Genomic DNA, 72,089 nt, shown 5'->3' with positions numbered 1-72,089 from the left:
GTGATTAAATCCCTTATGCTTAAAGTACTTCCCCTTTGAATCTTGTGAAATTGATGAGAAGATGGAATCTTGGTGAGGAGGAGAAAAGATGAGAAGAAGAAATTTTGGTGAGGTAGATCTTGGTGAGGAGAGGAAATCTTGTTGAAGAGGTGTGAAGAAAAAAAATGGAGAAGGAAGGGAAAGAGAGCAGCCCAAAGGGTTGCCTCTGGTTTGGTACGGCTGCTGTTCGTGTGTGTTCTCCAGGTTGGAAGGAGAATGATGATATATAAATGTGGCTGTTGGTCTCCGTGGGTAGCTGGTTTCTAGGGTATAATTGACGAGACAGAGTGATGGGTGGTCTGGTGTTCTCCACGTGGCCTAGGATAATTGAAAGGCAATTCATGTGCAGCTCCACATTGCATCGTGCCAACCACCCTTTAGTGCATATATGAAAGATAATTCTTTGAGAGACTGGGGAGCAAAGACAAGCCTTCAGACAGTGGAAACCTAAGAAAGTTCAAAGCCTGGTGGTAGCGCCCTCTAAGCAGGTCCCAAAAGATAAACTAGAGTCAGATCCACCAAGACAAGTCACCACGATAACAAAACACGGACAAGAACAAAAGCTGCCCCTCGTGGACGAATCGTAGGTAGCTCTAGTGGCTAGGCAGTTCAACACTGACATACCGGTCGATGAACCCAAGCTTAACCTTGAAGACGACTTGGATGATACAGAAGTGGTTGACACCTCCTGCAACATGTTTATGTACTCCCCGCGAGATATGCTCTACCAATCGCTGCGCAGGAGTGTACAGAAACTGAGGAAGGGAATGACCACCCTCTGCAGATTACCTCAGTGGCACTGAAGATGTAGTGGTCCTTGAAGAGGTAGTGGTCCTTGACACTGAAGATGCCAGCAGCAAAGAGTTCTTCATGAGCTTCGCAAGACCAACACCCGCTATGGCCCAACACATGCGGCCTCTATATATCACGGCGGAAATCAGCGGCACCAAGGTTAGCAAGATAATGGTCGATACCGGAGTTGCGGTTAATGTCGTTACTACAAGAACCATGCAGCTGCTTGGGATCAAGAAAGAGAAAATCCAATCTACGTCTCTCACGCTTAAGAATTTCACGAGGATTGTAACGAAGACATTGGGCCTACTGTTCCTACGTATCCCTGTAGAGGGAGTTTATGCTTTCTTTGTGACGGATTGTTACACAGCCTATAGCGCATTCTAGGACAAGACTGGATTCACCGGAGCTATTGAGTTCCGTCTACTCTCCACCAGGAACTGATTATGTGGAACAGGGTTACTGGTACCCAACTAATTAAGCCATCTGCACGTGTATGCTTGCTTAGACTTAGGCTTAATTAAGCTTAATTAAAGTAATTAACAAATCCACAATTTCGTCCTCTTGTTGAAAACTCAAATCTTCACCATTTTCATGTCAATCTATCTCATTTCTGTAACTCCGCTTATTTCCTACAAAATAAATAAAATTGGATTAATTATATTATAATTGGCTTGAGTACTAGCTTATTTCTAGTGTTTTAGATACAATTACATGCATATAAATGCGTGTAATCAGGTGAAGAGTGTTATTCTTGATTTGGACGTTGTTGTGGACGCTGCTGACGAAATTGTATGCATTAATGACCCGTTCCGGACTCCACATGAATTTGCAGTCAAGGTCAATATGAGCTCATACTAGGAGAAGTTGGATAACAGATTGGCAGTGTCTGCTGTGGCGTGTAACTCGCTTCGTGGACTCGAGACAGTCGACTTTCAGCTGGGTGTTGCTTCCTCTGTACCAGAAGCAGAACTGCAGAAGCAATGGCCTGTTTATTTGGGATGAAGGCGGCGGAGCGGGAGCAACTGGGGGTGCAGCAAGTGGTTTTTGAAACTCACTTTTTCAAGAACAACCAGGCAAATTATGTGGAAGTCTGCTCTTTTATGTCTGGATTTGTTGCTAACGTCATATCTCAGTTCAGAGGATTGAACTTGGTTTATGAGAAAGTTGATCCGCCTCTGAATCTGTGTGCTTCCATCTTGGTTAGGCTTGGTTTTCAAGGAAGATTGGTGGGCAATTAGAGGGAAAGGCTTGTTATAATGTATGCAGGGCCGACCTTAAGGGCTGCCCAGTGAGTCAACCGCCTCAAGCCAGTGATTGTTGGAGGCCTCTGATTGATATAATAGAAAATTACACACAAGTGTCATTTTGAAACTTTAATTTGCCATAAGGCCACATAGTTTTTCTTGTACACATAAGGCTACTTACATTATCAAATTATTCATTATCTGACGATTTTGCCCTTCCACCTACCAAATCTAACTGCTTTGAAATTTAACCGCATCGGGCCAAAAGATCGATTCCATCTGATACTCTCTCTCTCTCTCTCTCTCTCTCTCTCTCTCTCTCTTCTCTCTCTCACATCATAGCTGAAGTCTTGCCGACGCCACCCTCCTCCGATTCTGTCAATGAGATTCCGGTAACGGTCCTTGATCTTCGGAATCACTGTCGGCCGACATGCACGTTGATCAACTTCAGATTGTACCCTGTCGGCGACCTCCTTATTTGGATTCTGCTCCAGCTCATGTTGTCCTCATCTTCCTCTAGAACTTCGTCCAGAATATGCTGGCTCGTGGTCGTGAGCAAGAAACCTGTTGCTGAGTAACTTCTTATGCCCTCATCTTTGATTGTTTGGTTTCGTATAACGCCATTTTTTAATGTTTTTTTAACCATAGGGCCACCAAATATTTTTTTTCCCTCATAAGGCCACTAGATCAAAAATAGTGTTAAATTTTGGATATAAAAAACCAACATATTTACGTAAATGCCACTAGAGTAAAAAGTCAACAATCATTATCTTTTTCTCTCCTCTCCTGTATGGTCTCCAACTGACCCCCGGCTAACTCCAGCAACCACAAAAGCTATTATCACTAACACCAAAACCTAATGTCACTAGCAACAAAAGCTACTCTGGTTAGATTTCCGGAGACCTCTGGCGAGGTCACAAAAGTTACTGTCACCGGCAACAAAAACTAATGTCACCAACAAAAGCTACGCTCCTCAAAACTGCTATCGCCACAAGTGTCATTTGTTACTGGCGACAGTAGCTTTTAGTTTTGAGGAGCGTAGATTTTGTTGGTGACAGTAGTTTTTGTTGTCGGTGACAGTAACTTTTGTGACCTCGTCGGAGGTCGCCGGAAATCTTACCAGAGTAGCTTTTGTTGCTAGTGACAGTAGCTTTTGGTGTTAGTGATAGTAGCTTTTGTGGTCGTTGAAGTTGGCTGGGGGTCGGTTGGAGACCTTACAGGAGAGGAGAGTGAAAGATAATGATTGTTGACTTTTTACACTAGTGGCATTTAAGTAAATATGTTGGTTTTTTATATCCAAAATTTAACACCATTTTTGATCTAGTGGCATTATGAGGGAAAAAAATATATATTTGGTGGCCCTATGGTTAAAAAAAATTTAAAAATGGCCTTATATGAAACCAAACAATCAAAGATGAAGGTGTAAGAAGTTACTCAGCAACAGGTTTCTTGCTCGCGACCACGAGCCATCATATTCTGGACGACGTTCTAGAGGAAGATGATGAAAACAAGAGCTAGAGGAGAATCCAAATAAGGAGCCGATGGGGAACAATCTGAAGTCGATCGATGTGCCTGTCAGCCGCTGGTGATTCCGAAGATCAAGGACCGTTACCGGAATCTCATTGACGAAATCGGAGGAGGGTGGCGTCGGCAAGACTTCAGCTATGATGAGAGAGAGAGAGAGAGAGAGAGAGAGAGAGAGAGAGAGAGAGAGAGAGAGAGAGAGAGAGAGAGAGAGAGAGAGTAAGATGGAATCTATCTTTTGGCCCGATGCGGTTAAATTTCAAACAGTTAGACTTGATAGGTGGAAGGGCAAAATCGTCAGATAATGAATAATTTGAGAATGCAAGTGGCCTTATGTGTACAAGAAAAACTATGTGGTCTTATGGCTAATTAAAGTTTCAAAATGACACTTGTGTGTAATTTTCTATTTTGTTCTTCTTGATAGTAGTCTTTGTTCTGCTTGGTTATTGCTTTTGGCGCTGATGAAAGTAACTTTTGGTGATGGTGAGAGTAGTTTTGCTGCTGGTGAGAGTAACTTTTGGTACAACAATTTTGGACATTTATAACTTCTTATAAATGCCGTAAATCCAAGGCTGCAATTGATGAAACTTCCAAGGAATTGGTAGTGGCTAGAAAAAGTGGTGCCTATATAGTTGCTCCTGTGAGTTCTGCACCCTACATATTTTTCTCTTCTCAAATTAATATGTTTTGCAACATCTTATATATTCTTTTTTTTATATATAATTTGTATTCTCTCATTTTTATTTTATAGTTCTCTTGATGCAGTGCTCTCACGATGGGGCATGTCCTTTGGAGAAAGCAGGTAAATATTGTCATTTTGTTTAACGTTTGGAGAGAACTTCTACATAGCTTGCATACAAGGTGATAGGAGCATTTTTATGCAACATTTTAATAAGGATTAAATACTGTTTAGTCCTTGAGCTTTTGACCATAAAACACTTCAGTCCCTGACCTTCTAATTTCACACGTTTAGTCCCTGTACTTCAAAATTTCAGACCAATAGGTCATTGCCGTCTAAAATTCCCAGCGAAATGTCTATTATGCCCTCAATTCTTTTTTTTATAGTTAATTAATTATTATTATTTTTTAAAAGGAATTTTTTTTCCCTTTCTTTCTTTCTGTTTATTTTTTTTTTCCCTTTCATTATTTCTGTTTGAAAAAAAGAAGAAGAATAAAATAAAGAAAAAAGAATAAATAAAAAAGAGAGAAAGGAATAAATTTATTAAAAAAAAAAAGAACTGAGGGTATAATAGACATTTAGCAGGGAATTTTAGACGGCAAGGACCTATTGGTCTGAAATTTTGAAGTACAAGGACTAAACGTGTGAAATTATAAGGTCATGGACTGAAGTGTTTTATGGTCAAAAGCTCAAGGACTAAACAATATTTTGTCCTTTTAATAATTATTTCCTCATATTTTACTTAGTTATTTCCTTAAATAAATAAATTTTAATATAATTTTTATTTTCTAGGTACCTTGGAATAAATGGAGCTGAAATGAGCTGAAATGAAGAAATGGAGTTTTCCTGGTCCGACTAGGAATCCCAGTCAACGCAGGAATCCTGATGAGGCTAGGAAACCTGAAGGCATTAGGAGACAACATGATGACATGGGAGATATTTTGGGAGATTAAATATGATTTTTGCATGGGAAATCAAGGAGATTATTAAAAGAATATCAAGGGAGAATTTTAAGGAAGAAAAGATTCAAAACAAGTCCAGATTCGTTCCTCAATTCCCTCAAGATATGTTGGCTGAAATTAGAGAATAAAATATGCAATTTTAATGTGAAAATCAAGAGAAAATCAAGGGGAGGACATTAAGGATAAAGCCATGGAGAGATTTAAGGGAGAAAATGTCCAAAACAAGTCCAGATTCATTCCTATTTTCACCCAAGGTTATTTTGGCCGAAAATGGTGAATAAAATCAGATTAAATCTTGGGAAAATCAGCAATAATATATTTGGAAAGATTATGGATTTATTTTGGAGCTTTTTGATTGGTTGAGTGACATGGCAGAGCTGACGTGGCATTAATTCATTGGTTGGAGCTATGTGGTGCAACTAGAAAATTCCTTAGAAATTAAATTCATGAAGCCTTGCCTTCCCCTATATAAACCCCCCTATGCTACACCACAAAACACACCTCTCTCCATCAGTAAATAAACATCAGAAAAATTCTCTCCATTCTCTAGTCTTTAGAAGCTCTGCGTCTCAACCAAGGAGGAGAAGAAGTCATGCAATACATCAAGATCCTAACCGCCATCCACCATTGTGTCGTCCCTAGAAGATTGCTTGCTTTCAAGGATCTTCGAGTTCTTCATCTCAAGGCTTGTCATCCATCTTTCATATATGGTGTATTTCAAACTTTCTTTTCTTTTCTTTTGTTTGATTCGTAGAGTTATGAATTCTAGTTAACATGACATTAAGCGCAAAGTTTAAAGCCCATTTATATGTTTTGAAATAAAGTTGTGATTTCTTTATCTTGATTTATATGTTGCTTATGTGAGATTGCTTGATTGATTTTGTTTTACAGAAAACTTTTGCATGTTTATGTTCTTTGGTGGCCAACTTAGGATATATGCATGTAATTGGAGCTAGATTTAAGTAGTGAAGGCTTTGGACAAAAGTCGAAATCAATTAAGGAGGATTGCAAATAGGTGAACTTATTCATAACTAGGTTGTGCACTTTGGTTGACATCCTTTCTTTGTTCTTAATGCATTGAATGTGTTCTTGAGTAGCTAGCTTTCTAGACTATGATTGCATGTTCAATAGGATTGATTTAGGTGCTTTCACTTAGATTAATTATTCAAGGAAAGTAAAAAATGGGAAATCATTTGCTTACTAACGTTTCACATGGTCAACTTCTTTCTCATGACATAGAAGATCAACTATAGGAATTGTGATTGGATTTCATTCATATGATTGTGGATTTGATCTTTGTTCCTTACGTTCCACCCATGTATATATGTTTTTACATTTTCTTTATTTTCTTAATTTTAGTTTTTAATTTAATAATCCTAAAATCCCCTTTTGTGTTCACTTGTATATTTACTATTCTTTGTTTTATTTTTGTAAATATTATACTTTGTTTTTATTTTAATTCTTTAATTGTTTTTGCAATTACAGGTGTACCCTCAATCCCCGGAATAGAACGATCCCTACTTGCTTATACTACTTATGATATTTATAGGGTTAAATTGCGCGCTTACTTTTAGCGATATCAATTTTTGGCGCTGTTGCCGGGGATTGAAAAACCACTTGTTTTTGTTTATAATTGTTGTATATAAATTGTGTGAAACTTAGTTTAAAATTAACTAGGATGTTTTTTATGTTATTGAATACGAATTTTAATTGTAAGTTGTACTTTGAGAGGAATAGGTGAAGTCGCGTTTGTTAATATTGGCATAAACCCCTTATTGGTGCCTAGTTCTGGTCCCTTAAGGTTGAAGGCGGCCTTTATTAACACTTGTTGAACTGTCTTCACACTTAGAACGTTTGTCATCTTAGTAAGTATAGCCTATGTGGGATGGTGTCTAGGAATGGGACAACGTTCATGACGGGTTTTTGAACCCAGAAGTGCTTGCAAATGGGCCTAAACCACTATGTGGGAGTAGCTCATGCCAAAATGGATTTTTCCTCTCGTGTTCGCCCTCCCCTACCTGGCCATTTCAGTAAGGTTGCCCAAAGGATGTAAGAGGGACTTTGTGTCTAGGCGACTATACTTGGGTCGCACGTCCACTTGATTTACCACTTGGAATTAAATTCGATATCAATGATGTTTATAACAAAAGAAAATGTTGTAAAAACAATTGTAAAAATACTACTCACTTGTGTTAACTTGTGTCTTTTGTACAATATACTTGCTAATTATACTTGTAGTTTGTAATTCATAGTTACTTGTTTTTATTTTGTATTTCTTTCTTGATTATAGTCACTAACTTTTTTTTAATGGAGGTACTGTCTGGCTGAAAGACGTTAAATACAAGCGCTGCTTGGGAGGCAACCCAATTCAGAAGCAGCTGTGAAGGAGTCTTCAAACACAGATTTGCTTTCTCTTTCCCTATTTCTTTTAATTTTTTAATTTTTCTTCTTTGTTTTTATTTTAGGATTTGTTTTCTTAAATGCCTTTTATCTATGCTTATTTGTTTCATTGCATGCTTATGATTGATTACATTGAGGACAATGCAATATTTAAGTGTGGGGGAAGAGATTTATATTTTTGTCTTTTATCTTGAGTCATATATATTGAAAATACAAAAAAAATCGAAAAAATGTCAAAAATCTTTAAAAAAAAAAATTTCGTTGCTTTTATTTATTGAGTCGTAGTCCTTTGATTTTGTTTTTGAGTCATAGGATGCCCTTTCAACTGTCTAGGATGATTCTATATCTCTGAAATTATGGCTAAGAGAGGATCACAATATTGAGATGATTTTAAATGATATTCTTTGGTTAATTGAGATATATGAAAAGTATATGCATGTGTAATGGATATGGATTTCGTGACCTTGGTATAGAATATGAGCATGTTAGGATGAGTTTTGATTCATTAAAGCCAATGTGAGATATTTGAGCCCATGTCCCTTTTTCTTGGAGTGATAAATGAAAAATATATTCTTATTTTCTTGGCGATGTTTTGACGATCTCATTATTCTTTCATCTTGATTGATTGCTTGCCATAGATTAAGTTTGATGGACTAGAGAATGCTAGAATTCGCTCTTGTGCTTGTATCAATACATGTCCCTGATTCTGGAAAGGATAGAGGCACCCAAGGAATTACCACCATTGCCAAATAAGCTTGTTTCCCCATTTGTGCCCGTCGTGGGACTCCCCTAGATAAATCCCTTTGAGCCTACATCAAGCATTTTCTTTCATCACCCTTAAAATCCTTACCTTGAACCTTAGTATAGTTATAATCCTATGTACCCTTTGTTCTAAAGACTTGGTAGAGCTATCTTTTGAAGACCTACTACATGGAATTTGGCGCAAGGATGAAGATTGAAAAGAGGTGAAAGATCAAGTGTGGGGGTAGACTTGTCCATAAAGAAAAAAAAATATATATATATATATATATATATATGTGTGTGTGTGAAAGCCGTGAAAAATGAAAAAGAAAAAAAATGTGTACGGCTAAGAAAAGAAAAAGAAAGGAAGAAGAAAAAAAATTATATGTTTATGGATTTTAGTCCCCCATACTTGGTGGATTTGGAGTTTACTTTGAATTGAAGGCCCACTATTGGAAAATTTGGTCTTTGTCCAGTTCACTAGTTTAAGGGAAGTTTAGAATGAAGTTTGGGACCAACATGAAGATATTAGGCCTTTTACTTGCCTCTATGGGTTGTGACGTTTTACTTGGTGGATTTCTAGAAGTCTCTACATATACATGAGCTCTACTAGGTTTTTAGGACACTTTGTTAAATTCCTTACCCTTTCATTTCTTCAAACCTTGAGCCTTGGCCCGATTACAACTTTTAATAAGACCTTTTTGATCCTTAAAATGAGACAGCTTTTGATCTGTGGAGATGAGTTACAAGAGTTGAACCTATGGCTTGGGTCCATCCGTGCAAGTAGTTGATATCTTTCATGAGATCTTTTGAAAAAAAATTATATTCACAAAGTGCTTTTCGTTTCTTATATATGTGAGCTATTTGATTGCCTCAAAATATTTTCTCTCACATATAATTGAGTGATTTTAAGCTTTTAAGCATTGCCTTGAATTCTGAGAGAAGAAAGAGTGGATATACCTTGTGAGGATATGAATCACATTTGTGTAAAACATGCTGAGCTCCACCCCATCACCATTGTTACAACCAAATCCTACTAGCGTATGTGTGGATTATGTGTTTTAATTAACTCTCGAATGCCTAAACATTGATTCTTGGTTGCGTGCTAATCTTGATGTTATGAAAGTAAGAGATTTCTGAGACTAAATGTTGAAAGGCAATAGAGGCGTTGTATGCGTAGAGTCTTTGTATTTTTCTTTAAGTTTTCGTTGAGTCTAAGTCTCTGTTTTTAGTGTCTTTGTTTTGAATTTGCTAAGGGACTAGCAAAAGCTAAGTGTGGGGGAATTTGATAGGAGCATTTTTATGCAACATTTTAATAATTATTTCCTCATATTTTACTTAGTTATTTCCTTAAATAAATAAATTTTAATATAATTTTTATTTTCTAAGTACCTTGGAATAAATGGAGCTGAAATGAAGAAATGGAGTTTTCCTGGTCCGACTAGGAATCCCAGTCAACGCAGGAATCTTGATGAGGCTAGGAAATCTGAAGGCATTAGGAGACAACATGATGACGTGGGAGATATTTTGGGAGATTAAATCTGATTTTTGCATGGGAAATCAAGGAGATTACGTGGAGAATATCAAGGGAAGATTTTAAGGAAGAAAAGATTCAAAACAAGTCCAAATTCGTTCCTCAATTCCCTCAAGATATGTTGGCTGAAATTAGAGAATAAAATATGCAATTTTAATGTGAAAATCAAGAGAAAATCAAGGGGAGGACATTAAGGATAAAGCCATGGAGAGATTTAAGGGAGAAAATGTCCAAAACAAGTCCAGATTCATTCCTATTTTCACTCAAATAAAATCAGATTAAATCTTGGGAAAATCAGCAATAATATATTTGGAAAGATTATGGATTTATTTTGGAGCTTTTTGATTGGTTGATTGACATGGCAGAGCTGACGTGGCATTAATTCATTGGTTGGAGCTATGTGGTGCAACTAGAAAATTCCTTAGAAATTAAATTCATGAAGCCTTGCCTTCCCCTATATAAACCCCCCTATGCTACACCACAAAACACACCTCTCTCCATCAGTAAATAAACATCAGAAAAATTCTCTCCATTCTCTAGTCTTTAGAAGCTCTGCGTCTCAACCAAGGAGGAGAAGAAGTCATGCAATACATCAAGATCCTAACCGCCATCCACCCTTGTGTCGTCCCTAGAAGATTGCTTGCTTTCAAGGATCTTCGAGTTCTTCATCTCAAGGCTTGTCATCCATCTTTCATATATGGTGTATTTCAAACTTTCTTTTCTTTTCTTTTGTTTGATTCGTAGAGTTATGAATTCTAGTTAACATGACATTAAGCGCAAAGTTTAAAGCCCATTTATATGTTTTGAAATAAAGTTGTGATTTCTTTATCTTGATTTATATGTTGCTTATGTGAGATTGCTTGATTGATTTTGTTTTACAGAAAACTTTTGCATGTTTATGTTCTTTGGTGGCCAACTTAGGATATATGCATGTAATTGGAGCTAGATTGAAGTAGTGAAGGCTTTGGACAAAAGTCGAAATCAATTAAGGAGGATTGCAAATAGGTGAACTTATTCATAACTAGGTTGTGCACTTTGGTTGACATCATTTCTTTGTTCTTAATGCATTGAATGTGTTCTTGAGTAGCTAGCTTTCTAGACTATGATTGCATGTTCAATAGGATTGATTTAGGTGCTTTCACTTAGATTAATTATTCAAGGAAAGTAAAAAATGGGAAATCGTTTGCTTACTAACGTTTCACATGGTCAACTTCTTTCTCATGACATAGAAGATCAACTATAGGAATTGTGAATGGATTTCATTCATATGATTGTGGATTTGATCTTTGTTTCTTACGTTCCACCCATGTATATATGTTTTTACATTTTCTTTATTTTCTTAATTTTAGTTTTTAATTTAATAATCCTAAAACCCCCTTTTGTGTTCACTTGTATATTTACTATTCTTTGATTTATTTTTGTAAATATTATACTTTTTATTTATTTTAATTCTTTAATTGTTTTTGCAATTACAGGTGTACCCTCAATCCCCGGAATAGAACGATCCCTACTTGCTTATACTACTTATGATATTTATAGGGTTAAATTGCGCGCTTACTTTTAGCGGCATCACAAGGTTCTTTCTTAATTCATATGTTGTATTATCTTTTGAAAGATTTATCTAGTTACCATATTTTTTGAACCTAAGCAGTTAGTATTGGCATTAGAGGCAGAAATCAAATTGTTGGACATATCCAATTGCTAGATATACTTGTACAAGGGGAACCTCTATATTTTCTTAGTCCACTTCTTGGCATTGCAAGTATTTTAGTTTTGTAGTAGGGTCTACCGTTTTACTCATCCTAATTCAAATTTTCCTATTTTTACCTATCCATCTAAAAGTACCAACTCTTTTGCTTAATTTTAATTTCTACTAAGGTATTAAGTTGCTCATTGGTGCTTATGTAACGTGACATTGGTTTGTGGAGGCCACTGTAAAGAAGAAGCTTAAGTAAGATTAATTTGTTTCCTTAGCCATGCTTTTACTTATGTATATAGTATCAATTTCCTTGGCAGTGTTATGAGTGTTCATCTGACGAGTTCAAAGTCTTTGTTATGGTATATATTACCTATTTCTTGAATAAATATTGTGATGGGCATCGCAAGTGCTACTTGAGTTGGTTCCCAACCTCTCTGGTATCTATTTAACATTAGTTAATGTTATGTAATTATAGGTATGGATGTCAAGATCACGTTGGATTTCTTTGTACATGTCTCTCTCAAGGAATCAAGGATCATGTGCAGTTGTATATGTAGGGACTAGAAGCTATAAAGTAAATTGATAAATGATAAAATTGTCAATGGAGTCTAAAGATATAGGTTCTTAGAGCAACTCCAACAGATTCCCTATATTTTGATTTTTCTCTACTTTAGGGAAAAATAAGTCTCTTTTGCTCCAACAGATTCCCTATAACTATCTATATTTTAGGGAAAGTGAGGAGAGAGAAAACCAAATTCCCTATATTTACAGCAAACTCCAAAATTTTAAAGAAGAATATGGAGATTTTATAGATTACTTTAAACTAGGGAATCTGTTGGAGTTGGAGAAGAAAAATAGGCTAAAGGTTTGACTTTTGCTTCTCTATAATACAAAAATTATAGGGAAGCTGTTGGAGTTGCTCTTAGAGATAATGTATGACGACTACCACATCTCATATTTTAATGCAATTTTCCTGGAGTTCCTGGACATATTTTAGACATCATCACCATTGACTTTCCATGTGCAGTTAATTTTGGAACTTGGTCCGTACATTGAGGAGCTCACAAAAACAGGAGGTGTCATAAAGGAGTTTGTTAACCCAAAGTAAATCTTCTCTTTATTACAACCTTAAATAGTTTTTGCCACTGGGGCATGTATTTTGGTTTTTTAAATTCAGTTTATTTGCATTCTATCAAGAAATTAGGGATTCCATATAACTTTCAATATTCCATATTTAAGTTCGTTCTCATTTGCTTCTCCAAATCATTTAATCAATTTAGTCTAAAATGTAGATTCAGAGTACTTGTGCTACCTACTCTTGATTCTCTTATTCTTAGTGCTTACTAGACTGGTGGTAGATGAGATAATGGGCTTGGGATTTCCTTTGATTTTTAGTAGACATCACCTGATCTAGTATTTTTCATCTTATTGCATACACAAAGACACTAGTAAGACTTCATTCAAGCCCTCAACTCGGTTAGTGTATGATGCAAGACTACCCAAAAACATGGGAAGATCAGAAATGCTCAAGCTTCAATCAAATTTTGTACTAATGCTTTCACCTTTTGTTAGACTAGTCTGTAGCACTTAAATGCATTTATGAAACTATCTAAACAATGGATGTATTAATTCCTCCGTTGGGATGAAATAGTTTTTGAAATTAATGGATGTGCTTCTGGAGTCAAGGACGTGTTGTGGATGTGTTGTTTTTATTGTGCAGAATGTATGATTTTCTCTTCTATAGCAGACAATTCAAGACTAACAACAAACCATTGTCTAACAAATGAACATAACAAGAATAGAAACAAAAAACTGTTGTGTGAACCATCAATCTACAATAGTTTTCAAACCTATTCAATTATCCAACTAGATATAACACAACAAAAATTAAATAATTTGTTGTCTGAAATTAAGGAAGACCACAGAGAATAGGAGAGCTACTATTGTATGACTTGATTTCAGACAACAGTTTATTACAAGATGCTATATTATGAAACAATGATACACATTGGCTACAGGCTTATTCTATCGTCTTGTTTGAATTCAATCAATGGTAACCAGCTAGTCAGATGATGTACAAGCTTCATTCAGACAACTGTTTATTTACAAGCCAATGTTTTCTGACTGTTCGTCACAAGTTTCTCTCTTCTAGCAGCTGTTGTCTGAAATTGACTTGCACAAGAGTTAAGATATTCGTCGTTGTTGTTCTTTCTGGTGTTCAGACAATAGTCATATAAGTCGCTGCTGTTGTGCGAAATTTCCTCAGACGACAGTTTTGTCCTATTGTCTGATTCACCCATCAGACGGTATTGAGATAGACAACAGCAACGTGCCTTATCAGACGACAGTGAAAACCTGTCGTCTGATCCATTTTGTGGCGTAGTGTGGAGGCATGATTGGTGTTGGAGTCATTGTCACAACAGATTATGTAGCCCACAAAACTGCTGGCCCTTTTGTCTTCATATCCTATATCATTGCAGGAATATCAAACCTTGTTCGTTCTTCCTTGTCTTACACTGACTTTTCTGTTAAAATTCAAGTTGCTAGTGGTTCTTTTAGTTATCTCAGAGTGACTTTTGGTAAATGATCCGCTACCCTAATACTGAATACTGGTTGATATTATTGGCTTCATTTTCTGGTTCATATCATACTTTCATTTCATGTGTGAATAGGAGAATTTGTGGATTATTTTTGCTAGGGCAAATATACTCATGGAGTATGTATTGTCAAATGCTGCTGTGGCAAGGAGTTTTACTGAGTATTTATCCTCTGCATTTGGAGAAGATGATCCAAATACAAGGAGAGTAGAATTGCATGGGTTAGTAAAAGGCTATAATATGTTGGACTTCCAAGCTCTTGCTTTTATTCTACTTGTCACTTTCTGCCTTTGCCATAGCTATGTACTTCTACTTCTTCCTTAATTAGCTTGTTTGTATTTTCATAATTTAACTACCCAACATTTGTATCTAGACCTTTTGAGGCACCGAGTTGGTGGGCATATGTGATTCTAAGAGCTAGTTTGGTATGGCTATGCTTTAAAAAAAAAAGTTAGTTTTCGTTTGAGCCCAAAAGTCTGATCACCAAACAACCTCTAAGGACTTAAAAAACATCAAATTCCAAGCACAAAATCAAACAAACAGCAGCAAACTCACAAATTTACAAGCCATTGTGAGCGAAATTTTAAGAGAAACAATTTAGTTCCTCCGATTCAAAAAATCTCACAAAACCTAGGTGTCAATCTTTGCCTGAAATCCACGGCCTTTTCCCCTTGCTTGTCGTAATCAATGACCCAGTGGAGGAATTCACCTTATAGGGCAGACCCTGGAAATAGATCGAGGTGGCCGAGATCTTCTTCCCACCGGAGGTGTAATAACCATGTTCAAGTGACCGCCGGAGGGGAGCCTATGATGCGGTCGTGGGGCTAGAACACGACGGTGTAGAAGCTGTTTCTGGGCATGCCTTCAGATCGACGGAGAGGATGATGACCTCTTAGATTATGGTCAGTGTTGGCCTTGAGGGGCTGGTACCGGAGATGGTGAGGAATGAGCTTTGGATTTTTTTTTTTTTTACTCAAGTGTGGGGATTTCAAGCCCGGTTTATATCAATTTGGACAAACCCTATCAACAAGCACTCGCACAGACATGGTGGGAAACTTGCCGCTCAATTTTTTTAGAGTGATACAACGGTTTTGTCTTAAAACGTCTTCTGAATTACTTCATAATTCCATATCAGACGACAGATTTTATAAAAACGACGTCCAAAAAAATAAAAATCAATCAGACAACGGAAAACTATGATGCGTCGTCTGATTCAATTTTTGTAGTAGTGGCGTGTTGAGAATATATAACATCCCACATGGAAAAAAAAATTCTACACATGTTGCTTCTTGGTTAACTACCTAAGCCCTAGGCCCTAGCTAGTAGCTATCGAGTACAATATTTAAAGAATTTCCTCAAATATATGCATGGGAATCTCATATAAAAGATATGAATTGTAGCTGGAGACGACTTATTGCTATAATTTCAAAGTCTAATATAAAGCACTTTCTCTTCCTTCTTTGGTAAATGAAGAATTTTTGTATTTCTTTCCCAACAAATTCTACCTAACAACTCCACCAATATTTCTCTTTCTTTCCCTTGTGTATAATCTATAGTGCAGTATAATCTACAGTTCAGTATACACTAACAAAATCAGTTACGTGTAGTACTCTGTACATATGATCGTATTCACGTTTTCTTTTGAACTTTTAACAAGAAGTATGTGCCCTACAAGCAATGGCCTAAGCAAACTAGGGCGAGAAGAGTCAAAGTTTTTGAAAACTGTCCTTGGTTGGTTGAAATATAAAAGATTTCCATGCACATGATTGATTGATGTAAGATCAGGGTTGAAGATTACCAACTGTACCACCCAAAAGCTACTCGAAAAAAGAAGAGGCCAAAGGCAAAGTGGGAGTTTCCCCCATGGGGTAGGCTAAAAATTAATGTTGATGGAGCATACAGAGCTGATTGTGGACATGGAGGCATTGGGGTGGTGGTCAGAGATGAGTGGGGCATGGGTATTGCTGCTATGGTAAGGCCTTTTCTACATGCACACTCGGCTATCAATATGGAGGCCGAGGCCTGTAGAGCTGGCCTTCTTCTTGGTATACACCAAGGTTGGATGGAAATTGACATTGAAAATGACTATGCCCTTTGGATTGTTGCACTCAATAGTATTAAGGAGAATTATTCGGTGGTAAGTCAAGTTTTGGATGATTGTAAAGATTATCTGTCTGCTTTCCAGTCATGTAGAATTAGACATATCTACCGTGAAGCAGATGGTGTTGTACACCTTGCTAGCATTGATGGTTTGGATGATTTGTGGTTAGATGAGACTCCTCCTATTATTCAGGATGTTCTCTACGAGGATTATGTCAATTGCTTATCTGTAGCATGGGGTTCAGGTTTTATGTCCCCCCCCCCCTGTTGCAAAATTTTACTATTAATATAATAAATGGAACTGGGCGTGGGGCTGATGAGCCTCCCTGCTAGGCTGGGTTCTAAAGCCCTTTAAAAAAAATTATAAAACGTTGAAAATTTTATGGAAAGAGTTCACGCATACAAGGCTGTAAACAACCTCTATAAAAATACAAATGACAATAAGAGAAAGATAGAATAGCAGCCAGGAGAGAGACAACTACCAACTAGATTTTTTTTTTTTTTTTTTGTTCAGCTTAATTGTATTAAGGTAAAATAGAATTGTGAAATCTTCAAAAATCGAAGGAGGCAACTACTGATTTTTAGAGGTATGAATAGAACCTACAAAAAGGTCTTTTATTTTGTTGTATTAGATTATGGATATTGTGGGAAAATTAGGGTGGTGTAGATAGCAAATTGGTTATTTGTAAAAGTAAGTTGAAGGTCTATTAAGTAAGGACTATGTTCATTTCTCCTTGCTATGGAAACAAGTAGGAGAGAATCATATTTTCTACTGTTGTTCGTTAAGAACAGTAGTCACTTTTGTGACTCTGTTTTGAGTAGTTAGGATCCTTAGCCCTCTGCGGAAAAGACCCTTATTTACCTATACCATAGACGATAATCTTAGATGTGAATAAGAAAAATTAATAGTTTTTAATTTGACTTTGACTAGCTAATGTTTTTTTGACTGTCTTTCATATTCTTCAAAACAATAAACTTTCACTAGCTTAGTTATTAGATCATCGTTATTTATGGTCCCATATATGTACGTGGTAGGCGGCTGTTCAACTAGTTCCCAATACATCAATTGGAATTTCTATTATTAATTTTCATATAATAATAACAACATGCAAAAAATTCCATTGCCGAGCCTATATATTGAAACCATTTCTTTCATTATAATTAACAAATCAACACAGCGCTCTCCTAGTTCCTCCATCTCTCTCGGTATATTTCTCCCACTCTCTTCTGTCATCACTCTCTCTCAGATAAGATGGCTGCAGTTGCTCGAGCCCTGGAGACCTCAAATGTCACAAGCATCAAATCACTAGTTGAGTCACCAACTCTCAGCTCTGTCCCTTCTGCTTATGCCTTCAACATAAACCCTAATGATGAAGCTGATCCAAATGACCCTGAGTTTGCTATTCCCATTGTCGATATGTCTCTTCTCACCTCTGGTTCTCCAGATCAGCGCACCCAAATCGTCCACGATCTTGTCAAAATTTGTGAAGAATGGGGCTTCTTCATAGTATGTTGTTAACTCGGTTACTTTAGTTTCTCTTATATATATAATATATGTTATATCAATCACGAATGTAAAGCTAATCATCGTACCCGGTTTGTAATCACATAACCAGGCGATTAACCACGGAGTACAGGAGAGCCTAATGAAGGGCATGATCGAGGCATACCATGGATTTTTCAGTCTTCCAGATGAAGAAAAGGAGGAGTTTAAGTTCGGAAATGATGTTCTCGAGATGTTCAATTATGGAACAAGCTATAATCTAGCACTGGACAAAGTACTTTTATGGAGGGACTTCTTCAAGGTCCGAACACATCCTGAGTTTCACTCCCACTACAAACCAGCTAGCTTCAGGTAAACTCTTGAGGATAATAATCTCTTACCCGATAAGCTCTCAATATTGATCATAGAATCTGGACCATAAATGGTCCGAATTTACAGTATGACTACACTTGTATACTAAAATAACTTGTATATGTGTTACTCTTAATTCTCAATTAATGTTGATGATTTCCTTTTTCTAATACTTTGTTTTAGTGAGATTTCGCTAGAGTTTAGCAAAAGAAGCCGAGAAGTAGCCTTAGAAATAACAAGAGCAATATCGGAAAGCTTGGGGTTGCAGCCGGACTATATATACAACACAATGAACATGGATCGTGGCTTACAAATGCTAGCCGGTAACTACTACCCACCTTGTCCTCAGCCTCAAAATGCAATTGGTATACCCCATCATACCGATCCTGGTCTAGTCACACTCGTCATCCAAAATGAGATGAATGGTCTCCAAGTAGAGCACAATGGAAAATGGCTCACTGTGAATGGCCCTCCCAACGGCTTTTTTGTTAACCTTGCTGATCAAATGCAGGTACTAGCTGGTCAATCTTTATCTTACTCTTATAACTTCTATTTATAGTAAATTTTGACAAGCATATGCAAACGTACTCAACAACTATGAATGTTAATTTCTAGCCTATATATTTGATCATTTTTGTCGTTGTTTTCATAGATTCTTACGAACGGTAAGTACAAGAGTGTGATGCACCGAGCCACAGTGAACAACAAAGCCACAAGAATATCGATAGCTATACCACATGGACCATCCATTGACACGATCATAGCACCAGCACCAGAGTTGTGTGAAAGAGAAGGCCAAGCTCCAAAATACCATGCAATGAACTACAAGGAATACATGCAACTTGTGCAAAGCGGCAAGAACTACATGAAGGCAACACTTGATCATATCCGAGCCTAGCCTATCTAGCTTGTTATATATTGTATTGAGACTGTTGCGTTTCATTATTCTTGTTCTTGTTTTAATAATCATGCCATGCCATCTTCTGTTTCAAGCCAATTATGTTGGTATAAGTGGTTTCAAAGAGCTCGTAGTAAGACAGTGGATGAGCATGGCATTATTAATACTCATTAAACATGTAACGACTTTTTACGATTGGAATTTAATTGGATTTCATCGGTAATAATTAAAGGTTATTTGATTATTAATTGAATTACTGTACCAAAGAATGGTCTAAATGGATACACAACTTGAGAGCAAGCGATAGGAGATGGTAAAGAAGGTTTTTTTTTTGTCTGATAGATGGTTAAAGAAGGTTGATAACAAGGTTGATCGATAAAAATTAAATCGCTCATGTTGATCGATATAGAAAGAATAAATGATGGATGTTGCAAATGTGGAGCACTAATATTTGATTTGTTCATCAAATTGTACGTGAGATAATTTTTTTATTATTATTTAACTCCAATCAGCGTCCGCGGGATTTGAACCCGGGTGTAGGGGTTCCACACTTGGAGTGTCTTACCAACTCGACCACTTGTGGTAGTTCAGATAATCTGTTTAGTATATATGAGTCCCTGGTAATAGCGGATAATAGATTACAACAGATGTTAATGCTTTAGTTCTATCATTACATGTCCAGCTAAATACAGGTGATATTCGAAGTGAACTCAGAATGAATGAGACATTGGTATGAGTGTCTATGGCTAAACGTCACCAAACGATACGTATTTATACATATCGCTATCTCATTTGATAAAGTGAAATGCAACCCATTTGGTGAAGCAAAATTTGGCGTACAAATTTGGCGAGTGTAGCCATTCAAGAGTAGTTTTATTTTTATTAAAAAAAAGGGAGTGAGTTATAATTGTCATTTAAATAAGGCCAAGGCTAACTAGGTGCTTTCAATAAAGCTCGGAACACTCATTTGGGTTCTTTCATATAGAATCAAAGAAACATATCATCTCCCAAGAGTGCTTATATGTTAAAACCTTTTCACTCCATCTTTCCCATGGAAGCCAAAACACTTCATTATAGTTGTGCAAACATGGCTTCCACCACCATCACAACTAAAACTCCTCCCAACAACACAAACACAGTCTTTGCTTCTCCAACTGTCTCCATTTCCTGTCCCAAACACCCCACAGGCTCAGAAAGAGAATGCGTGCCACCTGGACCCTAGACCAAGAGCTCAACCAAGTGAGGTAAAGGTTAGGGGCTGACATGAAGAGAAAACTCTAGCGGTATGATCTCATGGCTTTTGGGGTTGGCACTACACCAATATCGGAATCAGACAATACATATCAGACGACAGCAAACATTTTAACTGTAGTCTGAATTAATCAGACAACAGCAAGAAATATTCTGTTGTCTAAGTTTTCGATTCCAACAACAGTTTTTTCTGGGCTCTTGTGTAATAGCATTTCAGACAATGGCTGATTTTTTTTATGTTATATGATGTTGTCCAAGGTTGATTAACACAATGGTAGATAAAAGATGTTGTCTGATTGTTTTTAATCACACAACAGTTATTACTTCTCTGTTGTGCAATTACTATTAATACAATGGTTCAAAAATATGTAGTCTGATTGTTTTGTTTCACACAACAGTTTTTTAGTTGTCTATTGTGCCACTCTCTTTTAGACAATGTACTGAAATTGATGTTGTCTGAGTTTTAGAGTTCAACATGCTAGCACGTGAATACTTAGCCAAATTTTTAATTTTCACTCTTTCCCTCCATCCATTTGACAAAATTTTACTTTGATGTCGACTAGTATTTAAAGAAGCTAACCCCATAAACCAACGCGCTCTCTCTCTCTCTCTCTCTCTCTCTCTCTCTTCCTCGGCCGCACGCCCAATTCTCTGTTCTCTCTCCCTTCCATTTCTCCCTGCCATGGCTAGAGACCACCATTTCTAGCCACCAATTCGTGATACCACCACTACCAATCGAACCAGCACCTCAATATGATCAAAACCCAATCCCAGCACCGCCATGCACCCACTCCTGCCTCCACACCCGATCCTCCAAGCCGCGACGCTGCTGCTCCCTTACCTTCATCGATTTCCGGTAGCCATCTCGCAACACCTCCACCACCGCTTTGATTCAATAAGTTTTGAACTCTCCTTTTTGTCAAAATCGAAGCTTCAGTTCTAAAGATTATGGATTATTTTTGCATTTTCTAAATTTGGATGTCCTGTAGGTCTTGAATGGAAAAGTTTGAGTGGTGAAGCAGAGGAGAGTGGTTATGAATACGAGATGGTTCAGAGGCAGAGAAAGGTAAGATCTCTAGTATCAAGTTGTGGATTCAGATTAGTTGATTTAGATTATATGGATTTCTAACCTTGAGATTTCTGGACTTGTAGGAAACAACGGAATTCAGTGGAAGGAGAGCTCTTGATTTGGACTTTGTTCTTTCCATTTGTCTCTCGTTAATTCAAGGGGAATAGTTGATTGTATATGAGAGGTCAATATTTAGATTGGGAGTTCAATTTTGATATGAAACTAATTGGGCTTTCTTTCAAATTTGAGCACTAGTGGCCAATCCTCCTAGATAATCTTCATGTTTAGTAAATAGATGGATATCTTTCTCTTAGACATCGATACAATGACTAGTTTGAGGTTGAACTTGATTTGAATTTTTCTGGAGTTTTGAATAAAGAGTTCAGCTTTTTTTATGGGTGATTTGATATTGTCAAGTTTGGTAGCTGAACAACATTGCATGGTATGGCTGTGGACTCTACACTCTGCATTGACCAGAGATTTGATGAAGGCCCTTTTCATTTTAATCGGACTGCTTTCTGCTGTAAACCTTTTAAATGAAAGTAGGATGTTTAAGTTGTAATCAGACTTGCATTTGATTGTGTTATCTAAGATGCGTATTTTCTATCAACTATTGGGCTGCAGTTTTCTCATATAGTTGTGGGTATTAAAGAAAAAACTAGAGAGATTTAGTGACAACATGAAGTATATTTAGATAGCTGAAGAGGAAGGTGCTGAGGCTATCAGAATCCTTCACCCAAATCAAGGATGTCAACTATCAGCTTATTGCTTCCACTTCGAAACAGCTCGTTGAGGACCTTTTGCAGTATGTGGACCAGTCACAGAGGTGGAAGATCAAGAGCTCTTTTGGAGATATTGGCCTTACTTATAGAGACGATGAGACCATTGCTTATGTTGCTTCCAGAATGCCAGCTGTCTTCTCTGCTTGTCATAGAGTACTCAAGGAGGTATGGATTCAAGGATTTATGTTGTAAATTTGATAAATTTGTGTTCTTGTATGCTAGAAATGAAGTGCTTAGATTGATTTTAGTATTAGGCTTTCAATTGGGTGCGAAATTATTGTTCTTTTCGGGTGTGTATTGATGAGAGTTTGATGATGTTTTGATCTTTGATGTTCAGCAGTGTGTCTGTGTTGTTGTTGTTTGACAGGTTCGTACAAGGCTGCCAGTTTTTTCTCCTGCTAAAGTGTTGGATTTTGGTGCTGGCACGAGTTCGGCTTTCTAGTGAGAAGTTCATCTGGTTATCTTTCAATTGTTAATGACGTGAAGATTTGGGATTACTGTTTGTATGTTATGTGATTTTGATATAATGTAAATGGAATGCCGTAGGCAACTACGAGAAGTCGGGCCGAATTCCTTGGAGAAAGTTAACTTAGTAGAGCCATCACAATCAATGCAGCGTGCAGGCCAGAGCCTTATACAAGGTTAGTAATGGTTCTTCTGTTTAAACTAGTTACTTAGTTCTCCTCTAGATTATCACTACACTAAATTGTTTGTAAGTAGGAGTAGAGTCCTATTGTGATGGTTCATGCATATTCGAGGAGTAACTGGCTAAAGCAGATTCTTCACTGTTTTTATGTTCTAATCTTAGGTCAGAAGAACTTAACACTTATTCACAGTTATGCTACCCTCCAATCAATGACTAAAAGCATCAACAATTCAGAGAGAGAACATGACCTTGTAATTGCTATAAGTTGTGTTTATCTAGAACATCTGTCAATTACAAACTTAATTTTTCTCTTGGCATTTTTGGTCCTAATAATATCTGTTGTTTGTTACTATGGGTTGAAGTCCTATGTGCTTGGAGAGATACCATCGCTGAAGGATCGAATTACTGTAGTACGCCAACTTAGGGATCTTACGCGGGAAGTCCTGGTATACCTCCAAACCTATATTTTGGATGGAGAAAAGGGTAAGTTATTGTTATTATGCTTTTTTTTTTTTTGGTTCTGCTAACAATTACTCATTTCCCTACTGCTTTATTTCTGACATTTATAACTTCTTAGAAATGCCGTAAATCCAAGGCTGCAATTGATGAAACTTCCAAGGACTTGGTAGTGGCTAGAAAAAGTGGTGCCTATATAGTTGCTCCTGTGAGTTCTGCACCCTACATATTTTTCTCTTCTCAAATTAACATGTTTTGCAACATCTTATATATTCTTTTTTTTTATATATATAATTTGTATTCTGTTAAAGGAAAAACATATTGTGTGCCTTCGTCAAAGTGATTGACGGAAAGGGAATCAAGCAATTACCGATTGGATTACGCTTATCTTCTTTTATTTATTTATTTCCGATGTGATTTCCGGATTTATACTATTTATATTATACTTATATTCGGCAATTTGAGATTTCTATGAGTTTCGATGAAGTTAATCTTTTTACTTATTTATATCCTATCTATTTTGAAGATGAGATTATCTTGGCGTGTGGGACACGTCTTTGGAAATTCATTTACGAGAGTTGGGGGAGTTTTATGGATTTACTTGGTTTTCGGATTTCCTTTGCCATACCTTGGGTGACTTATCATTGCTAGCATTGATTTCTGCCTTTGTGGCGCGGTGATGGGATCACCGTAGCCCTTCCGCCTTTGTGGCGCAGGTTACTGTCTCTGTGACAGTAATTCTGTAGCCCGGTATCCTATCGCTACACTTAGTGGCGTAAGGGTATATTACGGGAGTTATGGGAGTATTTTAGCCTGGGAGGCTATCACCCGAGCCTGGGAGGCTCACTCGTATGGCTATCGCCTTCCCCTACTCACTTTACTACTTAGCTAGCGGGGCTAGCTCGATTTTTGTTTAACCAGCGGTGCTGGTCTTACTTCCCTTGAGTATCAGAGTTCCAACTTTTTCTTATAAATCGTATGTGACTAGCGGGGCTAGTCGGTTTTCATGAGTGGAACTCCTCTTGTTTTATTTTCGTTAATCATTGCATGCATCGGAAGTTTTTAGAGAAATAAATGTGGGAAAGTATAAAATCTCTTTTATTTGAAATTGTTTATTTTTGTCCCCTCACGCTAACGTTTTTATATACTTTTCCTTGGGCCCTTCGGTTTCAAATGCCCAGTTCGCAGTGTAGCTGTTCGGCTTTAGGAGTTGAGGCTTAGCACCACCGCTGTCATCTATCCCTCGTAGGTTACTTGCTAACCTACTATGTGTATCATTGTTCTTTTGGTTCTAGACTGCTCTGATAACCTTGAGATTTTTGTATTATTATTGTAACCTTTGACTTGGTTGTAATTTGAGTTATTGGTTAATTTGGTACTCTAAATTGTGAAGTTGTGCGGTTTTGGGAGCAGGGTGGCTCCAGGAGTTTTGGGAGGGTTGTTTAGAAGTGAAATTGAAATTCTACAGGTTTTGGGTTACCAATTTTTAAGGGAGGTTATGCCGAAATTTTTGGTAAACCTTCTTTAAAGGTGGGTCCCGCGGGGCCACTTCGGATTCCAGGGTGGAATCCGGGGCGGACCCTGTCATTACGGATCAAAACAATCCAGGCGGATGTGGTATACCCGTCTAAGTGACTACTTGATTGGGAAGGGATATAAGAACGATGAAGTATGCCCCTGCATATTCATAAAGAAAACAAGTTCCGGATTTGCAATTGTAGCTGTATATGTCGATGATATGAACATAATAGGTACTCTTGATGAAATAAGAGAAACCACGAGCTACTTGAAATCCGAATTTGAGATGAAGGATCTTGGGAAAACTTGAGTCTGTCTAGGCTTTGAACTAGAACACCGAGTTTGTGGAATACTAATCCACCAGTCTGCGTATATCCAAAAGTTAGGCGATATAACATGGACAAAGCGCATCCTGCTAGCACTCCCATGATCGGTCGAAGATTGGATGCAAGGAAAGATTCATTTCGTCCAAAGGAAGATGACGAAGAGGTGTTGGGAGCTGAAATTCCCTATCTAAGTGCAATAGGCGCATTATTGTACCTAGCCTAATGTACTCGACCAGACATTGCATTCTCGGTGAACTTGTTAGCTAGATTTAGCTCAATGCCAATGCAGCGTTACTGGAATGGTATCAAGAACATTTTCGATACCTAAAATGAACCATTGACTTGGGACTGTTCTTTCCCTACAGAGAGACAAGAGGGACCGCAGATGGAACTGCAATCCCTAAAGGAAATGTTGATGGCGAAAACGCCACTCACTACACTAAAACGCCAAATGACGTTTTGGTCAGTTTTGCTGATGCTGGATACGTATCTGACCCACATATCATTCCCAAACTGGTTATGTATTTATCAATGGGAACACGGCGATATCTTGGAGATCAACCAAGCAAACCTTTGTGGCTACCTCCTCGAACCACTCAGAGATCATTGTTCTACATGAGGCGGTTCGTGAGTGTGTATGTTAAGAACTATCATTGCACATATTCGAGGGACTAGTGGTTTGAGTTCTACCACTGAAGAGCCTACTTGCATTTACGAACACAATGCAGCTTGCATCGAACAGATGAAGCTAGGTTATATTAAGGGTGATAACACAAAACACATATCGCCAAAGTTGTCCTACAATCAGCAACAACAGACTCTCCTCAAGATTCAAATGAATCAAGTAAGGTCTGAGGAGAATGTGGCAAATTTGTTCACCAAATCATTGCCTAAGGACACATTTGAGAAACATGTGAAAAGCATAGTAATGCGAAGACTTTCCAAGCTCCCTAGATTAATGTAAGTATCAGGGGGAGGTGTAGACGTCAGGGGGAGTCTAACACACACATGTCATACTCAAATGTAAAAGGTGCGTTGAGCTCTTTTCCTTCGACCATGGTGTATTTTTGTCCCACAGGGTTTTTATTGTTACTTGGCAAGGTTTTTAGTGAGACAACAACTCATGCACCATTTCATCTTTGACTTGGCACAAGGGGGAGTGTTAAAGGAAAAACATATTGTGTGCCTTCGTCAAAGTGATTGACGGAGAGGGAATCAAGCAATTACCGATCAACATCAATTAGCATGGATTACGGACCAATCAGTAGTTAATGTCATCAATGTAATTGTTCTTTCCATTGTAATTCTCTCCCTATATAAAGGGGTTATGAAATGAAATGAGTAGACCAATTCCAATTATCATTTTACTTTAACATATTCTCTCATTTTTATTTTATAGTTCTTTTGATGCAGTGCTCTCACGATGGGGCATGTCCTTTGGAGAAAGCAGGTAAATATTGTCATTTTGTTCAACGTTTGGAGAGAACTTCTACATAGCTTTTTTTTTTTTTTTTTTTTTTTAAAAAAAAATACCCCACCCCATTCCCACCCTTGATGGGGCTCGAACTCTTGACCTCTTATATATGAGACCAAAGCCTTACCACCCCACCAAACACACACACCCAACTTCAACATAGCTTGCATACAAGGTTCTTTCTTAATTCATATGTTGTATTATCTTTTGAAAGATTTATCTAGTTACCATATTATTTGAACCTAAGCAGTTAGTATTGGCATTAGAGGCAGACATCTATATTTTCTAGATATACTATTGTTGGACATATCCAATTGCTAGATAAACTTGTACAAGGGGAACCTCTATATTTTCTTAGTCCACTTCTTGGCATTGCAAGTATTTTAGTTTTGTAGTAGGGTCTATCGTTTTACTCATCGTAATTCAAATTTTCCTATTTTTACCTATCCATCTAAAAGGACAAACTCTTTTGCTTAATTTTAATTTCTACTAAGGTATTAAGTTGCTCATTGGTGCTTATGTAACGTGACATTGGTTTGTGGAGGCCACCGTAAAGAAGAAGCTTAAGTAAGATTTGTTTCCTTGGCCATGCTTTTGCTTTTGTATACAGTATCAATTTCCTTGGTAGTGTTATGAGTGTTCATCTGACGAGTTCAAAGTCTTTGTTATGGTATATATTACCTATTTCTTGAACAAATATTGTGATGGGTATTGCAAGTGCTACTTGAGTTGGTTCTCAACCTCTCTGGTATCTGTTTAACATTAGTTAATGTTATGTAATTATAGGTACGGATGTCAAGATCACGTTGGAATTCTTTGTACATGTCTCTTTCAAGGAATCAAGGATCATGTGCAGTTGTATATGTAGGGACTAGATGCTATAAAGTAAATTGATAAATGATAAAATTGTCAATGGAGTCTAAAGATATAGGTTCTTAGAGATAATGTATGACGACTACCACATCTCATATTTTAATGCAATTTTCTTGGAGCTCCTGGACATATTTTAGACATCATCACTGTTGACTTTCCATGTGCAGTTAATTTTGAAACTTGGTCCGTACATTGAGGAGCTCACAAAAACAGGAGGTGCCATAAAAGAGTTTGTTAACCCAAATTAAGTAAATCTTCTCTTTATTACAACCTTAAATAGTTTCTGCCACTGGGGCATGTATTTTGGTTTTTTAAATTCAGTTTATTTGCATGCTATCAAGAAATTAAGGATTCCATATAACTTTTAATATTCCTTATTTCAGTTCGTTCTCATTCGCTTCTCCAAATCATTTAATCAATTTAGTCTAAAATGTAGATTCAGAGTACTTGTGCTACCTACTCTTCATTCTCTTATTCTTAGTGCTTGCTAGACTGGTGGTAGATGAGATAATGGGCTTGGGATTTCCTTTGCTTTTTAGTATACATCACCTGATCTAGTATTTTTCATCTTATTGCAGACACAAAGACACTAGTAAGACTTCATTCAAGCCCTCAACTCGGTTAGTGTATGATGCAAGACTACCCAAAAACATGGGAAGATCAGAAATGCTCAAGCTTCAATCAAATTTTGTACTAGTGCTTTCACCTTTTGTTAGACTAGTCTGTAGCACTTAAATGCATTTATGAAACTATCTAAACAATGGATGTATTAATTCCTCCGTTGGGATGAAATAGTTTTTGAAATTAATGAATGTGCTTCTGGAGTCAAGGACGTGTTGTGGATGTGTTGTTTTTATTGTGCAGAACGTATGATTTTCTCTTCTATAGCAGACAATTCAAGACTAACAACAAACATTGTCTAACAAATGAACATAACAAGAATAGAAACAAAAAACTGTTGTGTGAACCATCAATCTACAATAGTTTTCAAGCCTATTCAATTGTCCAACTAGATATAACACAACAAAAAATTAAATAATATGTTGTCTGAAATTAAGGAAGACCACAAAGAATAGGAGAGCTGTATGACTTGATTTCGGACAACAGTTTATTACAAGATGCTATATTATGAAACAATGATACACATTGGCTACAGGCTTATTCTATCGTCTTGTTTGAATTCAATCAATGGTAACCAGCTAGTCAGATGATGTACAAGCTTCATTCAGACAACTGTTTATTTACAAGCCAATGTTTTCTGACTGTTCGTCACAAGTTTCTCTCTTCTAGCAGCTGTTGTCTGAAATTGACTTGCACAAGAGTTAAGATATTCGTCGCTGTTGTTCTTTCTGGTGTTCAGACAATAGTCATATAAGTCGCTGTTGTTGTGCGAAATTTCCTCAGACGACAGTTTTGTCCTATTGTCTGATTCACCCATCAGACGGCATTGAGATAGACAACAGCAACGTGCCTTATCAGACGATAGTGAAAACCTGTCGTCTGATCCATTTTGTGGCGTAGTGTGGAGGCATGCTTGGTGTTGGAGTCATTGTCACAACAGATTATGTAGCCCACAAAACTGCTGGCCCTTTTGTCTTCATATCCTATATCATTGCAGGAATATCAAACCTTGTTCGTTCTTCCTTGTCTTACACTGACTTTTCTGTTAAAATTCAAGTTGCTAGTGGTTCTTTTAGTTATCTCAGAGTGACTTTTGGTAAATGATCCGCTACCCTAATACTGAATACTGGTTGATATTATTGGCTTAATTTTCTGGTTCATATCATACTTTCATTTCATGTGTGAATAGGAGAATTTGTGGATTATTTTTGCTAGGGCAAATATACTCATGGAGTATGTATTGTCAAATGCTGCTGTGGCAAGGAGTTTTACTGAGTATTTATCCTCTGCATTTGGAGAAGATGATCCAAATACAAGGAGAGTAGAAGTGCATGGGTTAGTAAAAGGCTATAATATGTTGGACTTCCAAGCTCTTGCTTTTATTCTACTTGTCACTTTCTGCCTTTGCCATAGCTATGTACTTCTACTTCTTCCTTAATTAGCTTGTTTGTATTTTCATAATTTAACTACCCAACATTTGTATCTAGACCTTTTGAGGCACCGAGTTGGTGGGCATATGTGATTCTAAGAGCTAGTTTGGTATGGCTATGCTTTAAAAAAAAAAAGTTAGTTTTCGTTTGAGCCCAAAAGTCCGATCACCAAACAACCTCTAAGGACTTAAAAAACATCAAATTCCAAGCACAAAATCAAACAAACAGCAGCAAACTCACAAATTTACAAGCCATTGTGAGCGAAATTTTAAGAGAAACAATTTAGTTCCTCCGATTCAAAAAATCTCACAAAACCTAGGTGTCAATCTTTGCCTGAAATCCACGGCCTTTTCTCCTTGCTTGTCGTAATCAATGACCCAGTGGAGGAATTCACCTTATAGGGCAGACCCTGGAAATAGATCGAGGTGGCCGAGATCTTCTTCCCACCGGAGGTGTAATAACCATGTTCAAGTGACCGCCGGAGGGGAGCCCATGATGCGGTCGTGGGGCTAGAACACGACGGTGTAGAAGCGGTTTCCGGGCATGCCTTCAGATCGACGGAGAGGATGATGACCTCTTAGATTATGGTCAGTGTTGGCCTTGAGGGGCTGGTACCGGAGATGGTGAGGAATGAGCTTTGGATTTTTTTTTTTTTTACTCAAGTGTGGGGATTTCAAGCCCGGTTTATATCAATTTGGACAAACCCTATCAACAAGCACTCGCACAGACATGGTGGGAAACTTGCCGCTCAATTTTTTTAGAGTCATACAACGGTTTTGTCTTAAAACGTCTTCTGAATTACTTCATAATTCCATATCATACGACAGATTTTATAAAAACGACGTCCAAAAAAATAAAAATCAATCAGACGACGGAAAACTATGATGCGTCGTCTGATTCAATTTTTGTAGTAGTGGCGTGTTGAGAATATATAACATCCCACATGGAAAAAAAAAATTCTACACATGTTGCTTCTTGGTTAACTACCTAAGCCCTAGGCCCTAGCTAGTAGCTATCGAGTACAATATTTAAAGAATTTCCTCAAATATATGCATGGGAATCTCATATAAAAGATATGAATTGTAGCTGGAGACGACTTATTGCTATAATGTCAAAGTCTAATATAAAGCACTTTCTCTTCCTTCTTTGGTAAATGAAGAATTTTTGTATTTCTTTCCCAACAAATTCTACCTAACAACTCCACCAATATTTCTCTTTCTTTCCCTTGTGTATAATCTATAGTGCAGTATAATCTACAGTTCAGTATACACTAACAAAATCAGTTACGTGTAGTACTCTGTACATATGATCGTATTCACGTTTTCTTTTGAACTTTTAACAAGAAGTATGTGCCCTACAAGCAATGGCCTAAGCAAACTAGGGCGAGAAGAGTCAAAGTTTTTGAAAACTGTCCTTGGTTGGTTGAAATATAAAAGATTTCCATGCACATGATTGATTGATGTAAGATCAGGGTTGAAGATTACCAACTGTACCACCCAAAAGCTACTCGAAAAAAGAAGAGGCCAAAGGCAAAGTGGGAGTTTCCCCCATGGGGTAGGCTGAAAATTAATGTTGATGGAGCATACAGAGCTGATTGTGGACATGGAGGCATTGGCGTGGTGGTCAGAGATGAGTGGGGCATGGGTATTGCTGCTATGGTAAGGCCTTTTCTACATGCACACTCGGCTATCAATATGGAGGCCGAGGCCTGTAGAGCTGGCCTTCTTCTTGGTATACACCAAGGTTGGATGGAAATTGACATTGAAAATGACTATGCCCTTCTGATTGTTGCACTCAATAGTATTAAGGAGAATTATTCGGAGGTAAGTCAAGTTTTGGATGATTGTAAAGATTATCTGTCTGCTTTCCAGTCATGTAGAATTAGACATATCTACCGTGAAGCAAATGGTGTTGTACACCTTGCTAGCATTGATGGTTTGGATGATTTGTGGTTAGATGAGACTCCTCCTATTATTCAGGATGTTCTCTACGAGGATTATGTCAATTGCTTATCTGTAGCATGGGGTTCAGGTTTTATGTACCCCCCCCCCCTGTTGCAAAATTTTACTATTAATATAATAAATGGAACTGGGCGTGGGGCTGATGAGCCTCCCTGCTAGGCTGGATTCTAAAGCCCTTTAAAAAAAATTATAAAACGTTGAAAATTTTATGGAAAGAGTTCACGCATACAAGGCTGTAAACAACCTCTATAAAAATACAAATGACAATAAGAGAAAGATAGAATAGCAGCCAGGAGAGAGAGACAACTACCAACTAGATTTTTTTTTTTTTTTTTTTTGTTCAGCTTAATTGTATTAAGGTAAAATAGAATTGTGAAATCTTCAAAAATCGAAGGAGGCAACTACTGATTTTTAGAGGTATGAATAGAACCTACAAAAAAGGTCTTTTATTTTGTTGTATTAGACTATGGATATTGTGGGAAAATTAAGGAGGTGTAGATAGCAAATTGGTTATTTGTAAAAGTAATTTGAAGGTCTATTAAGTAAGCACTATGTTCATTTCTCCTTGCTATGGAAACAAGTAGGAGAGAATCATATTTTCTACTGTTGTTCGTTAGGAATAGTAGTCACTTTTGTGACTCTGTTTTGAGTAGTTAGGATCCTTAGTCCTCTGCGGAAAAGACCCTTATTTACCTATACCATAAACGATAATCTTAGATGTGAATAAGAAAAATTAATAGTTTTTAATTTGACTTTGACTAGCTAATGTTTTTTTTACTGTCCTTCATATTCTTCAAAACAATAAACTTTCACTAGCTTAGTTATTAGATCATCGTTATTTATGGTCCCATATATGTACGTGGTAGGCGGCTGTTCAACTAGTTCCCAATACATCAATTGGAATTTCTATTATTAATTTTCATATAATAATAACAACATGCAAAAAATTCCATTGCCGAGCCTATATATTGAAACCATTTCTTTCATTATAATTAACAAATCAACACAGCGCTCTCCTAGTTCCTCCATCTCTCTCGGTATATTTCTCCCACTCTCTTCTGTCATCACTCTCTCTCAGATAAGATGGCTGCAGTTGCTCGAGCCCTGGAGACCTCAAATGTCACAAGCATCAAATCACTAGTTGAGTCACCAACTCTCAGCTCTGTCCCTTCTGCTTATGCCTTCAACATAAACCCTAATGATGAAGCTGATCCAAATGACCCTGAGTTTGCTATTCCCATTGTCGATATGTCTCTTCTCACCTCTGGTTCTCCAGATCAGCGCACCCAAATCGTCCACGATCTTGTCAAAATTTGTGAAGAATGGGGCTTCTTCATAGTATGTTGTTAACTCGGTTACTTTAGTTTCTCTTATATATATAATATATGTTATATCAATCACGAATGTAAAGCTAATCATCGTACCCGGTTTGTAATCACATAACCAGGCGATTAACCACGGAGTACAGGAGAGCCTAATGAAGGGCATGATCGAGGCATACCATGGATTTTTCAGTCTTCCAGATGAAGAAAAGGAGGAGTTTAAGTTCGGAAATGATGTTCTCGAGATGTTCAATTATGGAACAAGCTATAATCTAGCACTGGACAAAGTACTTTTATTGAGGGACTTCTTCAAGGTCCGAACACATCCTGAGTTTCACTCCCACTACAAACCAGCTAGCTTCAGGTAAACTCTTGAGGATAATAATCTCTTACCCGATAAGCTCTCAATATTGATCATAGAATCTGGACCATAAATGGTCCGAATTTACAGTATGACTACACTTGTATACTAAAATAACTTGTATATGTGTTACTCTTAATTCTCAATTAATGTTGATGATTTCCTTTTTCTAATACTTTGTTTTAGTGAGATTTCGCTAGAGTTTAGCAAAAGAAGCCGAGAAGTAGCCTTAGAAATAACAAGAGCAATATCGGAAAGCTTGGGGTTGCAGCCGGACTATATATACAACACAATGAACATGGATCGTGGCTTACAAATGCTAGCCGGTAACTACTACCCACCTTGTCCTCAGCCTCAAAATGCAATTGGTATACCCCATCATACCGATCCTGGTCTAGTCACACTCGTCATCCAAAATGAGATGAATGGTCTCCAAGTAGAGCACAATGGAAAATGGCTCACTGTGAATGGCCCTCCCAACGGCTTTTTTGTTAACCTTGCTGATCAAATGCAGGTACTAGCTGGTCAATCTTTATCTTACTCTTATAACTTCTATTTATAGTAAATTTTGACAAGCATATGCAAACGTACTCAACAACTATGAATGTTAATTTCTAGCCTATATATTTGATCATTTTTGTCGTTGTTTTCATAGATTCTTACGAACGGTAAGTACAAGAGTGTGATGCACCGAGCCACAGTGAACAACAAAGCCACAAGAATATCGATAGCTATACCACATGGACCATCCATTGACACGATCATAGCACCAGCACCAGAGTTGTGTGAAAGAGAAGGCCAAGCTCCAAAATACCATGCAATGAACTACAAGGAATACATGCAACTTGTGCAAAGCGGCAAGAACTACATGAAGGCAACACTTGATCATATCCGAGCCTAGCCTATCTAGCTTGTTATATATTGTATTGAGACTGTTGCGTTTCATTATTCTTGTTCTTGTTTTAATAATCATGCCATGCCATCTTCTGTTTCAAGCCAATTATGTTGGTATAAGTGGTTTCAAAGAGCTCGTAGTAAGACAGTGGATGAGCATGGCATTATTAATACTCATTAAACATGTAACGACTTTTTACGATTGGAATTTAATTGGATTTCATCGGTAATAATTAAAGGTTATTTGATTATTAATTGAATTACTGTACCAAAGAATGGTCTAAATGGATACACAACTTGAGAGCAAGCGATAGGAGATGGTAAAGAAGGTTTTTTTTTTTGTCTGATAGATGGTTAAAGAAGGTTGATAACAAGGTTGATCGATAAAAATTAAATCGCTCATGTTGATCGATATAGAAAGAATAAATGATGGATGTTGCAAATGTGGAGCACTAATATTTGATTTGTTCATCAAATTGTACGTGAGATAATTTTTTTATTATTATTTAACTCCAATCAGCGTCCGCGGGATTTGAACCCGGGTGTAGGGGTTCCACACTTGGAGTGTCTTACCAACTCGACCACTTGTGGTAGTTCAGATAATCTGTTTAGTATATATGAGTCCCTGGTAATAGCGGATAATAGATTACAACAGATGTTAATGCTTTAGTTCTATCATTACATGTCCAGCTAAATACAGGTGATATTCGAAGTGAACTCAGAATGAATGAGACATTGCTATGAGTGTCTATGGCTAAACGTCACCAAACGATACGTATTTATACATATCGCTATCTCATTTGATAAAGTGAAATGCAACCCATTTGGTGAAGCAAAATTTGGCGTACAAATTTGGCGAGTGTAGCCATTCAAGAGTAGTTTTATTTTTATTAAAAAAAAGGGAGTGAGTTATAATTGTCATTTAAATAAGGCCAAGGCTAACTAGGTGCTTTCAATAAAGCTCGGAACACTCATTTGGGTTCTTTCATATAGAATCAAAGAAACATATCATCTCCCAAGAGTGCTTATATGTTAAAACATTTTCACTCCATCTTTCCCATGGAAGCCAAAACACTTCATTATAGTTGTGCAAACATGGCTTCCACCACCATCACAACTAAAACTCCTCCCAACAACACAAACACAGTCTTTGCTTCTCCAACTGTCTCCATTTCCTGTCCCAAACACCCCACAGGCTCAGAAAGAGAATGCGTGCCACCTGGACCCTAGACCAAGAGCTCAACCAAGTGAGGTAAAGGTTAGGGGCAGACATGAAGAGAAAACTCTAGCGGTATGATCTCATGGCTTTTGGGGTTGGCACTACACCAATATCGGAATCAGACAATACATATCAGACGACAGCAAACATTTTAACTGTAGTCTGAATTACTCAGACAACAGCAAGAAATATTCTGTTGTCTAAGTTTTCGATTCCAACAACAGTTTTTTCTGGGCTCTTGTGTAATAGCATTTCAGACAATAGCTGATTTTTTTGATGTTATATGATGTTGTCCAAGGTTGATTAACACAATGGTAGATAAAAGATGTTGTCTGATTGTTTTTAATCACACAACAGTTATTACTTCTCTGTTGTGCAATTACTATTAATACAATGGTTCAAAAATATGTAGTCTGATTGTTTTGATTCACACAATAGTTTTTTAGTTGTCTATTGTGCCACTCTCTTTTAGACAATGTACTGAAATTTATGTTGTCTGAGTTTTAGAGTTCAACATGCTAGCACGTGAATACTTGACAAAATTTTACTTTGATGTCGACTAGTATTTAAAGAAACTAACCCCAGAAACCAACGCGCTCTCTCTCTCTCTCTCTCTTCCTCGGCCGCACGCCCAATTCTCTGTTCTCTCTCCCTTCCATTTCTCCCTGCCATGGCTAGAGACCACCATTTCTGGCCACCAATTCATGATACCACCACTACCAATCGAACCAGCACCTCAATATGATCAAAACCCAATCCCAGCACCGCCATGCACCCACTCCAGCCTCCACACCCGATCCTCCAAGCCGCGACGCTGCTGCTCCCTTACCTTCATCGATTTCCGGTAGCCATCTCGCAACACCTCCACCACCGCTTTGATTCAATAAGATTTGAACTCTCCTTTTTGTCAAAATCGAAGCTTCAATTCTAAAGATTATGGATTATTTTTTCATTTTCTAAATTTGGATGTCCTGTAGGTCTTGAATGGAAAAGTTTGAGTGGTGAAGCAGAGGAGAGTGGTTATGAATACGAGATGGTTCAGAGGCAGAGAAAGGTAAGATCTCTAGTATCAAGTATTGGATTCAGATTAGATGATTTAGATTATATGGATTTCTAACCTTGAGATTTCTGGACTTGTAGGAAACAACGGAATTCAGTGGAAGGAGAGCTCTTGATTTGGACTTTGTTCTTTCCATTTGTCTCTCGTTAATTCTAGGGGAATAGTTGATTGTATATGAGAGGTCAATATTTAGATTGGGAGTTCAATTTTGATATGAAACTAATTGGGCTTTCTTTCAAATTTGAGCACTAGTGGCCAATCCTCCTGGATAATCTTCATGTTTGGTAAATAGATGGATATCTTTCTCTTAGACATCGATACAATGACTAGTTTGAGGTTGAACTTGATTTGAATTTTTTTGGAGTTTTGAATAAAGAGTTCAGCTTTTTTTATGGGTGATTTGATATTGTCAAGTTTGGTAGCTGAACAACATTGCATGGTATGGCTGTGGACTCTACACTCTGCATTGACCAGAGATTTGATGAAGGCCCTTTTCATTTTAATCGGACTGCTTTCTGCTGTAAACCTTTTAAATGAAAGTAGGATGTTTAAGTTGTTAATCAGACTTGCATTTGATTGTGTTATCTAAGATGCGTATTTTCTATCAACTATTGGGCTGCAGTTTTCTCATATAGTTGTGGGTATTAAAGAAAAAACTAGAGAGATTTAGTGACAACATGAAGTATATTTAGATAGCTGAAGAGGAAGGTGCTGAGGCTATCAGAATCCTTCACCCAAATCAAGGATGTCAACTATCAGCTTATTGCTTCCATTTCGAAACAGCTCGTTGAGGACCCTTTGCAGTATGTGGACCAGTCACAGAGGTGGAAGATCAAGAGCTCTTTTGGAGATATTGGCCTTACTTATAGAGACGATGAGACCATTGCTTATGTTGCTTCCAGAATGCCAGCTGTCTTCTCTGCTTGTCATAGAGTACTCAAGGAGGTATGGATTCAAGGATTTATGTTGTAAATTTGATAAATTTGTGTTCTTGTATGCTAGAAATGAAGTGCTTAGATTGATTTTAGTATTAGGCTTTCAATTGGGTGCGAAATTATTGTTCTTTTCGGGTGTGTATTGATGAGAGTTTGATGATGTTTTGATCTTTGATGTTCAGCAGTGTGTCTGTGTTGTTGTTGTTTGACAGGTTCGTACAAGGCTGCCAGGTTTTTCTCCTGCTAAAGTGTTGGATTTTGGTGCTGGCACGAGTTCGGCTTTCTAGTGAGAAGTTCATCTGGTTATCTTTCAATTGTTAATGACGTGAAGATTTGGGATTACTGTTTGTATGTTATGTGATTTTGATATAATCTAAATGGAATGCCGTAGGCAACTATGAGAAGTCGGGCCGAATTCCTTGGAGAAAGTTAACTTAGTAGAGCCATCACAATCAATGCAGCGTGCAGGCCAGAGCCTTATACAAGGTTAGTAATGGTTCTTCTTTTTAAACTAGTTACTTAGTTCTCCTCTAGATTATCACTACACTAAATTGTTTGTAAGTAGGAGTAGAGTCCTATTGTGATGGTTCATGCATATTCGAGGAGTAACTGGCTAAAGCAGATTCTTCACTGTTTTTATGTTCTAATCTTAGGTCAGAAGAACTTAACACTTATTCACAGTTATGCTACCCTCCAATCAATGACTAAAAGCATCAACAATTCAGAGAGAGAACATGACCTTGTAATTGCTGTAAGTTGTGTTTATCTAGAACATCTCTCAATTACAAACTTAATTTTTCTCTTGGCATTTTTGGTCCTAATAATATATGTTGTTTGTTACTATGGGTTGAAGTCCTATGTGCTTGGAGAGATACCATCGCTTGGAGAGATACCATCGCTGAAGGATCGAATTACTGTAGTACGCCAACTTAGGGATCTTACGCGGGAAGTCTTGGTATACCTCCAAACCTATATTTTGGATGGAGAAAAGGGTATGTTATTGTTATTATGCTTTTTTTTTTGGTTCTGCTAACAATTACTCATTTCCCTACTGCTTTATTTCTGACATTTATAACTTCTTAGAAATGCCGTAAATCTAAGGCTGCAATTGATGAAACTTCCAAGGACTTGGTAGTGGCTAGAAAAAGTGGTGCCTATATAGTTTCTCCTGTGAGTTCTGCACCCTACATATTTTTCTCTTCTCAAATTAACATGTTTTGCAACATCTTATATATTCTTTTTTTTATATATAATTTGTGTTCTCTCATTTTTATTTTATAGTTCTCTTGATGCAGTGCTCTCACGATGGGGCATGTCCTTTGGAGAGAGCAGGTAAATATTGTCATTTTGTTCAATGTTTGGAGAGAACTTCTACACAGCTTGCATACAAGGTTCTTTCTTAATTCATATGTTGTATTATCTTTTGTAAGATTTATCTAGTTACCATATTATTTGAACCTAAGCAATTAGTATTGGCATTAGAGGCAGACATCAAATTGTTGGACATATCCAATTGCTAGATATACTTGTACAAGGGGAACCTCTATATTTTCTTAGTCCACTTCTTGGCATTGCAAGTATTTTAGTTTTGTAGTAGGTCTATCGTTTTACTCATCGTAATTCAAATTTTCCTATTTTTACCTATCCATCTAAAAGTACAAACTCTTTTGCTTAATTTTAATTTCTACTAAGGTATTAAGTTGCTCATTGGTGCTTATGTAACGTGACATTGGTTTGTGGAGGCCACCGTAAAGAAGAAGCTTAAGTAAGATTTGTTTCCTTGGCCATGCTTTTACTTATGTATATAGTATCAATTTCCTTAGCAGTGTTATGACTGTTAATCTGACGAGTTCAAAGTCTTTGGTACGGTATATATTACCTATTTTTTGAACAAATATTGTGATGGGTATAGCAAGTGCTACTTGAGTTGGTTCTCAACCGCTCTCTGGTATCTATTTAACATTAGTTAATGTTATGTAATTATAGGTATGGATGTCAAGATCACGTTTGATTTCTTTGTACATGTCTCTCTCAAGGAATCAAGGATCATGTGCAGTTGTATATGTAGGGACTAGATACTATAGAGTAAATTGATAAATGATAAAATTGTCAATGGAGTCTAAAGATATAGGTTCTTAGAGATAATGTATGACGACTACCACATCTCATATTTTAATGCAATTTTCTTGGAGTTCCTGGACATATTTTAGACATCATCACCATTGACTTTCCATGTGCAGTTAATTTTGGAACTTGGTCCGTACATTGAGAAGCTCACAAAAACAGGAGGTGCCATAAAGGAGTTTGTTAACCCAAATTAAGTAAATCTTCTCTTTATTACAACCTTAAATAGTTTCTGCCACTGGGGCATATATTTTGGTTTTTCAAATTCAATTTATTTGCATGCTATCAAGAAATTAGGGATTCCATATAACTTTCAATATTCCTTATTTCAGTTCGTTCTCATTTGCATGCTTCTCCAAATCATTTAATCAATTTAGTCTAAAATGTAGATTCAGAGTACTTGTGCTACCTATTCTTCATTCTCTTATTCTTAGTGCATGCTACACTGTTGGTAGATGAGATAATGGGCTTGGGATTTCCTTTGCTTTTTAGTATACATCACCTGATCTAGTATTTTTCATCTTATTGCAGACACAAAGACACTAGTAAGACTTCATTCAAGCCCTCAACTCGGTTAGTGTATGATGCAAGACTACCCAAAAACATGGGAAGATCAGAAATGCTCAAGCTTCAATCAAATTTTGTACTAGTGCTTTCACCTTTTGATAGACTAGTCTGTAGCACTTAAATGCATTTATGAAACTATATAAACAATGGATGTATTAATTCCTCCGTTGGGATGAAATAGTTTTTGAAATTAATGGATGTGCTTCTGGAGTCAAGGATGTGTTGTGGATGTGTTGTTTTTATTGTGCAGAATGTATGTTTTTCTCTTCTATAACAGCAAACCATTGCCTAACAAATGAACATAACAAGAATAGAAACAAAAAACTGTTGTGTGAACCATCGATCTACAATAGTTTTCAAACCTATTCAATTGTCCAACTAGATATAACACAACAAAAAATTAAATAATTTGTTGTCTGAAATTAAGGAAGACCACAGAGAATAGGAGAGCTACTATTGTGTGACTTGATTTCAGACAACAGTTTCTCTCTTCTAGCAGCTGTTGTCTGAAATTGACTTGCACAAGAGTTAAGATATTCGTCGCTGTTGTTCTTTCTGGTGTTCAGACAATAGTCATATAAGTCGCTGCTGTTGTGCGAAATTTCCTCAGACGATAGTTTTGTCCTATTGTCTGATTCACCCATCAGACAGCATTGAGATAGACAACAGTAACATGACTTATCAGACGACAGTGAAAAACTGTCGTCTGATTCATTTTTTGGCGTAGTGTGGAGGCATGCTTGGTGTTGGAGTCATTGTCACAACAGGTTCTGTTGCCCACAAAACTGCTGGCCCTTCTGTCTTCATATCCTATATCATTGCAGGAATATCAAACCTTCTTTCTTCCTTGTCTTACACTAACTTTTCTGTTAAAATTCAAGTTGCTGGTGGCTCTTTTAGTTATCTCATAGTGACTTTTGGTAAATGATCCGCTACCCTAATACTGAATACTGGTTGATATTATTGGCTTCATTTTCTAGTTCATATCATACTTTCATTTCATGTGTGAATAGGAGAATTTGTGGATTATTTTGCTAGGGAAAATATACTCATGGAGTATGTATTGTCAAATGCTGCTGTGGCAAGGAGTTTTACTGAGTATTTATGCTCTACATTTGGAGAAGATGATCCAAAGACAAGGAGAGTAGAAGTGCATGGGTTAGTAAAAGGCTATAATATATTGGACTTCCCAGCTCTTGCTTTTATTCTACTTGTCACTTTCTGCCTTTGCCATAGCTACGTACTTCTACTTCTTCCTTAGCTTGTTTGTATTTTCATAATTTAGCTGCCCAACATTTGTATCTAGACCTTTTGAGGCACCGAGTTGGTGGGCATATGTGATTCTAAGAGCTAGTTTGGTATGGCTGCTTTAAAAAAAAATAAAAAATTGTTTTCGTTTGAGCCCAAAAGTCCGGTCGCCAAACAACCTCTAAGGACTTTAAAAACATCAAATTCCAAGCACAAAATCAAATAAACATCAGCAAAATCAAAAATTTACAAGCCATTGCAAGCGAAATTTTAAGAGAAACAATTTAGTTCCTCCGATTCGAAAAATCTCACAAAACCTAGGTGTCAATCTTTGCCTGAAATCCAAGGCCTTTTCCCTTTGCTTGTCGTAATCAATGACCTAGTGGAGGAATTCACCTTATAGGGCAGACCCTGGAAGTAGATCGAGGTGGCCGAGATCTTCTTGCCACCGGAGGTGTAATAACCATGTTCAAGTGACCGCCGGAGGGGAGCCCATGATGTGGTCGTGGGGCTAGAACACGATGGTGTAGTAGCTGTTTCCAGGCATGCCTTCAGATCGACGGAGAGGATGATGACCTCTTAGATTATGGTCAGTGATGGCCTTGAGGGGCTGGTACCGGAGATGGTGAGGGAAAACAGCCTCTGCCATGATGTTGTCATGCGGTCAATTGGTTAGAGAGACTAGTTTTGGTTTGAAGGTGAGGCGCGAGCGAAGAGTGAGGGTTTGGAAGAGTAAAATTTTGGTTTTGGGGAGACGTTGTCGAGAGAGTGAGGAGCTTTAGGTTTTTGTTTTGGGTCTGTGTCGAGAGAGAGTGAGGCGCAGTCGAGAAAGTGAGAATCACATGCTCAGGTCGGCTAATAACCTCGAGTTCAGATCAGATCTCAAGCTCGAGGTCTGGAGAGCGAGGTCGAGTCAGGGAGCAAGGCCGGGAAATTAAGGTCAGAGAGCGAGGTCGAGTACTCTGCGTTAGATCGGAGGCGGCTTCAGTCGGGTTAGGTAGGAGAACAAAGTCGGGGACTTGGAGCACTTCAGGTTGGAGAAGGAGGTCGGGGACTAAAGGTAGGTCAGCCTGGAGAACGATGAGGTCGGCAAGGTGAATGAGTTGCTGAAGTCAAATTGTGAGAGTCGTTATTTGCTAGGGTTCGAAAGTTTTAGAGAAAGAGGAAAAAAAATACGGAAGTGTTGGGGGGAATGAATTAATTGGTCCCCGCTGTTCTCAAAGTTTTAAACTTAGTCCCTCCGCATTTTTTAAAATTTTTCGAACCAAACTTTTCTCATCATTTAATTTGGTGACTGATGTCCACAATAACAATAGAAATCGGTTTTTTCACAAACTGATGTTAACATGTTTTTTAACATTAGGTGCAATCCTGACCGATTTAATAATGGCGATGTCTAATGACATTATTCTAGTAGTGATAAAGCCTATTTCGCTAAAAAATATGAGGATATGTTGGGCCTGTCACCTAACTTGGTATACCACAAGCTACGCATGTTGCCTGACATGAGGCCTGTGAAACAAGAACCACGGCAAATGAACTCCGAGACCCAAGTTTCAGTCAAGGAAGAGGTCGAGAAAATGCACAAGTCAGGGATCATCAAAGTAGCCAAGCACAATCAGTGGCTTTCTAACATCGTGTCAGTTTGTAAGAAGAATGGCAAAATGCGAGTCTACGTCGATCATAGAGATCTCAATGTCGCTACGCCTAAGGACGTCTACCCATGCCGATCGCGGATATGCTGGTAGACGCGGTAGCTGGCCATGAGCTTTTGTCCTTTATGGAGGGGACAGGAGGCTATCACCAGATTACAGTCACAGAGGAGAACAGACACAAAACGGCTTTCTGGTGCCCTAGCCTGGCTTCGCGGGGGTGTTCGAGTATCTGGTTATGCCCTTTAGACTGAAGAATGCAGGAGCTACATACCAGCGAGCGATGAACCTAATCTTCTAAGACATTTTGGGGAAGATCTTGGAGGTTTACATTGACGATGACAGGACCCGACCCAGGAATCACCCCAATTACCTGGATACGAGCCTGCGGGGCCCACATTAAGCGAAATCCTACCGAAAATTCGGCAGAACCTCCCCTAAATATGGGCTACCCAAAATTTCACAAACCTGGACATGCTTTCAACTATAACTTCTACTCAACCTACTATATCAAATTTACAATCCAAGCACATATATTACATTCGGAAATTTCAAATCCCAACATAACCTTCGTAAGCAACCCCAATCCGAACAACAACATCCATCAAATTTAAAAGAAAAGGGGTTATCAGAGCAACACTAAAACTAAGCCGATATCATACAAGGTAGGTTAAGTAATAACCTACGGACAAAAAAAACGGAAGCGCTGATTTCCAAGTCCTTGAGCCTGGACACGATCCCTGCTATTCTGAAATCTGGGCATTTGAAAACGAAGGGCCCAGGGAAAAAGATATAAAATCCATTAGAGTGAGTGGACAAAACCGAAACGAGAATCAAAACAATTTATGGTATGCTTCCCCATTTCTCTTTCCAACAATACAAACATGCAGCTAGACTTCATAAAAGTTTCCAATTCACTCTTTTTCCACGAAACTCTTTCGATGACTAGGAAGGACCGCTTCCTAGGCATCTCATGCCATCGGGGAGGGACTGCCACCCGATGACGCACCGGAAGGGACTGCCAACCGGAATAGGAGGCGGTAATTAGTTGGGACTGCCAACTAGTCACAGGTAGTAGACGGGACTGCCGACTAACTATCTCAAGTCATCTGGAATGGACTGCCAACCAGATGACGCATCGGATGGGACTGCCAACTGAGCTGTAGTCTGGACGGGACTGCTGGCCAGACTATTACCTAGAAGGGACTGCCAACTAGGTAAGATACGCATGCGCCAAAACTGGCCTCCTTGTCAACTGTTTCCTTTTTAAATCCTTTATTTTCCACAAATCACATTTTCTCAAAATAATAAATCAACTGAAAACTTATTTCCATGCTGCATGCATTATTTAAAAAAAATGAAAGTCCACTCACAAGTGAGTCCCGCAGCTAACCCTGCTGCCTGCCTGTGTCCTCCTCGCTCGAGAGCTCAGTACGTCCTGTCACAATTGAATAGGATATAATTAACCATATAATGAAATACTCTCAAAAACAACTCATTCCCCTCGGAATAAGCATCCGTTATTCACAAATTGTTATAAAACTCCCATCCTTTAATTTGGGATTAAATTCTAACATTCCTTTACAACCTCGATGCCCTCCAACTCATAACCACTCAATCGATTCTTAAATCGATTCCTTAGCCATTCCATGACCTCGCTTAATCTAAACCTTCACAAAGACCGTTCGATAACTTAACAAATTTTTAATTCACTTCCTTCAACACAATTTACCACCAATTTATAATATAAATCCTTTTCCAACAATTCCACATTCTTTCTTAATTTTTCTCCTTTGCAAAAATCACAATTTCAACTCTAACAATCTCAAATTCTCTCTAAATTTTCTTTTCCAAACCACAATTTCAACACCAAAATTCGTCAACAATATAGACCAATCCCACAATAACATTGACAATAAATTACCAAGAGATTAAGTCAAAAGATTCATCAACTAAAACATTTAAAACATCCAAAATTCCAAATTTCTCTTTGACATTCCAAACCCAATATACTTCTTCAACCTCTCAACACTCTCAACTCAACACCAAAAACATGACAACAAATTCTGTTACACCCCATATCTGATATACCCTTGTTATTTAGTTGCATGGAATTCCTTACGGTTACCGTTTGCGGTTATAATTTTAACGTTTAGGGGGTGGTTAAAAATTGACTTTTTATGAGTTAAAAATTTGAGAAAATTTTCTTCTAGAGAGTTGTAGAGGACGTTAAACCGAGCGCGTGCATATGTGGTACGTAAAAATCGGAGCTCGTATGCAAAAGTTATGAGTGAAATTCAAAAATTACTGTTCATGGTAATTTTTGGGATAAAAATAGAAACTTACCAGGGTAGGTTTCCAAAACCGGAAACCCACCCCCCCATTCTCTTTCTCTCTCCCCGACTCTCCCTTCCTCTTTCGGCCGATTCGCTCCCCCTCCGAGTTCTTCCTCTTCCGGCCGCCTCCGGACGTAATCCGGCCAACCCCAAGCTCGATTTCCTCCCCCGGTCACGTCTGTGGAAGCATCTTTGGACTATTTGGCCGGAAAAGCTCGGATCGAACGAATTTCCTCCCCGGTTGCAGTTTTGGATTTTGGCCGATTCCCGGCCATTCCGGCCACCTCCGGCCACCAGGTTAGCATCGAAGGTTCGGTTTTTGATGGTGATCATTTCCCCTAAGGTAGTTCGTTCCAATTTGCATTGTAGAGGTTGAATTGATGATTTTTCATTTCTAGGGTTCTTGAAGCTTCGGGTCTTTCCTTCACCGGCTTGATTCGACCACTTCGAGGTAAAATTGGATGATGTTGTAGTTGGGAAGTTGGTTGGGCTTGTTGTGTAGATGCTAGTGCCGGAGTTTGGTGGTCATCGGAGGAAGTGGCCGCCGGCGCGTGGTCCCCACGCGCCGCCACTGTAGGTAGCGCGTGGTGGCGCTTTGAGCTGTGTTTTATTTGTCGTTTTAATCCCATATACCCTAGAATGATTGTAGAATGTAATGCATGAAGTTTGGTGGAAATCGGAGGATTTACGAATTGAGTTTAATTGATTAATTATTGATTTTCGCGAATTCGATCGCCGAATTCTTTTCGGATTCACTTTAGATATTACATCGATGAGAGTTTAATGTTGGAGTATTAAGGATGGATGTTGTGGAGAGTTGAGGAGTTGGATTTTAGGAAGGGGGATGTTTTGAATTTCCAATTATAAGTATTGTAGAGTTAATTCCGTCCTGTGAATTATATATATTTATGAATGTTATTCATACAGGACGAGAGAAGTCTCCATACGAGGGAAATACCGAGCGACGTCAGGATTGAGCATATATAGTGAGTGGACTTTTATTTTTTCAAAGAATGATGCATGCATTTATTTAATTGATTCCAATGTTATAATTTATTTATCGTATTACTTTCCCGAGCGTATGGTTATTTTCAGAAATGGTTTTGGATATTGATTATTTGAAAATTTTATGGCGTGCGGGGTCACGTCATTGGATTATGCTTTCCTTACTTTATTTATTTATTTCCGATATGATTTCCGGATTTATACTATTTATATTATATTTATATTCGGCAATTGAGATTTTTTATGAAATTCGATGAAGTTAATCTTTATATTTATTTATCTCCTATTTATTTTGAATTTGAGATTATCTTGGCGTGTGGGACACGTCGTTGGAAAATTATTTACGAGAGTTGGGGAAGTTTTATGGATTTACTTGGCTTTCGGATTTTCTTTGCCATACTTTGGGTGACTTATCATTGCTAGCTTTGATTTCTGCCTTTGTGGCGCGGTGATGGGATCACCGTAGCCCTCCGCCTTTGTGGCGCAGGTTACTGTCTATGTGATAGTAATTCTGTAGCCCGGTATCCTATCGCTACACTTAGTGGCGTAAGGGTATATTACGGGAGTTATGGGAGTTTCTTTAGCCTGGGAGGCTATCACCCAAGCCTGGGAGGCTCACTTGTATGGCTATCGCCTTCCCCTACTCACTTTACTATTTAAGCTAGCGGGGCTAGCTCGATTTTCGTTTAACCAGCGGGGCTGGTCTTATTTCCTTGAATATCAGAGTTCCAACTTTTCTTTTAAATCGTATGTGACTAGCGGGGCTAGTCGGTTTACTTGAGTGGAACTCCTCTTATTTTATTTTCGTTAATCCTTGCATGCATCGGGAATTTTAAAGAAATTAAATGTGGGAAAGTATAACATCCATTTGGTTTAAATTTATTATTTTTGTCCACTCACGCTAACGTTTTTATGTACTTTCCCCTGGGCCCTTCGGTTTCAAATGCCCAGTTTTCAGTGTTGCTGCTCGGCGTTCTGAAGTGAGCCATAGTGACCGCATCCGCTTCCGTCATCACATTTCGTAGGTTACTTGTTTAACCTACCGCACTCTATGTTAATTTATATTCCCAGAATTGCTCTGATTACTATGGGATTATGACCCAGACTTGTAATGATTTATCTTTGAGGTCTACGACCTAACCTTGTGGATTGTAGGGTCTTAAAAATTGGAGTTTCTTAGACTTGAAGTATTTGTTATACACTTGTATTTAATTTGAGTTTGGGACGGTTGGATTATTAGATATAAAAATTGTTGTCCACAGGTTTTTGGGTTAACCATTTTTTAAGGGAGGTTATGCCGAAATTTTTGGTAAATCTCCTTTAAAGGTGGGTCCCGCAGGGCCACTTCGGATTCCAGGGTGGAATTCGGGGTGGGTCCTGTGAAATTCTCAACCCAAGATAATAATTTTAACCACCTTAGAACCACAACCAACATCAAACTCCAAGGAAACTCATTAACCAACAACCTTAAATCTAACACAACAATTCATAGACTACAACTAACAGTTCCTATACCTGCAACAACAACCAAAACCCCCAATGAATCTGGCCGGAAATCACCGGAAACCGGACATCAAAGCAAAAATCCATTTTTTTTCCATTTATGCAATTCTCCTCATATCTCCAAAACCAAAGCTACCCAAGGTGAAATACTTACATGGCTAGAAGGAGAAGGAAGCGAGGATCACGCCGTGCCCAAGCTTTCGTCTTGGGGTGGCCGGACGGTGTCGGAATCGCCGGAGAGAGGGAGAGCAGCGACGGAAGAAAAAAAAAAAGGGGGGGGTTGACTCGGGTTCTACCCGTGCTCTCTCTCTTTCCCTTTTTTTTTTTTTTCTGATTCTTTCCCTTTCTCTCTCTTCCATCTGTTTTATTCCTTCCTTACTACAAATAGAAGCTCACAAACAAAAACCTTGCCAAAAATAGAAATTTCTATTTTTGGTCATAACCTTTCCGATATAAATCCAATTTAAACAAACTACGTGTCCACGAACTCGATTTTTCGTATTCTATGACAATCTCAAATAAATTTTCTAATTTACCGGACTAAAGAAAAAGTCACTCCTCAGTCAACCACGGTAAAAAGTAACTAGTAAAGACTTTAAGGTACGGGGCCTTACAATCTCCCCTCCTTATAAAATTTCGTCCTCGAAATTGTACCTGTCAAGGAAAAAGATGTGGATACTGTTGCCTCATTTGATCCTCTGGTTCCCAAGTAGCTTCTTCAATCAGGTGATTCCTCCACAATACCTTAACCAAAGGTATAACCTTACTTCGGAGTACTTGCTCACGACGATCAAGGATCTGTACTGGTTCTTCTTCATATGTTAGATCTTCTGTAAGTGTAATGGGTTGAGCTGGTAACACATGTGAAGGATCAGTTATGTACTTGCGAAGCATGGAGACATGGAAAACATCATGTACTTGAGATAGTTGTGGAGGTAAAGCCAAGCGATAAGCGACAAGACCAATTCGTTCCACAATCTCATAGGGACCAATATACCTTGGACTTAGTTTCCCTCGTTTACCAAACCTTACCACACCCGTCCAAGGAGATAACTTCAGAAATACCCAATCACCAACTTGAAATTCAAGATGCTTCCTGTGTTTATCTGCGTAGCTCTTCTGTCTGCTTTGGGCCGTCTTAAGTCTCTCTCTGATCACTTTAACTTTATCTGTTGTGATTTCAATAATCTCAGGACCAATAAATTATCTTTCTCCCACTTCATCCCAACACAAGGGGGTCCTACACTGTTTCCCATACAAAGCTTCGTAGGGAGCCATACCAATACTCGAATGGTAACTGTTGTTATATGCAAACTCCATCAAAGCCAAGTGCTTATCCCAAGTTCCTTTAAATTGTAGAGAACAAGCCCTCAACATATCTTCCAAAGTCTGTATAGTCCTCTCAGATTGTCCATCAGTTTGAGGATGGAAAGCAGTGCTAAATTGTAATTCTGTTCCCATAAATTTGTGAACCTTCTTCCAAAACTTTGATGTGAATCAAGCATCACGATCAGAAACAATGGACTCGGGAACACCATGAAGCTTTACAATTTCATCCACATACAACTTTGCCAATTTATCCAAACTAAAGGTTTCCTTAACTGCCAGAAAATGAGCTGATTTGGTGAGTCGATCCACAATCACCCAAATACCATCATTACCATCCTGCGTACGAGGTAACTTGTAAATAAAATCCATGGTGAGATGTTCCCACTTCCATTCCGGGATGGGCAAAGGTTGCAACAACCCCGACGGTTTTTGCCTTTCCGCTTTCACTTGTTGGCACACAAGGCATTTACTCACAAAGGCTGCAATTTCTCTTTTCATATTTGGCCACCAATAGTACTCTTTGAGAGTCCGATACATTTTTGTACTACCAGGATGTAGGGCATACGCGGAGTTATGAGCTTCATCAAGTATTTCTCGTTTAAGTGCTTCAACGTTAGGAACACAAAGTCTCTTCCCAAACATCAATGTTCCATCTCTTCGAATAGAAAACTCAAGTTGCCAACCACCACGAACACCTTCTTTAATCCCTTCAATTCTTGGATCAAGAGGCTGGGCTTCTCGTATTTTATCAATGAATACGGGTCTCACATGAAAACTAGCCACCAGAGTACCAACCTCATCAACCGATAACTCAACCCCCGTAGACCTCAACTCTGACAATAGGGGTACTCAAGTGGCCCTTAAATATGACAAGGTCACGGATGGGTTCCTACTAAGTGCATCCGCCACCACATTCGCTTTACCGGGGTGGTACTCAATGGTATAATCATAATCTTCAATCAATTCCATCCATCTTCGTTGTCTTAAATTTAAATTCGGTTGTGTAAACACATACTTGAGGCTTTTATGGTCAGTGAAAATCTGACATCTGGCTCCATACAAATAATGCCTCCACAACTTAAGAGCAAGTACAATAGCTGCCAACTCTAAATCATGTGTGGGATAATTCAACTCATGTGGCTTCAACTGTCTAGAAGCATAAGCAATCACATTACCATGCTGCATTAAAACACAGCCTAAGCCTTGTCTAGAGGCATCGCTGTAAATTACATACTCCCCACTATCATCAGGCAAGGATAGAATTGGAGCACTAGTCAGCCGACTCTTAAGTTCTTGGAAGCTCCGCTCACAATTTTCAGACCAAACAAATCTGACACCCTTTCTTGTTAACTTAGTAAGAGGAGCGGCAATTCTAGAAAAGTTTTGCACAAAACGTCGATAGTAACCAGCAAGACCCAAGAAACTACGAATTTCCGTTACATTGGTAGGTCTTTCCCAATTCAACACTGCTTCTACTTTTTGAGGATCCACACTAACACCAGCAGCTGTAATGACGTGACCCAAGAATGTCACTTGGTCAAGCCAAAACTCACACTTACTGAATTTAGCATACAATTGGTGTAGCCGTAGAGTCTCCAACACAATATTCAAGTGCTCAGCATGTAACTCCTCACTTTTAGAATAAACCAGTATGTCATCAATGAACACAATCACAAAGCGGTCAAGATACGGGTGAAACACCCTGTTCATGAGATCCATGAAAGCAGCGGGTGCATTAGTCAACCAAAAGGCATAACAAGGAACTCATAATGACCATAACGTGATCGAAAAGCAGTTTTGGCTACATCCTCCTCTTTAATCTGTAACTGATGATAACCAGACCTCAAATCAATCTTTGAGAAAACTCTAGCACCCCTCAACTGGTCAAACAAATCATCAATGTGGGGCAAGAGATATTTATTCCTTATAGTCACCCTGTTTAGTTTCCGGTAATCAATACAAAGCCTCAAAGTACTGTCTTTCTTCTTCACAAACAACACAGGTGCACCCCAGGGAGATACACTAGGTCGTATAAATCCCTTATCCATTAACTCCTGCAACTGTACATACAACTCCTTCAGTTCCGCCGGTGCCATTCTATAAGGTGTTTGAGAGATGGGTGTTGTACCTGGAAGTAAATCAATGGTAAAATCTATCTCTCGCACCGGGGGCAATCCAGGCAATTCTTCTGGAAATACATCTGGATAGTCACCAACAATAGGAATTTGACTAAGATCCATAACTTTGGCATTTGAATTCACCACATGTGCCAAATAAGCTTGGCAACCCTTACTCAACATCTTCTTAGCAGTTAAAGCTGAGATCATGCAAGATGGGAGAACCTCCCGTTCACCATAAAAGGTGACAACTGGCTTACCCGGACTCCGAAATAATACAGTACTACAAAAGCAATCCACTAAGGCATGATGCATCCGTAGGAAATCCATCCCTAGAATTACATCAAACTCCACTAACTCAAATGGAATCAAGTCCGCCTCTAAGCAAACTCCTTCAACAAACACTCCACAAAAACGATGTACCCACTCAATTCTATGTCTTTCCCCCGATGGTAGAACAACATGCCACTCTCCGAGTAGGAGAGATGGGGGCACATTAGCAAAGAAAGAAAATCTCTTAGACATAAAGGAGTGAGAGGCTCTAGGATCAATCAAAATGAAAGCTGGTTGACCAAAAACAATTAACATACCCATAATGACGTTCGGTGCAGTGCGACCCTCCTGTTGGGTCATAGCATGAAGACGGGCCTGGGTCACTGGACGCCCTCTCTGTCCACGACCCGGCTGAGTGCTGCTCCTTCCTGACAAACTGCCATGAGAACCCGAACTAGTAGCACCCACAGAGGTCTGACCCATACTCTGACCAGTAGTAGTGAAGACTCCCTGGGTCAACTGAGGGCATTCTCTCCTGTAGAGACCCCACTGGCCACACTGGTAACAAGTCCCCACACCTGCCTGACACGGGCCCACATGGTGCCCACCACAAGTAGCACACTGGGGATAGTCCCTCGGAATCGCCTGTCTACCGAAGCCTCCACTGGAACTAGCAGTGCCACCCCTGAACTGTCTCCTACCTGTCTGCCCAGGCCTCCTGAAGCGTCCCCTGAAGCGCTGAGAGAGCTAGAATCTGAACTGCTCTGTCTACTGCCTGATGACGATGCAGAACCCGAACTGGAGGCAATTCTCTTAGATGGCCCCTGACTGGGATCGCCAATCTCCAAAGGTCGGGAACCGTCCAGATATCTAGCCTCACACCTCATAGCAGCCTCCACAGCTAACTTAAAAGTCAGATAATCGTGAGGCGCCAACCAATCTCGATATATAGGAAGGAGGCCATTGATAAACTGATCAACCTCTAACTTTTCTGTCGCCACCAACTCAGGGGCAAACCGAGACAAAGCAATGAAACGCTCCTCAGTATAGTCAGTCCTAGGATTTGGGAGGGCCACTGCAAAACGCTCAAACAATTGCTCCACGGTCCGTAACAACCCACGAGGAACCTGCTTATCATCACCCTCAGCAACGGGTGAATGGTTCCTGCCAGCACGAGATCTGCGTCCGGGTCTCATTCCACCTGAAATTCCCATAATTGAGTTACACCAAGATATTTATACCAACCACAACTATCTTACATACTTGATTGGTACGTCAGCACTGAAGAGTATATGATGGGGAACCGCTGCAGTCGGGCCATCACTCGGGAGGTACTGAATACTATCAAGCATGTAAGACAACTATAAGAAGATATCGGCCACAGAATCTAATAACCTAGTGCTCTGAGACCAACTGACAGGACCCGACCCAGGAATCACCCCAATTACCTGGATACGAGCCTGCGGGGCCCACATTAAGCGAAATCCTACTGAAAATTTGGCAGAACCTCCCCTAAATATGGGCTACCCAAAATTTCACAAACCTGGACATGCTTTCAACTATAACTTCTACTCAACCTACTATATCAAATTTACAATCCAAGCACATATATTACATTCGGAAATTTCAAATCCCAACATAACCTTCGTAAGCAACCCCAATCCGAACAACAACATCCATCAAATTTAAAAGAAAAGGGGTTATCAGAGCAACACTAAAACTAAGCCGATATCATACAAGGTAGGTTAAGTAATAACCTACGGACAAAAAAAACGGAAGCGCTGATTTCCAAGTCCTTGAGCCTGGACACGATCTCTGCTAATCTGAAATCTGGGCATTTGAAAACGAAGGGCCCAGGGAAAAAGATATAAAATCCATTAGAGTAAGTGGACAAAACCGAAACGAGAATCAAAACAATTTATGGTATGCTTCCCCATTTCTCTTTCCAACAAAACAAACATGCAGCTAGACTTCATAAAAGTTTCCAATTCACTCTTTTTCCAAGAAACTCTTTCGATGACTAGGAAGGACCGCTTCCTAGGCATCTCATGCCATCAGGGAGGGACTGCCACCCGATGACGCACCGGAAGGGACTGCCAACCGGAATAGGAGGCGGTGATTAGTTGGGACTGCCAACGAGTCACAGGTAGTAGACGGGACTGCCGACTAACTATCTCAAGTCGTCTGGAAGGGACTGCCAACCAGATGACGCATCAGATGGGACTGCCAACCGAGCTGTAGTCTGGACGGGACTGCCGACCAGACTATTACCTAGAAGGGACTGCCAACTAGGTAAGATATGCATGCGCCAAAACTGGCCTCCTTGTCAACTGTTTCCTTTTTAAATCCTTTATTTTCCACAAATCACATTTTCTCAAAATAATAAATCAACTGAAAACTTATTTCCATGCTGCATGCATTATTTAAAAAAATGAAAGTCCACTCACAAGTGAGTCCCGCAGCTAACCCTGCTGCCTGCCTGTGTCCTCCTCGCTCGAGAGCTCAGTACGTCCTGTCACAATTGAATAGGATATAATTAACCATATAATGAAATACTCTCAAAAACAACTCATTCCCCTCGGAATAAGCATCCGTTATTCACAAATTGTTATAAAACTCCCATCCTTTAATTTGGGATTAAATTCTAACATTCCTTTACAACCTCGATGCCCTCCAACTCATAACCACTCAATCGATTCTTAAATCGATTCCTTAACCATTCCATGACCTCGCTTAATCTAAACCTTCACAAAGACCGTTCTATAACTTAACAAATTTTTAATTCACTTCCTTCAACACAATTTACCACCAATTTATAATATAAATCCTTTTCCAACAATTCCACATTCTTTCTTAATTTTTCTCCTTTGCAAAAATCACAATTTCAACTCTAACAATCTCAAATTCTCTCTAAATTTTCTTTTCCAAACCACAATTTCAACACCAAAATTCGTCAACAATATAGACCAATCCCACAATAACATTGACAATAAATTACCAAGAGATTAAGTCAAAAGATTCATCAACTAAAACATTTAAAACATCCAAAAATTCCAAATTTCTCTTTGACATTCCAAACCCAATATACTTCTTCAACCTCTCAACACTCTCAACTCAACACCAAAAACATGACAACAAATTCTCAACCCAAGATAATAATCTTAACCACCTTAGAACCACAACCAACATCAAACTCCAAGGAAACTCATTAACCAACAACCTTAAATCTAACACAACAATTCATAGACTACAACTAACAGTTCCTATACCTGCAACAACAACCAAAACCCCCAAAGAATCTGGCCGGAAATCGCCGGAAACCGGACATCAAAGAAAAAATCCATTTTTTTTCCATTTCTGCAATTCTCCTCATATCTCCAAAACCAAAGCTACCCAAGGTGAAATACTTACATGGCTAGAAGGAGAAGGAAGCGAGGATCACGCCGTGCCCAAGCTTTCGTCCTGGGGTGGCCGGACGGCGAAGGAATCGCCGGAGAGAGGGAGAGCAGCGACGGAAGAAAAAAAAAAAAAAAAAGGGGGGGGGGGGGGGGGGGTGACTCGGGTTCTACCCGTGCTCTCTCTCTTTCCCTTTTTTTTTTTTTTTTTTTTCTGATTCTTTCCCTTTCTCTCTCTTCCATCTGTTTTATTCCTTCCTTACTACAAATAGAAGCTCACAAACAAAAACCATGCCAAAAATAGAAATTTCTATTTTTGGTCATAACCTTTCCGATATAAATCCAATTTAAACAAACTACGTGTCCACGAACTCGATTTTTCGTATTCTACGACAATCTCAAATAAATTTTCTAATTTACCGGACTAAAGGAAAAGTCACTCCTCGGTCAACCACGGTAAAAAGTAACTAGTAAAGACTTTAAGGTACGGGGAATTACAGACGATGTGGTGGTTAAGTCCAAAAATCCAGGAGACCACATCACAGACCTAAGAAAGGTTTTTCAGCGCATGCGCCTACATAAGTCAAAGATGAATCCAGCCAAGTGCGTGTTTGGTGTACAAGCTGGTGATTTTCTTGGTTTAATTTCCACCAAAGAGGCATCGAGGTGCCTGAAGACAAAGCCAGTGTAGTCATCAATGCGTCACCACCGCGAACCAAGAAGGAGTTACAGAGGCTGCTAGGCAAGATTAACTTTCTGCGACGGTTTATTTCCAATTCCGCTGGCAAAATCCAGGCTTTCTCCTCACTGCTGAAGCTTGAGGGGGAAAAGGAGTCTGTGTGGGAACATAAGCATCAAGAGGCTTTCGACAGAATCAAGGCCTACCTCGCGAGTCCGCAGGTTCTTGTCCCTCTGCGACCATGATACCCACTCAAGCTATATATATCAGCTGCCGACTTCCATTGGCAGTTTGTTAGCACAAGATGACGAAGAAGGGGTAGAACAAGCTATCTTTTACCTCAGCCGGACCTTAACAGACTGCGAGACCAGGTATACCCCAATGGAGAAACTGTGTCTAATGATATACTTCTCCGCATGTAAGCTACGCCATTACATGTTATCATTCACCACTTGTCTCATAGCTCAGACGGACTTGGTCAAATACATGCTTTCACGACCTATACTTATGGGCAAAATAGGCAAATGCATAATAGCTCTCTCGAAACTCTTCTTACAGTATGTACCAGAGAAGGTCGTCAAAGGCCAGGCCATTACGGACTTTCTAACCCACCATCCGTTGTTAGATGTCCCAAAAGTCTGGAATTTAGAGGTTGCGGCGGGCTCGCTAAACAGATCCGATTTAGCCTGTATGGCTGAGTATGCTCAATTATATCAGGCGACGGTGGCATTGCAGCCTTGGGTTTTATATTTCAATGGATCTAGAACTGAAGCGATGGCAGGCGCCGGTATGATTTTGGAGAATCTAGCTAGGGATCGCTTTTCTTATTCGTTTCAATTAACGTTCAGTTGCACAAACAATCAAGCTGAGTACGAGGCCTCATCATTGGCCTAAAAGTGCTGCTTGAGTTGGGATTTCGTGATGTACAGGTCCTTGGGGATTCGCTCCTTATCATTAACCAGCTTCGCGAATAGTTTAGGTGCACAAGTTTCTCACTCACTCCATACTTGGACAAAGCGCTCGAATTGCTCACACAATTTGATGATGTGGACCTAGAGCATATTCCCCGCGAACATAACTTTGCCACGACCAAACACGCCCAATTAGCTACAGGGGTCACTTTGAAGGATGGGGTTCGCGAAGGATTTTGAAAGTGGAACGACGGACTTTACCTTCCTGGATCACCAGGACTAACCCTCCTGAAGACCCAACTATTGCAATCCTTGAGCCCATAGACATGGATTAGCGTGTTCCTCTGATCGCATACCTCAAGCACCCGGACCAACTTACTGAGAAGAAGATTCGCTATCTCGCACCTAATTATTTTCTCAAGAATGATGAAATACGCAGGCGGGGCGAAGTTGGCATCGACTTCAGGTGTGTATATGGCGGGTTCCTCCATTCTAGCTTTCTGCATCCCAGCCTGACTTGTGGCCGCGGTAGAAGGACTACTCTATCGATCGCCAGTTGGTGGCGTTACACCCCTACTCCTGGTTTGAATGTGCTGCAAGAAATTACAACTAAGGATCAAGGCAAGAGAGGAATACAAAACAGGAATAGAAAACACAATAAATGACGAGAACTTACAGTTTGGTTGGGTTTGCGGATCATCACACCAGTTTATGCGTGTCGCGGTGGTCGCGCCACGCGAACAGGGAAGCGAGCAATCACCTGCAGATCAGCGTCGCAGAGATAGCACAGGTTGCGGAAAATTATAGCAAAAAGCTCATCATCCGGCATATCCTAGTAGTTCACAGAAGCTTTTTCCCACCATTAGGCATAATCATTATCCACTCCGTCAATTGATATAGGATAGAGGCCCAAGGCGGGATATCCATCAAGGTGAGCTCGCTTTGGATCGGGGTAGTCCCCGTCCTTCGCCAAGAAGTATAACGATTGATGGAGTCATAAATGGGAAATTGGATCAATTGGGCTAACCCAAGTTGGCGAGCGAAATGATTGGGGGGCGTAGAGCTCGTAACTCAAATCATCAGCCGCAAGCATTATATCAGAACAAGAAATGGCGCGGCGGAAGACCAACAAAGCCCTTTCGCCATGATTTTGCCCGCTGGGCAGGAGTTTGCGCTGAAAAGGAGGTTGGTATCTCATATTGAGAACTAGATCCGAGTCTGGTATTTCGTGCATAAGATACAGATAGGAGAAGCACTCGGAGTAGGGCAGAGAAGTATACTTATCAGTACAGTAGAGCCACCTGCCCAGGACAACGTCTGCTGGGGGAGTTTCAGGAATGTCAGTCCAGCGGAAGTGTGGGAAATAGATTTGCAGCAAGAAATCTAAATCTAGAGAGGGCCAGAAATGCCAGTCTCAAAGGGATGCATTGTGGCCTAGTAGAGGGCTCGGTATAACTAACCCAACACAGGTTGCTTGAGGCAGACACGACGGCCATTGTAAAAGGCAGTGGCCAATGAGGTCCAAGTGCCAGCGGGCTTATTGGTGGAAGTACAGAAAATGAACCTACAGAGCCAGTATTCAAGGAAAGCGATGCCACCGGTGGCGTCGTGCTAGCATCGATAATGGCCCCACCAGCTGGGGTAGGATTTGCTATGAGAGTTGCGGCCGGCTTGCTCCATTCGCAGGGGAAATTCCACTTTGTCAAATTGGCCATGCACGTAGGGCTCATAGTCAATTGGTAGCCCTGTGATTGGGAGGATGTCCAATAGCGTGATCCCCATTTGCCCAAAGCGGAAATCGAAGGTATTGCTGGAAGTGTTCCAGACGCAAAGAGCGGCGATGAGTGCGGCACAATTAGCGCCGCTGGGGAGGTTGAAAGAAAGATCGATGACGTCGGTGATTCCTATGGCGTTCCAACGACCCAGATCCCTTCTTCTAACTTCACGATACCAAGCAATCTCGGCGGCATTCACCGACGGCCAAAACCGTACCCGAGCTCTCTCCTACTTTTGACCCCGACAACTGAAGTCCATAAAAGGCCATGGTGTCTTCTGGAAAGAAATCTAGTAGAGTAGGGCCCAGTCCGACGTGCTGATTGGGAAATAAAGAGAGAATAGGCCTCTAAATCGAGGTATGAGCCAAACACAAGGCACCCATGCCAGTTCCCCATGCTTGGGCAGCGGTCTCATTGATGTCTTCCTCTTGATCGATGACGATTTTCTTCTGAGGAACCATTTCTGGGTTTCTAAAGAAGAATGAAGGTTTGGAAAAGAGGAAAACTTTCTGGGTTTAGGAGACTGACAAGGGTTTCTGATGTGACTGACCCAGACAAGATTTAAATAAGAGATATTGTGAGGGAAACGGTGCAACGAAAAGGCATTTCGTAGTTATGCAGTCGCAAAGTCGTATTAATGACCTTATTTGTGTCATACGGCGTGTTGCTTCAAGCCCTCTTCGATCAGTTACAGTATTCGCGGGCCTGATCTCGAGGCCTGGGGGGCAATGTTTGAGCCCAGAAGTAATTTTGGCAATATCCTTAAGAGGATTGAACCTACCGGGCCGATCCATGTGGCCCAAAATTAAGTCTACCCGGTTTTGGGTTACAGCTTCACCCATTCCGGAATCCTCAAGGAAATCGAGCCCTTATAGGATATGGATAGCAGAGACCAATTAGGAATCTTCAATCAATAATCCTTCTATGTGATACGCTAAAATCAAGCCTTCAACTTAACCCTGCAAAATGTAGTCGTTAGCAATATAGAGTACGCAAGGATCTTTGGATACCAGAGATTGAGGGTAACAAATTAATCACACAAAAGAACACAAACTAAAAAAACTAAACTAACTAACTAGCACATAAAACATATAATAATACTAATCTAAAGCAAAATGTCAAAGAGTAGAAGAGAGAGAAAAAGATGGCAGAAAACAGAAGAGGATAGAAAGGCGTGTTGCAATCCTAAGTTGAAACAGATTTGGGGTTTTTAAGTTCCTACGAAAATAAAAGAGAAAACAAAAGGAAAACAATTTAGATTTTTGGTTTGAGAAAATAAGATGGAGAACATGTTAGAGACTTGGAAATCCACCACCAATTACTTTCGAACATGTTAAGTTAACCTAGTTTCAATTACTAAGGTGTGAACAGAAACCAACCAAGAAAAGAGTCGAAGCAGATCATGTCACTTATTAATGTTTGCCTAATTACTTAGTCTACGTGAACGCACAATAGTTAAGCCTATCAAACATGCATTCAAGGTATAGAATGCTATCTTATCAACAACACATATAGTGTCAACATATTTGAAGCATTAAGATCTCATGGAAACAATTGGTTATAGAGTTGCAGTCTAGTGTGGCACGCCTACCTAGCATGCTCTTCTAGTTTTTTAAAACATCAACTTTTTTCGAAAGCATTGCATACTTGTGGATAGAAAATAAGACTATTATGTGAATTATTTTATAAATCCTAGCTCCAATTACATGCATATATCCTAAGTGTCGACCCAAAGAACATAAACACATAAAAGTTTTCAATCAAGCAGAAATAAACAACCAATTCACACCAAAGATCAAGAAACTAAATTTAAACAAACATATGTTCTACATAATTTGGGGCTTCAAACCTTGCCCCTAACAAAAATAACTAGCCACACATCGTCTTAAATTCAACAAATAAAATCATGGGTATTAGATTACAAGAGAATAAAAACCGTAGAAGGGAGAATATGAGAGCCACGAATTCACCTTTAGGCTGCCCTTGGATGCAAGAACTCCTTCAAGATGAAAAACAAGGCAAGACTTGATGGAAGATGGAAGATGGAATGCACAGTTTTGCTTCTTGAAGACTTGGGAATTTCAAGACTTTGTGTACTAGGGTTTAGGGCAGAAGATGGCGCTGTAGAGTGGTTCTTTTTCATGTTTGCATAAGCCCTATATTTATGAGGAGCACAGCCCAAGTTTCCTTCTCCAATTCTGTTTTAAAGACCTTCCCTAGTTGCTTGAGAATTCCATTAATTGGTGCACAATTTAATCACTTTCAAGCCTTGGTAATCTACCCATAATCTTTAGGAATTATTCTAGGACTCTCCTTAGTATTTGCAACATCAATAACCTTCCAAAAATGCACCCAAAATCCGTCCATAGAAGAATTCTGCCAAACTGTCTTGTTTTAACTAGGACTCAATTTCTGTCTCTGAAGCTTACTTCTTGGACAAGGAACGACTTCCTCTTGCTATGTTTCTGGATGGTTCTTGACTTCTACGTGTTCTATGACATCATATCTTCTAGAATAATCAATAAACTTTTGGAAAAAAATCCAAGTAAATCACCGGAAAATATCTCCCGAAAAGCTTCGTGAAAAGCTGACAGTTTTTGCCTTATCGGGAAGCCTACTTTGAGCTTGATTTCCTACTTCCTCGTTGACTCTTCTGACCAGTTATTTGGCTCTTGTTGAAGTATAACATCATGTATTTAAGGATCACTGGCCCTTTCTGCAAAGGCACAGTTGGAAGAATGACAGAATTGCTCCCCAAAGCTGATTCTGAACCTGTAGTTTTGTGCTTTGCAGCAACTATTTAGCACAACGATTTCTGTGGACTTCCCTTGTGATTTCCGGCCAAATGAGTGATCAAAATTTGTCCTTTGCATCAGTACTTCATGTTACATGGCTTCGTTGCTCCCTTTTAAGCTCTTATTTCTCTTGAACTACTTCACGAACTACCTAAAAAGAAAACAAATTTAAAACTGACTTTTTGAAGGAAATAGCTAAGAAAAGTGCAAAGGTTGCACATTATATTTGTCGCATTTTATACTCCTATCACTATGGAAAGGAACAGCCGAAATCCTAGGTATAAATACCAGGTTTCAAGGGACAACAAGAGACAACTCTTCAATCAACTAATCTTTCAGATTATCAAATCCTCTCCAGACCAACCTATCCTCAACGTCAGTTGAACCAGCGAAGTAAGGGTAACACCCTTGCAACCCAGCAAAGCTAAAGTCACACTTTAGCAAAATCCGTACTTTCTCCTACTTCCCAGTGATTGCTCTGCTTAACCTACAACGTTAAGTATCGATTCAGTGAACGTAAGAGATCACACCACAAGTCCTTATCCATAAGGCGAAAGTCCTTTTCCGAAAGGCATAGAAAAGAACTTTATGACAAGGTTGGTGCGCTCCTCGTCTACAGCGTTTGAGAAGAAGTCAGGTCAAGGGACGGCCCGACGATTGCACCCCACGGTGCTAGAACGCTCGTGCAACAAAAGAGACTGTTTGCTTGCCATATTGGTTTTCAGCCAAACAATTTTTGCTTATTTTTTAGAATAAGTGACTGAAAAGCAAAGCAGTTGGCTATTTGGTAAACTCAATTTTTATAAGTGTTGTGAGTGCTAAAAGCAGCGGCAAAGTGTTTGGTAAACTTAAAATTAAAAGTACAGTGAGTTTGTAGAATGACTAATTTAGACATGAAACTAATTTTGTCTTAATTGTTTGGTGATATAATGTAGTTCAAGTATTCTCTTTATGGTTAGTTTAATCTTTATTATATGCACAAAAAATTATCACAATTATGAACCTTAGATGAAGAAAATAGAATTATGTGAGCCCAAACTATTTAATGAGCTAAATGAGCTAAAGTGGAATTATATATATATATATATATTGAGAATTTATTATGTAATTTCGATGATTACATTGGATACTCTGGAATATTTTGCTCAATTTTTCTTTAGACACAATCTCCAATTTAAAGATTTGATAATAAAGTATGTAATGCGACAAGTTCGTGGAAATTTTTAGAGAATTTGTGGAACACCTGAGTTATTTATTATAAATCTCTGAAATGTGAGAATTATAAAAATTATTTATTGGAAAAAGGAAATGTGCGGTGCAATCTGAGCCATCTATTTTCTACCGATCTGGTCCATTGATCGAAATTAAAATTTGGGCTATAAATAGCCAAAACCAGATCAGACATTCTAGAAGAAATCAGGTCTCTTCAGTGACCCAATGTAATACCCGAGGTATTTTGAAAATAAAACGAAATTAATAACAAAAAAAAAAAATTATTATAATATCCGGTAAACTTAGAAAATAGAATGTAATTAGTTATATTCAAAATGAATATACATCAAACCATTGCTTCGATTACTAAATCAAATGGCCATAACTTCGATAAATCCACAGATTGATTGTTCAGGCAAAGCTAAATCATAGAACCATCAAATCGATTGTATACAAGTATAGCATAATCAAAGAATCTAACGTGCAGAGAAGTAAAAGAAAAGAAAGAGAATCTACATGCACAACAAACACAAACACTAAAATGCATCTTGGTCCGAGGGGCTAACCGATGCTCTAATACCATTTGCAACACCCCAAATCTGGATTAATCGAAAGAGTCAATTAAAATAAACAAATCAGTCAAACTCCCGATGACCCGACCATATCTCCTCCGTCCGACCATGACAACTTGATAAGAGCATAAAATGCGACGAATATATTATGTAACCCTTTACATTTTGTTTAATTATTTTTCTTAATATATAATTTTTAACTTAGTTTTATTTTAGGTGACTATTGGAGCAAAGGAGAAAATAAGGGAGCAAAAATAATTATTTTGGACGCAAGAGAGCCCAAGGACACCGTCCTAACTCAAGGTGATGCCAAAAAGAAGATTTTCTAGAGGGAGACGAAAACCTACTTGTATAAGGAAAGCTCAAGAACCTTTAAGAATAATTTAACAAAGGAATCTTGATTCAATAAGGAAACCTTGTGCAAAAAGGACAGGAATTAAAAGTCAAACCCTGAATCAAAGAGGGAACTTTTGTTGTGAGGTTTACAAGGCATTATCGCCTTGTAAGTTGGAGAGTTCCAGAAGTATATCAGCGACAAAGCAAGGCTAGAGAATCCTACAAGATTACAGATTGATTTGATGACTCAATTGCGATGACGTGGAATTAATTCATTGGCTCTGAGTATGTGCACCAATCAAAATATTCTATGGCAAACCTACATCAACAAAGAGAAGTAAATTGCAAGCAGACGAGGAGAATGAGTAAAAGATGGCGTCCCCTATATAAAGAGGCTAAATCAACACAATTTAAACACCACTGCGTACAAAGCTTTCTCGTTCAAAACCTCTCTTTAGTCACTAGTTGCCATTTCACCATTCTAGAAGGAGTTGCCGTGCACATTATCCACCTTTATCGTCATACTTGCCGTGATCAACATCTTTGGAAGTGCTCCTGCGTTTAAGATAACCACAAAAGTGTAGTTGTGGCCTTCATCTCATATTTTACGTTTTTTACTCTTCTTGTAATTCAAACTTACATGTTTTTATTTAGTGATTTTAAAATAATGTGTGGCTAGTTTTCTTTTTGTTAAGGACAAAGTTTGAATCCCCAATTATGTGATAAACTATTAATTTGTTATGCAATCTTAGTTTCAAAAACTTTGTTTATGAGATTGATTGTTTTATTTTCTTAAATTGATATCTCTTATATGTTTATGTTTTTTGGATGCATACTTAGAATATGATAGGAGTGGGCACGGGCCGGTTATTGAATGATACCGAGCCCGGTACTGAAAATATGATTCAGGACGGGCTAGGACGGGACTTGGTTTTTTCAAAGTTGGTACCGAAGGTACCGAAACCGATCCGGATCAGGTCGGGCTCGGGCCCATTTCGAGATCCCATACCTTTTTTTTTTTTTCCTTCCCCTATACACACACTCACAAGTACTTAACACTTATCCAAATTTTCCATATTTCAATCATTACAGGATGCATATGTCCTCCTAGAACTACAACTTTTTAGTCTACACATTCAATTTTGCCTTAAAACAAATCAAACAATGTAAAATGACAAGAAAAAATGATCTAATGAGATGAACAATATGTACAAACTGCAAACAACCAACTCAAAAACTAGAAGTCTGGAATGCAGGAATTTAGTAATGCAGTATTGTAGAAATGCAGTATTGCAGATCATGCAATGCAGTAATGCAAGAATGCAGGAATGCAGTATTGCAGATTATGCAGGAATGCAGTATTGCAGATTATGCAGTAATGTAGTAATGCAGTATTGCAGATTATGCAGTAATGCAATATAACAACCAAGTCAAAAACTAGAATGAAGGAATGTAGCAATGCAGTATAACAACCAAGTCAAAAATTAAAGATTTAATTTAATTAATTTAAAAGGGACGGGACCGGGACTTCGGTTTTGGGTGCCCAGCCCTAGAATATGAGCATGTAATTGGAGCCGGGACATAGAAATAATTCACCTAATAGTTTTGTATTCCATGTTCATAAGTAGCAACAACTTTTTAACGAAAGTTAAATCAAACAATTAGAATTGCATGCTAGGGTAGGCGTTCCACACTAGGATATTGTCCGATCTATAATCAATCAAAGTTCCACATGATCTTAATGCTTCCAATATGATGTTGATGGGATAACATTATTGTTAATGCTCAGAATACCGCCACCTACGTGTCGGCTTCCGGTAACTAGGACGAGGGTCCAATCTCCCAATATGTATTGGGTTTGCGAAGTTCTGTTATCTGTCAAGAGAAATACAACGGCGTCAAGAGGGGAGACCGCGGTTGGAAGTCTTAGCTCCTCCAATGCTAAAGTTAGACAATATATTTATGTTGACAAAGTAGCGGTTGGTAGTAATAAAATGTGTAATGAATGAAGAGAGAGGAGTAGACCTTTTATAGGTGAAATAGTGAGTTGCCTCACTCTTGTTTTCGATGTGGGACTGATATGCTTCAATCTGATGACTTTGGTCCTTTCTATGGAGATGACTTTGGGTGGCGCGTGTCGGCGCATCGAGGCATGTTTAGGCCTGGACCTGGTTTGTCGGTGAAGGTTGGCTAGCTGTATTCTCGGAGGTCACACCACTAAGGCCAATCTGACAAAGTGATATGGTCTTGTATGAGTGTTGATTATGGCCGGTAGATGTCATGTATGTACAAGTCCCCCAAGTCCCCAGTCAAGGAGGGATTTCTTGGTTGGGGAGTTATCACCACTAAGGCGGAACCTTAGGTTACATGTCAAGCGTAATCAGTGCAAGTGCGTCGTCAACCATAGACTTTGTCTGAGTGAGCGCTTTTTCCCTTTGGGGTGGGCCCCTGCTAGGCCCTCCGGGGAGTCCCCCACTCCCCAGGTAGGAAATACCTCTGTTTGGTCGGATGATTGTTTGATGAGAGGAGTTGTTTAACAGTGTGAGGCGGTGGGTAGCGATCCAACTCTTTAACGGCCTGATCAGTGGCTGCCGTAGGCTAAGTTAACGAGTCCCTTACTCTTTCCCGAAGGAGAAATTTTGACTGCGCCGCCTCATATAGGTCTATGTACTGATAATAAGTGGGGTGTCACCTGTTGGGTAGTTCCTGCTAAGTATGGATTGTGTCGGTTAAGAACACTGCTGTTTTTGGCTGCTGGAGTGATTGATGCGGGGTTAGGAGGTTCGTTATCGGTTGATGAGGTATGAACTAATGATGAAACCGGTTCACACGTTGTCAGCACGAACTAGGCGTTAGCGGTGCCACAAGGTTGTGATCGGTGGAACAAAACTGTTGGTGGTGACAACAGGGATGTGGCGGTGAGTCGACATTTTATTTGACAATCTTTAGCGGAGAATGGTGGTATTTAACGGAGAATGGTGCTACTTAGCGGGAAATATCCTGCATAGCGGTGACCTTAGAGTTCCTTGTTTGGATTTTGCATGATGTTCTGACAGGGTAGGTGACACGTGTAGATTGCTGATAGGGGTGGCGTGCGCAGATACGTCTCTTCGCAGCCGTTGTCGCTTTGTCATAATGCTGCATTTATGACTATGTCAGTTTTCCCGAGACAACGTCTCGGCTTAGTGGGGGTATGTGGCTCAATCGTGGAGGGCGGTTACTTTTCGATAACGGTGGGGATTCGCTGATGGAGTTTGTATTTAAAGGGGAAACGAAATCGAGTTTCCCCCACTTTGCCCTATTATGCACACTTCGTCTTCTTTGCCAAGAGAGAGAGAGAGAGAACATTAGGGAGAGAGAATCAGAGGGTAGTGTCGATCGGGTGGAAGGAGAAAAGAAGGAATTGAGTGAAGGAAAAGAATCAAGATCACCTTGCGCTTGTACTGCCTTGTTGTTCTCCGGTGTTCATTTTTGCAGATTTGAGGTATGTCCCTTCTGTTTCTGAGATTTTATGTTCTTGTTTTGGTCTGCCTTTGTGTGTGAATGCATGTGCCTCGTATGTATCATAAAGATATGTTTGTGGTTTTGGTGTTGTTTTGTGTCTGAGGGTCTGAAGATTTTTGGGTTTTCTGGGATATTGGTGGGTTTATTTTCTGGGTTTTGAACGACTATGTTCTTGAATGAGTTCTTGTGGTTAATGACATGGGGTAGGTTTAGATCTAACTTGAATGCTAACTTCTAGGTTTAGAGTGTTTGTGGCGTATGTCGGTCGTTATTGATATCTCAAGTAGCGAAGAGTCCGAAGTGTCGTCACTTAACTCGTCGGAGAGAAACTTCATTGATTCGTTGCGTCGTCCTACTTCTGCAAGAGGTAGCTTTGAGGAACCGCTAGATATAGTCCCTGCGAACCATTTCTCCGCCACCAATGGCGTCACGGCGAAGTGAGGAGCACGAGGTTGTCCGTCATAATAAGGAGGCGGTGGTATCCGATAGTAGTGAAGAAAGTGTCGGTGCCTCGGGTCAAAGTGACGAAGGGGTTGAGATTGAAGAAGAGGGTCAATGTTACATCCCGTATCTTACCGGTTTACTAGTCATTTGGACGGTAAACAGCAATTACTTTCACTTTTTACTTTGTTTCGATACTTTTAGTGACCCTAAATGTTGACTTTTTGTTTGGGTCAAAATTTGAGAAAATTTTCTTCATGAAAGTCGTAGAGGACATTAAACCGAGTTCGTAGACATATGACACGTTAAAATCGGAGTTCGTATGCGGAAGTTATGGGTATTTTACTTTTGATGGCATTTTGGTCATTTGCCTTATCCCCTAACTTAATTAAATCAATCATCTCCTTCCCCCTGCATTTTTCACGTCCAGAACCAGAAAGGAAGAGAGAGAGAGAGAGAGACAGAAAGAAAGAAGGAAAGAAGGAAAGAGATCCTTTTGTCCAAACTGTCGATATTTTGGAGAAGGGTGTTTCTAAATGTACCCAGCAAATTTCTTAATATACCCAGCAAATTTATTTGTTTAAATATATATCTAATTAAACCACATAATTTCCCAAACTAACCTTACCTTGTACCCAGCAAAAGAAGCACGGCAATGAAAACCTCTCAGCATCCATTGGTACCATCCTCTTCAGTGATATCGATTAACTAATCCTTGTTTTTGTTGTGTGAAAAGCATGGATGCTTTAATTCAAGTTTTGTCCTTCGATCACGACTCTTGGGTTGTGGGAAAGATAGAGCTTTTATATTCAACTCGATTGAATTTGTGGGAAAGATAGAGCTTTTATATTCAACTCGATTGAATTTGTGGGATATGCTAATTTATAGAGAATGGAGGGATTCCTGCAATTGGAATAGCAGAGTTTGATTAGATAAGAATTGGAATAATTGAGTTTGATTAGATAAGAATTTGTGGTTTCTCTTGTTGATTTTGCTGAGGGTTTGTTTAGTATGTAATGGCGGACAATTGCTCTCTGGCTTCTGCTAGACCCACTTCATCTATTTTCTCTACTCCAAGATTGTTTCCTACCTTCACCTCAAAATCCTTCTTTGAAACTGAAGCTATAATGATCCCAACTTCCATCCTCGAAACCAAATCTCTTAGAAAACCCATTCTGGTCAAAATTGGACACACCCAAAACCTGAAACCAAATGCCAACAATTAGATTTTTGTCCTCCATCTCTCTGACCTGCAGTACCTACGCTGGGAAACTTTCGTCGCTGTGTTTTTTTGCTGGGCAGTGGGTACAAGATAAGGGTAACTTGGGAAACTATATGGTTTAATTAGATATGTTTAAAAATAAATAAATTTGCTGGGTGTATTAAGAAATTTGCTAGGTACATTTAGAAACACCCTTTGGAGAAACCCCAAGGTATAAAGTTGTTCCTTAACTCATGAGCTTTCTTTTGAGTATAATATTGCATATATATTAGAGGATTTTAGAGATTGAAAATCGGCCACTATTCACAAACTGGGATTTACTGTTTTATTAATTGTTGAGGTAGTTCTAGTTGTTTTCTGAACTTTGTGTAGTTGAGAAAAATGCTAGGGAGGTTGAGATGAAGTTGCTGCTAAAATTTGGTGACCATCGGAGAAGTTGGCCGCGCGGGTGAACAGTGGCTTAAATTCTGTTTTTGGCTAATTGAATCACATAATTCAGGTAAGAGTTTGTATATGTGATTTTGGTGAAGATTTGAAAAGTTTTGAATCGATTATAAATTTCTAGAAATTTAAAATTTCGGTTATCGATTTACGAGAATCCGACCGTCGGATTTCTCTCGAATTTACTTTAGAATTTGTAAATCGACAATTATACATTATTGGTGAAGTTTGGATGAATATCAAGGAGAATTGAGGGAGTTAAGATTAAAGGAGACGTTTAGAAATTCGATTTAATTATTGTAAATTTAGATTTCCGTCCTGTAATTATTTATTTACAAGCGTTATATTTATACAGGACGTGAGGAGGAACCACACGGGGAAACTTCGAATAAACGGCAAGTTTAGCCGTATACTGTGAGTGAACCTTTATTTTAAAATGTGATGCATGCATTATCAATGCTCTTTTATTTTCATATTACTTTTCGAGCTTATGATTTGATCTTGGAATTTGATATCAATTTATCTCATGGATTTACTTGAATTGATGATCTTCGAAAGTTGATTTTCTATCTCGATTTTGATTTGGGAAATGGAATTTTGATTCAAATTATTGTTTTAAATTATCGAGCATATTATTCGGATCTAAATATTTATTTGTTATATCGTTTGGATTTTTGAATTGAAGTTTTCTACGCTCGATTTTAAATTTGTGATTTATGTGATTTATCAAAGAATATTTTCTGAGAAGAATTCCGGAAATTTATAGTATACTTTTTTAGTCAATGTGGATTTTTCTTGATTGATATCAGAAGTGATATTTTCGAGGAAATTGTTTATATATCTTATTTCTCGCCTTTTTGTTTATGGATTCGAGAATAATTTTGGCGTGCGGGGCCACGTCATTGGAATATACTTATTTTCTTTTTCGTGAGAAATTGGGGAAGCTTTATGGATTTCACTGGATTTTGGATGTTTTCTTCACCGTACTGGGGTCGTTCTATAGTGTCTCCTCCTCACTTACTTTGTGTTTGTGAGTGGCAGTCGAGGTGATTTATTCTCCTCCTCACTTGGGTGGTAGTCGAGGTTATTAGTTCTCCTCCTCACACAATCTATGTGTGAGTGGCAGTCGAGGGTAAAGCCTTTACCCATATGGTGATACTTCTTCCCCATATGCTATCATTACTTGACTAGCGGGGCTGGTATGTTTTCACGGAATTTTGAATTTAAAGAAATATGTTTTATAAACGTTGCATGCATCGTGGTTTTATAAATTTAAATAAGTGTGAAAGTATTCAACCTTGCTTCATTTAAATTATATTGATTATTTATTTTTGTCCACTCACTCTACCGTGTTTTTCAATACTTTTCTCCTGGGCCCTTCAGTTTCAAATGCACAGTTTGTAGGCTAGATTAGTTGAGGTAGGGCGTACGTACATGGAGTTGAGGCATAGTTGTCACTGCTTCCGAATTGTAGGATCTATCGATCCGTTATCCTCTTTACTATTTATTCTAGTATACCTTTTGTTTTAGAATTGCTCTAATAACCTACGGGATTAATGTTATTAAGTTGAGATTTGAGTTATGTGAATTGGAAGATGTTGTGATTTGAGGAGCAGGATGGCTCTAGGAGAATAAGGATGGATTGCTTAGAAGTGTAAATGACTTTCTACAGACTATGCCAAAAAACAAATCAGACGATAGTTTTTAACTGTTGTCTGATAGTGAAAATTGCTGTTGTTAATACTCCTACCATCTGATGCAGGTATCAGACGACATCGCGAAACTGTTGTCTGAATCCAATTTGGACAAGCGCCGACATTAATATGCATATTGTCTGAATACCATAAAGAACAACATACGACTGTGTAGAGTCTGTTGTGCAAGTCATATTACATCGACAACAATCTCATGGAAAGTAACTTTTGAAGAAAAGTTTGACAAGATTAATTGTGTAGAAACTGTTGTCCCTTTAAATGTTCTACATCATTTTTTTGAGATATCGCAGTTGTGTGAATTGAAGCAAAACAACAGAAGTTTGTAGAAAGCATTGTGTGTTTGGGTTTGATACTACAGAACATGGTACTTTATTATTGTGTTTTTTCTAGTTGGGCAATTAAAATTGTTTGAAAAGTATTGTAGTTAGATTGTTCATACAACAATTTTTGAATACCATTTTATAATGTTCCATTGTCAAACAATTGTTAGAAAATAGTTTTCATTTGGAATGAAATGGTACGAGAGAGAGCCACAAGACATATTATGCACATAGCATTTAGCCAAAACTAATTGACCAACATTCAAAAACATATCCATTGATTAAACCTTCAAAACCTATTCATTTCATCATCACCCCAACATTAACATACTAACCCTACCTAAACATAAAGCCCAAAAACATGAAGCCAGAAACATATTGTACTAGTCCACTTGTCTTCATCAACTTCCAAACTCTATACCATTTCTTCCTCTTCCTTCTCAGCAAACAATATATCCAAAGTAGAACCCGACACCAAACATGCTAACATCAGCTCCAGCAGCCTAGACTTCCATCAATTCCTTGGTGCTAGACCTTGCAATGGCACCAAGGTTATTGACCAAATCTGAAAACACAAATAGAGCAAACTCATTAAGTACCATATATAACATCGATTTCAATATTGCAATACAGAAAAAGGGCAACTAAATGGTACATCATTTTTCTTCCCTATACTCTTTTCTTTTTAGTGTCATTTGTCTTTGATTCTAGATTGAAGAAGGCTCTGAAACCTCATAAAAGCTAGTACCTAACTAGAAAAAACACATAATTTACTCACTAAGCTCTGAAACCATATTCAATGGTGTATCAGGTTTAAAATTTGAAGGGTTATAGGGCTCTGCCTTTTGGCTGAAGTTGGAAGCTGATATCACAAATTTCTGTGACTGACTTCTGAATTCAGAAATTCATAACTAATTCCAGAAAATTTCATTTTGGGTGATTCTAGTTCTAAATGACTCTTTAAGATGTGTACTAAAGAACTTTAGAAGAAGCCAAGATCAAATTCCCAGTAGATCAGTACAGTTTGACAAAAGAAAATGACTGGGTCGAAATTCCAGAAATATGAAAATGGCTAAAATCCCTTTCTTTGGTGAAATAGATGCTTACTTTCAATAGAATGTCTTCGTATGTGACATTGGCATATATGAGATGTACATTCATGCTGTCACTAGGATCTTCCATTATGGCTCTAGAAACCTAAGAAAAATAACTATCAAAGCATATGTGGAGCTATGTGCAAAGCTCAGACTCCATCATACCTGGAACATTGGAGTGATGCCAGTGCCTCCAGCTAGCATCCCAAAAGCTCTAACTTGGTTAGGCTGATACTTGAATCGACCCTAGAGGCATAT

General features: G+C 38.8%; 2 protein-coding genes, 2 long non-coding RNA genes and 2 pseudogenes across 4 annotated transcripts in view; 5 read left to right on the top strand and 1 right to left on the bottom strand.

The window, feature by feature from the left end:
* Positions 1 to 17,473: 17,473 nt before the first annotated feature.
* On the top strand, positions 17,474 to 19,290 carry LOC112175588 (2-oxoglutarate-dependent dioxygenase 19). Its single transcript, XM_024313281.2, has 4 exons — positions 17,474 to 17,821; positions 17,931 to 18,169; positions 18,353 to 18,680; positions 18,822 to 19,290. The coding sequence occupies exons 1-4, from the start codon at positions 17,567 to 17,569 to the stop codon at positions 19,065 to 19,067; spliced, it is 1,068 nt and encodes a 355-aa protein (XP_024169049.1). The 5' UTR covers positions 17,474 to 17,566; the 3' UTR covers positions 19,068 to 19,290.
* Positions 19,291 to 21,071: 1,781 nt separating this feature from the next.
* On the top strand, positions 21,072 to 26,612 carry LOC112177619 (annotated as a pseudogene).
* A 5,841-nt stretch (positions 26,613 to 32,453) lies between these two features.
* LOC112177618 (2-oxoglutarate-dependent dioxygenase 19) lies at positions 32,454 to 34,281 on the top strand. Its single transcript, XM_024315898.2, has 4 exons — positions 32,454 to 32,812; positions 32,922 to 33,160; positions 33,344 to 33,671; positions 33,813 to 34,281. Exons 1-4 carry the CDS (start codon positions 32,558 to 32,560, stop codon positions 34,056 to 34,058), a joined length of 1,068 nt encoding a protein of 355 aa, XP_024171666.1. The 5' UTR covers positions 32,454 to 32,557; the 3' UTR covers positions 34,059 to 34,281.
* A 2,440-nt stretch (positions 34,282 to 36,721) lies between these two features.
* LOC112177617 lies at positions 36,722 to 42,952 on the top strand (annotated as a pseudogene).
* A 25,503-nt stretch (positions 42,953 to 68,455) lies between these two features.
* On the top strand, positions 68,456 to 69,208 carry LOC121050416. Its single transcript, XR_005802909.1, has 3 exons — positions 68,456 to 68,472; positions 68,634 to 68,760; positions 69,058 to 69,208. It is a non-coding gene; the product is annotated as an uncharacterized LOC121050416 (long non-coding RNA).
* Positions 69,209 to 71,134: 1,926 nt separating this feature from the next.
* LOC112180803 overlaps positions 71,135 to 72,089 on the bottom strand; it is a 2,669-nt gene continuing 1,714 nt past the window's right edge. The window contains exons 3-4 of the long non-coding RNA XR_002928505.2: positions 71,997 to 72,077; positions 71,135 to 71,302 (exon numbers count right to left, since the gene is read on the bottom strand). This is a non-coding gene — a long non-coding RNA (uncharacterized LOC112180803). The remainder of the gene's footprint in view (positions 71,303 to 71,996; positions 72,078 to 72,089) is intronic.

Source organism: Rosa chinensis, chromosome 7, assembly GCF_002994745.2.
Source record: "Rosa chinensis cultivar Old Blush chromosome 7, RchiOBHm-V2, whole genome shotgun sequence".
In the NCBI taxonomy this organism is placed as follows: Eukaryota; Viridiplantae; Streptophyta; class Magnoliopsida; order Rosales; family Rosaceae; genus Rosa; species Rosa chinensis.
Note: the sequence above shows the minus strand (reverse complement) of the source record. Positions and strands in the feature narration are given on the sequence as shown.

Bases quoted from the DNA above. Each gene is read 5' to 3' on its own strand.
- LOC112175588 (XM_024313281.2), top strand. From the start codon at position 17,567: ATGGCTGCAGTTGCTCGAGCCCTGGAGACCTCAAATGTCACAAGCATC. The intron at 17,822-17,930 runs GTATGTTGTTAA...TCACATAACCAG, and splicing joins AAGAATGGGGCTTCTTCATA to GCGATTAACCACGGAGTACA. The intron at 18,681-18,821 runs GTACTAGCTGGT...TTGTTTTCATAG, and splicing joins ACCTTGCTGATCAAATGCAG to ATTCTTACGAACGGTAAGTA.
- LOC112177618 (XM_024315898.2), top strand. From the start codon at position 32,558: ATGGCTGCAGTTGCTCGAGCCCTGGAGACCTCAAATGTCACAAGCATC. The intron at 33,161-33,343 runs GTAAACTCTTGA...ACTTTGTTTTAG, and splicing joins TACAAACCAGCTAGCTTCAG to TGAGATTTCGCTAGAGTTTA. The intron at 33,672-33,812 runs GTACTAGCTGGT...TTGTTTTCATAG, and splicing joins ACCTTGCTGATCAAATGCAG to ATTCTTACGAACGGTAAGTA.